Source organism: Megalops cyprinoides, chromosome 2 (genome assembly GCF_013368585.1).
Source record: "Megalops cyprinoides isolate fMegCyp1 chromosome 2, fMegCyp1.pri, whole genome shotgun sequence".
Classification (NCBI taxonomy): domain Eukaryota; kingdom Metazoa; phylum Chordata; class Actinopteri; order Elopiformes; family Megalopidae; genus Megalops; species Megalops cyprinoides.
This window is the reverse complement of record NC_050584.1, coordinates 22,613,002-22,685,090: the sequence shown is the minus strand read 5'-3', so window position 1 is coordinate 22,685,090 and position 72,089 is coordinate 22,613,002. Positions and strand designations below refer to the sequence as shown.

Here is a 72,089-nt window from a genome sequence, read left to right as displayed (position 1 = left end):
CCAGTAATTACGCCGTGGAAGCTGAACCCAGACCACATTTGCATTTGACCTTTAATACCATACGCCAGTTGCTCCTGACTCATTAGGATCAGTCCGCTAGGACTCTAGACTGCTGTGAAGTCAGCTTCTCCTGTGACAAAATGTGAGGCACACTCATTAGTGACATTGGCATATACTGTACGAAGAGGGCAGTGATCTGCAGCTTAATGGCTCCCAGCCCTCTGATCTGGTGAACTATTGAAACTTGGTCATGCAGCACTTCTAATATTGTGACTCCTTGTATTGCTTTTGCTCATGTTGTACTCTGTGTCACTTTTAAGTTGCTTTGGATGAAAGCGTCTGCCAAATGAACGAATGTAAACATAAATGCGATTCTGGGCAGTCACCACCTGCAGTCCCCTGCAATGGGGAGATAACTAAACAGATCTCAACACACACTGGGACATTTTATTGTTTTTGTTTTCAAAAATGTATTGTCTAGTGTAAGGTTCCAAACTTAAGATCAAAAATTGTGAGAGAGGTTTCCAAATTTAAAATCACAACCTGTGACACATCTGAAGCAAGTCACAGCTTTGGCAGGCCGTAAAGGACATTTCACCCCTCAGCTGAAGCTCTTCTGTATGATTATTCGTGGTCCGGTTTCCTCTGTGTGTAAATGCCCCTGTGAAGCATCATTCACAGACCCTGTGCTCTCCTTCACTGTAAGAAACACTACAGGGAACATTAATCCCTCTGAAAACTGTAGATCATAAAGTATATTGATAAAATTCTTCAATATATTGGCAGGTCCTGTAGGGACCTTTCTTAAGGTTAATACGTTCTATCATTCATTCCAAAGCATCCAGTCATTTTGAAGACGATGATTTGGGAAGTTCAGGCCAGCGTTTTCTTCCTCCGCCATAAGGAGTCCCTGTGCGATACAACAGAACATACCCGCGTTCTCGGGGGCGAGGCACAGCTCCCTGACAAGCCAAAATCAACAGTTTAATTAATTTATCCCTCTTTAGCGCGTCGCCGTCACCTGGATGCCTGAACTTCAAAAGTGGAGCTGTCGCGAGGCTACGCGCGCGGACGAGCGGCGGCATCCTGTCGCTGAACGACATCCTGTGCGGGTCCATCCTGTCTCGGCAGCCATATGCTAATGTCTCCGCTGTTTACCCACCGTTCAGACGAGGGGGGAAAACCCGCTCATTTAGAAAAAAAACACTGTTACAAACGTGTAGACTTATAATTAGTGAAGACTATATGTTTTTTTAAGAACCTGTCTGGGTTTTTTTTATATATATAAATCCCTGGGCATTAGCCGTTAAACTGCATGCTGCGGTTAGCAAGGCGTTCTATTTCTTGCATCGTTCCCTGTCTTTTTTTTCCTGTAGCTATTTATTAAAATTTAAAACTTAATTGCTCCATTTAAATTAATTGGAGGAAAAAAATCCAGTTAGTCTCTTTAAAAATTAATCTTCAAGAGCGGCGTTAAAAACGAAGAGACAAACAAACGCTCAGCTGCGACGCCCGCCGCGGCCGGTTTTTAATTCAGAATTTATTGGGACATTTTTCTACATACAATTCACCGAAACCCCACAATCCAGCACAACCTGGAAAGGGCCGCGCAATGGATCGGCGCTTCCTTCCCTAAGTTGCTTGCAGAGCCACCAGCAGTTCTTATTGTGATGAGCAATTTCGCTGAGGAAATATAAATATTAATCATAGCTCAGACAATATTTTTTAATATTAACCAGCGTGATGAATATTTGAGGAGACAAACCAAGGGTGACGTGCCAAGAGGGTGTATGAGCATATAATGCGGCCTACGTAGACAGTGTTCTTTTCTGTAGTGCACAACATCACAAGATTACACTCAAAAGCAAAGGTGTGCTCCTCTCATACCATCAGCTCACTTGCGCTTATGGCAGAAGAAAAGCAAAATGTCTCCCCAGTAAGACATGGGTGCAAGCATTTGTGTTGTGTTTGTCTTAAAGAAAATGCAACTCCTTTTTCCATTTTTCAGCTTTTAGTGTTATTATTTAGTGAAGCTATGTGGGGGAAAATATGTGGAATAAATCTGTCCTTCAAGCATAATGCTGGAGAAATGTGTTGTTTGCTAAAAGAAAATTCACACAAGTTTCCATTAGTATTGTTATCCAGCTTCTTTGGAGCCATGCCATGTGAAAACACATGCTAGAAAGCTCACACACTGCAGGGTACACTTGATGATGGAAGGGTCATTTTTAATACTAAATGATGCGTTTTACTATCCCCCAGGCACCTCAAACTGCGTTTTTACCAGAGAGACAAAGGGACTCTGGATTGCTGAATTGTATCTGTGCCATGCCTGTGCACACGCCAGCGCAATATATACCGATGACAAGGTTCAGTTTTAATGCAACACCCTGATTCTTTTCCCATGACATTCTGTGTGACTGTCTGCTTTGACGAATTGTTAAACCCTTTTGATGTTGCATAATAAAACTTTTTTTTTTGTTTTGTTTTGTTTTGCATTAAGGGATATTGAAAAAAAATGTATATCATATCCAAAAGCCACAAACTTGTACAATGAGCATTGCATAACACAAAACCGTTTAAAAATGAAACACATACACCATGTCCCTGGCAGCAAGTAACTCAAGAACCTCACTCTCTAGGCATATTACTCTCAGCTCAAAGAAAAATCTTAAAATTATGTATTTGAAATATGTCAACTCATGAAATAGTAATAAACAGTGTTTTGTCTCTGGGGAGCACACATTTCAGGATGATGAGGTTGACTGCTCCCAATTTCTCCACAAGGGGGCAGCAGCACCTGGTGTGTAAAACAGAAAACCTCACATTGGCATACCAGACCTTTCAGTTTTAATTCCACAAACATCTGCTTCTGTGAAGCATTTAATAATTCTCCAAATCATGTGTTAGAAATAAGCTATACTACAAATAAGCCAGAATTTTATACAAGGAAAGAAAAAATACATTCAGAAAGACTTTTTACATCAGCTAATGTAGGCCCCGTCAAGTCAACAGCCTTCCTACTGTCAGTTATATGTTACTGTGTGTTACAGTGCAACCACATGTTTGTTACAGGTCTGGATCTCATGCTCATACATACCAAAGACCTTACTCACGTGCACTGCATCTATTGTCTGATATACAGGGGTCAAAAGAATGGCATGGGGTTCCAGAGAACCAACATAATTACAGTCAAGAAGTGCATTACTGAAGTAATCTCAGATAGGTTTGGAAGACGATGGGCTTATGCCCGTAAGATTATTGAAATTGTTTCCCAATGAATGGACTTTCCAAGACCCTCCACCAGCTTTTCCACAGTGATTCATCAGCCATCTTCTTCGTGCAATTGGTAAATAAGGAAACAAGGGCAGTTCCTTGTGGGGGGGGGAAAGATATCACCTCATTCAGTGTTCCTCCCACTGTTTTGTACAAGCCCTTCAGCGTTTGAGCTGCACCTGAAATTTTAGTGCATCTTCAAAGCTGTGCTTAGCCTCACATGCATCTCATTCGTCAGTACAGGAACTCTGGGCAGCTTCAAAGCGCTCGCTGCATGCAAATTTAGCTACTGAAAGACCACCAGAGGAAGGGACACGTGACGCAATCTCCCGCCGTCCGCTGCACAGAATCGCACCAGTGCATTGTGGCGCAAACCAGCCTGGTTCCTTGAGGGAGAGCAATTCAAATGATAGACTTAAATGATGTTGTTCCTTATCCGGATCGTGTGTGTCCATCCAGGGTGCGCACTTCTACCTTGCAACGCCAAAAGTCTCGCAGCGAGTACTTATTCAGTGCATGTCGCTACCGCTAATTTGCACTCATCTGTTTGCTGTTTTGTTCTTTGTTAATTGCGTGCCTGTATTAGTCTGTTCAGTTGATAAAGACCAATACAAGATATTGCTTTATTTGAGGGGCATGGGAAAAAGGCAAGCTTTGGCAGACAATGAAGAAAAAAGGAAAACACGCAAACACGCCGCCGCATTAGCTAGAAGAACACAACCTATTCGTCTGGGGAGAGCGTATTTTGCATTTTAAAGTGTTTACTCCCGTTCTATCAAAACCCTGCGCTTCAACAGGCTCGGTTACAGAAAAGCACATTTATTCCAAAGCCCCCTTTTTTTCTCCAGAAACCGTTAAGAGAATTAGTAATTATTATTTTGGGAATTAAGGAAAAAATCCCAGTGTTTAACACTTTAACCTGCCCAATAATTTATACAATAAACAAGAAAGTCTCCCACTTCCTTAATAATTTAGACGTAAGCTAATGTTGATTTATTCAGGAAGGTTGCCGCCACCAGCGGTGCCTGCAGTCCCAAAATTTGAATTAAACTAGGACAGTAGCAGGCTAGTCTGTAATAACATTTGTATAATTTTATTATTGCTCTCGGCTCAGTTCATTTCCTCCTCCAGTAGCTGCATGAAATTGTTTGATTCTCGAACCGCCTTGAGTTCTAGCTCGTCGAGGCAGGTGGTGGAGGAGAAACACGCCATCCTCGCACGCGGAGCCCACATAAATAAGGCTTTATATCATTAGGGCCCTTAATGCTGTTATATTTATTTATTTATATATATATATAAATTTTTTGGAAAATGTAATGACATAACTCACTCCCAGGAATGACAGGCGCATGTCAGAGGGAGGATATTGATATCTTCGCTCATCTCGCCGCGTGTAATAAATGTAAGAATAAACACGTTATAAATAACCCTACGAGATGATTCAGGCAGCACGCTGCAGAAGACGTGCTGGAATCCTGGGAGGTTTTACAGTTCCATATGCCATGGCAGTGCAAGGTTGCTGAGTTACTGGGGAAGACATTTGCTAGTGGTGTGGTCCGAACCGCTTTTGGAGTCAAATGATGCTTTCAGAGTGGGAACACTGCTGGCATAGGTTGGATGCTTCTCCGTTAGGCCACTCCTTCGATGAATCTACCTGCAGCATTTATGGGAGATGTGCATGTCCACAACTTTTGAGACGAGGGGACCGGCAGGCCAATCCTCATGATTCTCTCCATCCTTGTCAATAGTGCATCATGATGCCGATCTCATTGGGACTCCAGCGACTGCGAGACAGTTCCACACACACACACACTGTCCTGGTGTGTAGGTCCATGCCAACCTCTCATATGCCTTACTGGGTGATTAAGCCTGGTCAGGTGGTATGGCTAACATGCATCACAATACAGATGATATATCACAGCCAGACCCTTAGATAGAACAACAGTCCATTGGTGAGGTATAACCCAAGCGTATACAGGCACCTAAACACGTCCCTTTATTCAAGAGTTAGGTTTATTGCTAGGCCACAACTCCAGCCTGTCTCTGCAATGCTCATCTTTAAGCCCAGTGGCAATTCCATTCAATTTTTAAAAAATCCCTGGTATGACTCATTTGGGGTTAGACTAGAGTTACAATGTCAGACACTTCAAACACAAGTTCCCATAGCAAGTATTATAACAACCCTCCAACAAAAGTTTGACTGTGTCACTATGTTCTGTATTGGCAATTCCAACCACTGCCATGTTAAGACATGTTACATTGTTTGAGATACTTGTGGTTTTTGTTTTGGTGGGTTTAAATGAATGCACGAGCAACTGGATTCTAACACTTTGTACTGTAGATTATTTTACTGTGTTTTACTCAGGACTACATGATCCCCAAGAGCAGTAAATTTCCCTGATCACCGTAAAACAAACACACACATGTGCACGCACAAACACAAGCACAAAAAGTATGCACACAAAAAACACACATACACAAGGATAAACACAAACACACACAAAGAGCAAGGTAGCTCATTCTGTATCAAACGTCAGGTTTATGGGGATTAAATCAGTTGACCATGTCAGGACAGAAAGGGCCAGTGAACTGGTGAGAAGCAAAGGAAATAAAACGCATCATAATAAAAAAAAAACACAGCCGCTGTAAACTCAGGCTTTGCTGCTCACTAAAAATAGCATTTACTTGTTTGATTTATTTATTCCCAGGAAATGATTAATGCTTACATTGTCCATTGCCAAGTAATTTCAGCAGCCATGGGGAGAAAACTTACAAAAAAGTGCTGAACATTCATGCATCAAGCAGCATGCAGTGAGCCTGCAGATTTATTGCCACACTGGAAGGCAACATTTCACATGAAGGAAACCAGAACACATCCCCTATATCCCTGCGCAGTGTGCAAGCACAGGACTGGCTGCAAGCACCCTGCTTAAGCTGAACCGGCAGGGTAAGGGCTGCTATCAAGGAAACAGAAGATCCAGAGTGTCGGTGAGCATATTGCAGCTACAAATAGGATCTGCAGATTCATGTTATTCAACATGAGGAAGATCAGACCTTACCTCTCTGAATACACAGCCCAAGCGGTGATCCAGACTCTCATCCTGTCACGTCTGGACTACTGCAACTCTCTGCTTGCTGGCCTCCCAGCGTATGTCATCCGACCTCTGCAGCTCATCATAACGCAGCAGCCCGATTGACATTCAACCTCCCCAAGTAGGCCCATGTGACACCGCTCCTTGAGTCCCTCCACTGGCTACCGGTTGCAGCAATGACCAAGTTCAAGACCTTGCTACTAAGCTTTAAGGGACTTAAAGGGATCAGCCCCTCAATACATACAGGACATTATCAAGGCCTACAAGCCTGCAAGAGTGCTGCGCTCTGCTACCTCTGGTCATCTCTGTGTCCCAAAATACAAGGGCAGCATCTCTCGAACCCGCCTCTTCTCAGTACCTGCTCCACACTGGTGGAATGATCTTCCTGCCGAGCTTCGGACAACAGACTCCCTGGACGTGTTCAAGAAAAAACTTAAAACTCATATTTTCAAGCTGTATCTCTAACCTACCTTCCTCTCCATCTATCTATCCTATCAATCACTATTTTCACAAAAAAAGGCACTCTGCACTAGCTTATTACTTAACTTTGTATCTTACTGACCTCTTGTAATACTTCACGATAACTACTCTTAGCATAATGATGCACTTATTTCGAAGTCGATCTAGGTAAGAGCATCTGCTAAATGAAGTAATGTAATGTAATGCAAAACTTTAAAGAGTGTGGTTGAAGGAGAGAGATTTTAAAAACATGGCTTTCTGAGACGGATAAAGCTAATGAGAGGCTGTGCAGTTCTGCTGTTGGCTGGCAGTCCATTCCATCACTGGGGACCAAGAGATGAGAGAGAATGAGCAGAGCTATGCAGTAACAGTGTATTAATGCAGCTGTGGGAGTTTTTCCCGACCATTTTGTGGTTAACCTCATTTCAACATCATGTGACGCATTCTAATCATCTTTAGATAGTTTTCATCCCATTACTTACTGTTTGGGCTCACGAACAGCCTTAATATGTAAATGAGAAGGAATCCGTGTCTCTCTGGCATACTTTTTTGTGGTTTCTAATCTGTTGTTTTACACTGTTAGTCCATCTTTGCGAGCACTTCTCTCACACCATTGTTTGTTTGTAAACCTCCACCACATCTTGATTCTCAGGGCTGTTTGTCCCAAATGACCGATAGCCAAGGTACAAACAAACAGCTTTAAATATAATCAATATATTGCACAGCTGAGACCAGGCTAGATTACCAGCAGGAGGACGGTGCAATTGTGTGATTGGATTGCTCTGGGGTTTTCATCCAGCTCGTGCACCCCCCTGCAGGGAATTCCAAAGCAATGCCGACCCCTAAAATCATAGCTGATGAAACACATTTGTTTTGCTAACTATCAAATTTGCCCTCTTATTTCTTTGTCTCCCTCTCTCAGAATCAGTGATTCTGTGCATTGATGTGGGCTGGTGAGGAATGGGCAACAGTGTGGCAAAGTGGCAAGGGACAGGGCTAGTAACCCAAAGGTTGCCAGTTTGAGTCCCTGGTAGGTCTACTGTTGTACCCTTCAGCAAGGCATTTATCCTGAGCTGCCTCAGGACATATCCAACTGTATAAATGGATAATGTGTAAAAACTGCAAACATTGTAAGTTCCTCTAGTTAATGCTGTTCGCTGAGGAGATGTAATGTAAAGACGTGGGGCATTACATGTTTATAATGGTCTGCCCTGTGTTGGAGGAGGAACATTTTCATGTTTTTGGGTCCTGCCTCTCATTATGAGACAGACGCTATTATCGCTGCCCTCTAGAGGAGAGCATATAATAAGATTACATTCCATGTCTGCCATCAGCAGTTTTTTTTTTTTTTTTGGAGTGCAGGTCACCATGTTTCATATTCATAATTCTGTTTGACCAAACCTTACTGTACCGTATGAAGACAGAGAGTCACAGCATGCAGCGTTCTGCATTTCTGTATTCTGCACTTGCAGCCAGAATCCATCTCATTTCAATGAATTAAGAGAACTGTGTACTTGAGTTTTTTTTTTTCTTGCGTCATGGAGACGCAGAACTTGAAATTAGTTGATTTCTCTAGAGAGCCGAGCAGCGAACATGTTGAAATTTCCTGATTCCTGTAAATCACATTTCCAACATTCAAGGTGTGTCTTCAACGTGACAGAATTATAACCTACTGAAACACGCCTAGAGCAGGAGCCTGACAATTCCTCCTCCTCTCCCTCTTTTTGCTTTGCGAGCTGCATGTTTAATCGTAAAGAAAAATACGCTGTGGTATGTAAAGCAGCCTGATGCGAATCCTATTTGTAAAAATGAATCACCTACACGCACTTCCATAAACTCAAACATTTACAAGGGATATCTGAAAAATGACTTGAGTTTGCAGCTTTTATGATGTGAGCGAATTGGTATGAGCACTGGAAACACAATTTTTGGATCACGGGAATGAGATTTGCACTCGACTCCGATCTGCATTCCAGCCAGACGCGCGATACATGTGCAATGAGCAGACCTCAGAAAACCTTTGTGCCATCTGACAGAGATGCTGCAGAACAAAGATCCTGTCTTTCCCTTCGTACTCAGGCAGCAAGTTGAACAATGAAAACTTTTGCAACACTAGGTGGGCTGATAACACAGTCTGGGGTATGCAGGAAGCCCTTAAATATCTCTGATCCCCTTCATACAGTTGGCAAAGCATGCCCAAGCATAGAAAACTGACAGACATTTGTGGCAACAGCAATGAAAACAATTTGGAGAGTTTCTCATTTTGATATTCAAGAGCTGAAAGAGGTCCCAGTTGTACCATAACATTTTTGTTTAATACAATCTTCAAGGATTAACTTTAACAATGCTGTGGACTTTAATGAAAAGCAGAAAGGTCATCACCAACCAGATGCAGTCACATTTGGTCAATTCTGTTTACCTGTTTGTAGTAAAGGTGACTGATGAATCAGTAAAGAGCTATGAGTGTCACCTATTCTATACGATAGAATGGCTAAATCAAAGTTCACGCTAGGGCAAGCCACTGTAAAGCGTACAGTAAGACCTCCCTCCACCAAACAAACTTCAGCGTGTTCCTTACCCTGGGTTTATGTGATGAGTAAACACAATGTAGACAAGACTAGCCCCGGCTTTGATCCTCCGCAAAACTTGTGGGCAGCAAACCACCGGGGGAGTGCGTGCTGGATGAGCGAATGGAAAAATCTACACCCCCCACCCACCCATGTGCCGCTGTGGTCTCGCAGCAGACGAATGGCTCAGAGACACAGACGCAACTGTCAGACGCTCCTGTCTACCCGCTTTTACTCAGAGTAAATGGAGTCAGATGGCTGAACCTGAAGAGCAGGAAGGAAGAGAGAGGCTGGAGATCAACAGAGACAATAACCAATTAGAGTGACGGGGGGGGGGAGTGCGTCTCTCTCTATATCTCCCTCTGCCTCTCTCAGTATGTCTGTCTGTCTGAGTGGGATGGGATCTACACTCACACTGTAGAGGATGAAACTTTCTGTACTTTACTCCCATTATACCATGGGTTTGATGTCATCTGGCACCACAAGGGCCCGGTCCGGTTGTGGAGGAACTCACATCTGCTAACAATTCGAGTAATTTGTTCGCCAAAATATCCTTGACATCGTTCCCGTTTGCGGCAGGGGCTGGGTTGCATTCCAAAGAAAACACAAGCTACTCCCCCACTCTGCATCATACAAAACTGTTTAGTTTCCTTAACAAAAAAATAATGCTAAGCCCCATCAAATTGCTACCAGCCACTTTTGCTGAGCATTTAATATCCCTATCTGAAATACTGAATCTGAAGTTCCATTACTGAGTCCAGCTTTAGTTTCCCTAAAATAAAAGTGTATAGTGTACCAGGAGATAAAGACAGTCAGTAATGCACTCGGTTGCTTAAGCAGGCAGGTCCGACAGAGGAGATCTAAAGTGCTGGAAGAAAGAAGCAGAGCAGCCAGCCTCCACGCTCCACCTCCAGGCAAATAACTCCATTTTAGCGCTTTAATCCGACCTTTGGTTTTTCTTTGGGAGACAGACAGTAAAACACTGGGAAATGGTTCCCTGTCCATGTCATGATTTGTTGACCATTCTTGGACTTATCTAACTTTAAAAGCAGGGCCACGTAAAATTCTCACTGTTGATACTCCTGGGCAGCACTGTAGCATAGTGATAAGGAACAGCACTCATAACCAAAAGGTTGCTGGTTCAATTCCCCACTAGGGCAATGCTGTTGTACCTTTGGGCTGGGTACTTAACCCAGAATTGCATCAGTAAATCTCCAGCTGTATAAATGGACAATATGTAAAAAATTGTAACCTATGTACATTGCTCTGGATAAGGGCATCTGCTAAATTACAGTAACATAGTGTGTTGACAATGCTTACATAAAATATGGGCCACCTGCTCTTTTAGTGCTCGTGAGGTATTTCAGGCTCTTAATTCCTCCCTGTCAAACAGCATGTTCAAATCTGAAAATGGGGTCTGACACAAGAGCAGTCGTGGGACATGATGGTATCATGTTTACCATCGGTTTTGGTGCACTTTGCTGTGATTCCATGTCACATTCATTTGTGAATGATCCTTTGATATCCAAGCAGGTCGCACTTACACTTCAGTAATGAGGAGGATGTTTTCTGAGGAAGAGCATGGTGCATAATCCATTTTTTGGACCAATCAGGACACACTTACAGAGGACACATCTGCATACCTGCTGGGAGATACAGAGGAGTTCTGGATGCTGCTTCAAAATACAAATAGTTATTATATGATTCATAACTTTTCTGAAGCAATTTCTCGATCACGTGATGTTCAACAGAAAAATAATAAACCCAGAGAAATGCATACAGAATAAACCTGCAACTGAATGTTCCACACACAAATATCATTTGAAAGTATAACAGATTAGCTTGTATTTTAAAGCTACAGCATAATTGTATCTGTGTACGTCATAAGTTGTACCAAATGTGGAGTATAACCTAAATGAAGGAACTGATTCAATCTAACTGCAATGCACTTTGCCCTAACTTTTAATAATGTACTTAAGTAAGTGACACATAACACTTTTGTGCAACAGCACATCATGAATTCGGAGGAAGATGAAATTAATGTTGTTTAAACAGCAACAGACTACAGCATGATTTAACAGATACTTGTTATGCAGTGTTAAAAAGCAAACTGCATTGCACTTAGACTGAAACTGGAATTACAACTCCAGCAAAAAAAAAAAATAAAATAAATAATAATAAAAACACAGAAAAATGATTTCCTTTCCTGTCTTTCCACATGAACCCTGTCACTGGGAAATGAGCTATTCACTGTCATGTGATCTGTCTGGCCTTGCCCTTCTGATTTGCCTCACTTTCTATGGTCATACATAACCTTTCAAGTTTCCCCCTCAGGCCAAGCCATGTGGAGACTGTATCTGCCACCGGCGCTTTGTGGAGGAAGTCTCTTCAAATAATAAAACAGAAAGTATAAAGCTGACTGTGCTTACGTCTTACTTCGTTTTTGTTGATTTTTCAGAACAGTGTCTTTTTGAGTACTTAGCTGTTATTTCCTTTGAAAAACACCCCTCAAGACACATTTAGACAGAGGCCACAAATCTGCTGTGTAATAAAGAATCTTGTAAAACAAGCCAGGGCTACCCAGGCATTGTCAATTTGGTTTATTTTCAAAATGATTATTCAAATGATACTTCAGTGTCAGTAGAATACTTATAAGTATTCCTTGCTGTTTACGAAAGAGCTATCAAACTAATGGAACTGCCATATCAAACGGTTGTGTGTGTGGTTCACATTCGGTTGGGAAATTTGCCTTTTTTGAGGGATTTCATTTTAATTTGTTTTAATCTAACATTTCATATTCAGGGTACAATCAAACTCTTGATCAAATGAACAAAATGACAGATTGTAATGCAACGTGTCCTCATGAAAGGTTTACTGTTACTGTAGTAAATTATTTCCTGAAGTTAAATTTATGCACTGTTTGAAGTTCTGTCTCGCAGGAAGCACCCAAAATCATGTGGCCCTGGCGTTACATAATGTAACACAAAAGTGAGACGTGTCTCCTCTCCAACATTCACATCCGCTTTGATCATAGGGAGTCAGAACTAAGAGTGGAATGCACTGGTGTTAGCCTCTCGCTCACCCTTGTCTGGAAACGATGGTCATCTCTGCCTGTTTGCAGCCCTTCGTCTTCACTGAAGTCCTTTTCTGCACATTGAATGACAACAGAACATGACTGAACAAGCAGAGAGATAAAGGTTCAAGCGGCAGGGTCACACCACCATTATCAAACGACAATGACTTGTCCAAAATACACACCTTTCAGTCTGGAAGTTCTGCTAAATTAACATTGTACAGTATGAAAGAACAAAAAAAAATATGGGAAGAAGATACAACATGAATCACAATTGAGTCACATAAAATGACAGATCATGTGGGAAAGTTTGATAGGAAGATTTCAGTGACAGTGGATGCATACCCATCACAATAACAATTGGATGGTTAGATGTTAGAACTAATGAAAAAATATCCAATTAACACGTGACAGAGAAATGAATATTATAAGCAGAAGCGCCTTCATGTTCTGCAGCATGGGATTGGTGGGAACCTTATATTGCTATCTACTGTGTGAAAGAGCAGCAAGAAAGCACAATGGACAGACGTGGATATTAGGAGAACTGCAAATGCACAAGCAATAAGAACCTTCTGAAATGTATCACGATTCTCTGTGACCTTGACCTTTGACCCAATGACCTGACCATATATAGAATTCTGGGCACCAGTGAGGGTAACATTTGTGCTACGTTCCATCAGAATTCATGCGGAATTTGTTATGTATGGAAAATCACTCCTCTGATGGCCAGGCAGAAGGATGGAAGGACTGATGGGGCAACCCAAAAATATGAAGACCCTGGCTGACTTTGTAAACCCGAGGAATCCTGATGACCAAATGAAGGCTGAATCCACATGTGCAAAATGACTCATAATAAAACAGCCATCAGTCACAAGGATTCCATAAGCCACCCACTCCTGGAAGAGCATTTTTTGTTGTTTTGATTGAGTTTTTTTTTTTTTTAAGTTACAACTAAACACCGATGAAGGAATTCAATTACAATCTAATGGATATTAAAAAATGACTGACCCTCATAAGGTGCCAATCAATAGTTGCTCTGGAGTTTCTGCAGAAATCCAGCATGTAAACACATATTAATCTTTTTTACTGAATACTGAACAGTACAATCTTTGCATTCAGAATTGGATTACCATGCCTTTTTCATCAATTTGCAACTTAATAGGTAAGGGTTTAGTTTTTTCAGTCTCTTTTCACCAACTCTGTCTTATACATTGAGGCAACCACTATATAATAACAACCTTATAAAATTCATAATAAACTCATGTTATGAACTTACATTTAATCGATTCACCTCTGTGAATGTTACACTAGTATAAATTACACTATGAAAGGAAAAACAGATGGTGTGCTTGTAAAATATATCTTAAAACTCTGACCAAATAAAATTCTCAACTCTGATCAATTAATGGATTGTAAACTGCAGCTCTTGTGAACAGAAGTTACCTGAAGTTATGCTCAAGAATTGATCCTATTCCTATTCTTATTTTACTATTCCAAGCCCTATTCTAAGGTTACTTTTTTTTCAACGAAATTGTGATTTACATCACATGCACATCATATGACTTCTCTCTTTCTGCATCTAGACTGAAACAGAGTTAAGCGCCTCACCCAATTTCAACAGAAACTATTAATCTTACCTATGGGGCATGATATACCCATTGTATTCAGCAGCACTTTGATCAGGATGCTCAAACCTGCATAACAATATGGAAACAAAGACAGAGTGAGGCTACTGGAAAGCAAGCAGACTTCACTTCTTGCAAGTATTTCATAAAGCGCGGCATATATTTGGATTATTTCAATGTATCTCTGAAATCAAAAACATATTTCCCACGAAAATGTGTGGATAACTCCTGGAAGCTAAAAATGTCATTCAAACAATACAGAACCTGACGAAACTCAAAGACAGCTATTTTCATGTGGCCAAATATGTGAACATCTCATATGTAAATACAGAGCTGGTCAATATTCTTGTAATTGCACAGGTTATTTTTCATTTCAACCAAATTTCTTCATGCTTACCTTGCAGAACAAATTCAAGCTGTTGTTAATTATTTTGTTTCTGGAAAACCATAGTGAGTTTGGTGCTTGCAAAGCTGACGAAATGCTTGAATGACTGATTAAATACAAAATGTAAAACTCGCATAAACTGGCTGCTCTAAGTCAAAGAGGCCATGCGAAGATTACACTTAAGAAGCCTGAAAATTTTCTCACAGCGAACCGCTTGATAGAATATAAAACTGTTTTAGTGCTGGATATTTATACTAAGGCATTTTCTCACAATACGAAAGAATGCATGATTTCAGTAGATTTTCAGATCTTTTATTGGCGTCCTGAACTGATGCACCATAAAGCATTTAAGATCATCTTTTAGGATCAGATATTTCCTGTGATTACTAACTAGGTATTTGGCTGGTATGAGCAAGCTAGCCAAATGCTTGGCATTGATGTGTAATCTTTGTGCATGATTTAGCAAACAAACTATTCTACAACAAAACTGGCGGGATTTTGCTATGTATTTTGGCAACCGTAAGCAACGGGAATTCAAGGGAAGTATACTTCTCACCTATAGAGTACACATCTTTTTTATACTTTACATCCTACATTTCTTAAATCAACATTCGGAATGAATGATATTGATCAATCAGCCGATTAAGGTTAGTCTTGCCGTACTGATGACGTGTTGCTGCAACAGTAATCCTGCTCAGTACGAGAGGAAACGCAGGTTTTGACAACTGGTGTAGCTATGTGCTTGGCTGTGGGGCCAATGGTGCAGGCTACCATGTGGGATTTGACTGAACGCCTCAGAATCCACCTTAACTCTCTTTGCGACTCATAATTAATCAATAATCGGGCTTTAAATTTAAATTTGCGACTACAGGAAGATCAGTTTCCTTCAGCATTCTCTGATTTGATACAGAAAAAGGAGCCACAGACACAAATCTCTCTTAATTAGGCTATGCCCCCTGCCCGTAGTTTCTACACATTCATTATTCATTGCCTCTGTGAGTGAGTACATTATTATTTTAAAGTAAGTTATTATTAATAATAAATATTAATAAATAAATGATAGTTATTAATAAATAACTTCGCCTTTACTTACATCTGGTTTATTTATTTATTTATCATAAATGTTATTATTTTAAAGCTAGTACCCCATCAAGAAAAGGTAAACTTATAAATGCTACGGAATTCAGGATATAATATTTCAAATGGCATGGACACCTTGTACTTTGAACTCAAACATATTTTGAACAGCAGGAGGCGATAGAGAGTAAGTAACGTGCGTATATTAAATGCGTACTTCCGAGACAATGCGCATAGAGCGATTAATGAGAAATACATTTCGAGACTGGTCATTGCCACGTGTTTCCTTCATTCATTTCGCCGTCAAGTTTTTAAAAATATATTTATAAACTAGATTAAACATATATAGCTATGCTCTGTTGATACATGCAATATGTCTATATTTTCTTTTAATTGCAAAGGTATCCTCAAGGAGATTTTAGTATTAAAACGGGTTACTTATGTCAACGACTGGGTCGTGTTTAACATAAATTGTGTTTCTTTCTTTTTTCAATCCGTTTAATATTCTCCTTATTAATATTTGTCACTGCATTTAACCCTCAAAAGCCATACAAAATAGTTAATTGATAGATTAATTGTGTAATGTAAATAATTCGTGCGGCTGCCGCAGAAACCGCACATGGCAGTATAGCCCCTGATATCATTCTCCCGCGGTTGTAAACTAAAGCTCGGGAACTCTTTCAATCTTTTGAAATTATGCATGGCTGAACATTCGAAATTAGTTTGTGCATCTCCCCGAGGCGCTGATTCAGCCTTGATTGGGGCAAAGCAGACTCCATGTGCTTATTTATATACGTCATTTGGGAAGTTACATAGCCAAGGGAAGTGGAGAAAAAAATGAGTTGATTTCTCTCCAAATTGTCACCCACCCATTGATTACAAGCGAGATGATCTTAATCAACAAGTTGCACGACCTCCTTAATGTACTTACAATGTCTGCTCGTACATGAAATAGACATGAGAATATACATGCATTGTTTTTTTTTTTTAATCAAATGACACAAGCAACAATCTATATAATTATCATCATCTGCTGCTTTTCCCCTACCGCCAAAGAAACACTCCATCCATTTGCAGAAATCGCCTGCGGAAACGTTACATCAAAACTAATCATAACGATTAAAATCAGCTTTTCTGTGCAAGAGGAGGGCAATAGGCAAGTTGGAGGCAGGAGTGAGACTGTTTTATGCAGAAATTTGCTGGATCTTTTTATATATAAATTTAGAAAAATTACATCAATTTTGAAGGAGGCCGATATACTGCCTCTGATCGGTTAATTTAATTGAAGTTTTATTTTGCAGATTGGTTTAGACTGGGGTAGAGGCATGAGCTAATTGTATCCTGATCTTTGCCTTAAGGGGTTTCGAAGCCCTGCAGCAAGTATTCTCTGTATTTTGTTCTGTCTACCTTAGCCAAGCTATTGCATTTCTCTCTGGTGTAGCGAGGGAAGCAGATCGCGAACGAAATCGGAGGAAAAAGAGAGGTGAAAAAGACCCTTGATGTTCATCAATGTTTCAGGTAAGGACTGATAAATTTGGTTTGCTATTATTTGCTGAGGCTGGTATGGCTGTGACTTTTAGGGCGCAGCTGCTTTTACGCATGTGCCAGGAGAGAAGCGCCACAGTTCTAACAAAAATAATTTAACCACTTCCTGGGGAATGCGTGGCGCTTAATCACGGTATCAGTTTTAAAATGCTGACGATCAAATTCGAGAAGCTTGGATTATAACTCCAAAGAAAATACTTCGACCTACGAAAAGAACCATTGCGCCCTCGGTCTGAATTGGCTCCTGGCTAGCAGAGCTCGGGGAAAAGGCTGTTCTTTTACGGAGCGCGCTTAAACCTCACATTTTAACAGTGCTTACAGATTTCGTTGAAGGCTTTGCCCAAATTTTTACTGTTTTATGCCAGTTTCAGTTCCTAAATGCCCCTGATCTGCTAAAGAAAGACGCCATTGTGGTGGAGTAAATTTGCCGGAGGGTTTTTTTTTTCTTATTTTGTTAACACAGGAGGTACCTATTCCACAAACGTCAATGCAAAACCCATGAATCACCTCTTTGTACTTACCGTCTTTTTGTAATGAGACCCCGTCCTTTGTAAACCAAGAGAAAATGTATTCGTGTTTGCTTGTGGGGGAGTCGATCGCGCGAGGGCAACCAAACCCCTGCGCTGGGATTCTCAGATGCTACTCAACATTAAATGATCCGAGAGCGTGATCTGAGAGTCACTCTGCTACAAGATTTCGTTTCATTCCTGTTCCATACAAATGGCGAAAATAAAATTCCGTCCCATTACGGCTCGAAGTCTTTACTGATACCAAAATACCGACATGGATACTGTTTGAGTTTTACACTGTATTGATAGAGAGTGGTACTTATAGTGTCGCTGAAAATTGTGACTTCTGAAACGATTGGATTTTTTAAGAAACCGGAACGTGACCGATGCTTGAGCTGGGGTTTTTCGTGACTCTTTTAAAAATTACAGCGTGTATTAATTTTGTCTCCAGTATGCATGGTTAAATGCCGTTTGGGATCTTTCGGTATCTGATCAGTTCACACTAGTTGAACCCGAAATGCACCCGAACGTATTTCCATGCTGCGAAGCAAAGCAGAGTTAATTAGCTAGCTACCTAGCTAGGAAGAAATACCGACGTACAGTATTACAGTGAGGAATTCACTCGAGTTTACGGTTAGCCCAGCAGAGCGACTAGTTGCAATCACGACAGTTCATTAAGGTCTGGGAACCCCTTGGAGAAAACGTTCCGTTGTTGAACTTGAGATGATACGTGCAGGAAAACATTTAAGAAATTATCAGTAGTATAATCCGCTTGCAAATGCATACGTGAAACTTTATTTGTAGTTTGTGTATGACACAAAAGTTGGGGAACAGCTAAACGTGTGCTGAAGTTGACTGTCCCGACCAGTTAAGTAAACGACATCCTTAAACCATTTTGTTTTGGAAATACAGTCCAATACTATATACCACAGCGTATAAGTCTTGGCTTTCGAAAAGAGAAAGGTTAATACGTAGTAGCTGAAGTTGCAGTTACATGACTGCAACAATAGCCAATGCCCAAAGAAAAGATTGCGAATGTACACTAGGGGTCAGTCTTGTGACTCAGAGAGAATGCATTTGTCTAGTTGCTGTTATTTGTTTCTTTTATTAAATTCTGAAATATTACAATTTATATCTGGAGAAAAATAAGTATTTGTTGCACATTATTTAACGTAAAGAACTGCATTGTGGGTTATTTCCAGTAGTGTTTGTTTTCTGTGTGACATACTGGTGAGTGGAAAAATGTGAAATTTTACTTCAGAATTTACATTTGTTACACTTTCCTCCCTTCCCAGAACACCACCTGATTCCAGCGCTGTGTTTCTCCAATAGATTGTCAATGCAAATTGATCCGCCCACCTCACCGACTTTGAATGTAGGTCAAATCTGGTTGTATGGTTTTACTGATACTGAGTTTCGTTTGTCGCGAACCCGAATCACTGTCATTTAAGTACAGTTGGTTGTGTGGTACTCAAGAATATAATAAGGCCCGCCCCCTCAAGGCCCCGCCCCCACATACAGTAGCAAAATCAAAACCTTAAGAAATTGCTTGACATTTCCTTGACATCCATAATGTTGTTTGGACCACTGGGTATTAATTTTAAGTGATCAATTCATAGATACATCATGTAACTTCTGTAATAAGTCCAAATTAGTTACCCAAGTAGTTTATTTTTTGCACAAATAAAGCTGAATGTTGCTTCCTTGAAGTCAGTTTGCTAGCTTTGCCAGCCAGACAAACTGAATGAGAAAACTGTTTTTTCTTCTGTTTTACAGTTAGCATCTCTTGTCCAATACTACATTGCAAAGTTTAAAATAAGTGATTTGAAAATGAATTGCCACATTAGCATTGTACCATCCACATTCATTTTGTCATTTTGGAAATGACTTTATGCCATTATGTTACGTAAGATATCATACTACGATGATGCACTGAGTTATAAGTCCTCACTGGTGAATGAGCAAGAATTTTTGGTTGTTCAGAGTGAGTGTTGTTGACATGCAAAAATTTTCAGGGATGCCCATTTCCTTGATTACTGGAATAGAAATTACATGGTCTAATCACCGTGCACTTTCTCCATAGTTTTGACTAACACATTTGTGTAGGTGCTTGAATATCACAAATTTCATTGACTGCAAAACTCATGATTCTGTTTAAGCATAGAGAAATATAACTTGCTTGAATTAGTTGCTGAAAATGAAGGACAAGGCTGTACTGGCGCTAGGCCTTATTCTGTGGAATGCCAGTGCCCAGAAACATTCAAAGTCCTTGGGCAATTGAAAACCAAAGGCTTTTTTCTCAGGTAAAAGGCTGAGAGTACTGGCACTAGTGCTTTTATTTGGAAACTTGGCTAAGCCAAATTTGCCTGCTAACACAGACACTGGGAAGGAACAAGCCAAGAACTGACATTAAAATTCCTGTGAATCTGAACAATGAAACATTATTGAAAATTAATGATAAAATATAATTTTTCATTATCATGGTTATACTACACACACTGAAGTGTTGCACACGTCTTTCTTGCAATTTTGAATAGTTTAGACTGTAGAGTAAACACTTTTCAACTCTCTAGAATCTGTTGCCCCAAGCAATCCAGTTGTTTGGCATGTTATTAATAATGTATTGTTGAATTCATTAAACTAAAGTGACAGCTTGCTATTTACTCCAGGAAAGAAATGTGTTTATATGTGCATATTCAAACTTGGTCTTTGGGCTGTGAGTCCATTAGTCTCTGCCTTTCTATGGGCACAAGAAAAACGGTGGGAAAATCGTATAATTGTTGATTAAAAAACAGACCGTTTGTGTACTAAGGCCATAAGACTCTGTCGTGTTCTGCATCGTGTATGTGAATCTGATGGCATGTGATACATACAGTCATTTCAACAAGATGAGCGGGGGAGTGATTTGTCATTCAAACACTATGTGGGGTTTCCTCCACATTCACTTGATAAGGCTTGAGTCAAAACGCAATTGATGGCTGGTGCACTGCCCATCTGACTCTGACTGTGGAGCAAATGTTTTTTCTAAAAAAACAAAAAAAATTCTAGATCCTGGGAAATCATCAGAAAGACCTTGGCGTAGCCAGAATAGACTGACGCATTGTTCATTGGATCCCATCAGCATTTTTTTCTGTCCAGTTGTTGTAAATGAAGGATAAGTCTTGCTACAGAAGAATACATCTGCATCACATTTTAAGACCTATACTCGACCAAAATATGGAAAGTGTTTTGAGACTAAGCATCCAGTAACGTTTGAAATACAGCCTTATAACTTTTGAAAGTCCTGCAACAGTGGGGACTTTGGCATAGATACCTACATCTGAGAAATAATCCTTGTCTTATTGCAAGTGTTGCATATGTATGAGATTAAATGTGGAATTGAGAGATATCTGTAGTGCAATGCTGAAGTTAAGCCCCTACTGTCTGGAGTGCATAATGAAGACCAAGCATGCTGTGACTGCTACCTAGATTTTCATCTACCATACAGCCTTGCTTTTCTTACTATTGTCTATGAGAAAGGGGTTTGCGGGACTGGGAGAAAGGGGCCGGACATTGGTCTGTTCCCCTTATCTTTTTGAATGTGTACCTGAGGTTCTGGAGTAGTTTCATTGGCTGTATTTACTGTACATTTTGATCTTACTAAAATGCAAGCAGCCTACTTAGAGCCTAGCTGGAATCAATCATTAATAATGACTGTATTATTGCTAGTAGTAATAGGAGTAGTAGTTGGACATAAGTTGTATTGTAGACTCCTAAAGGTGAAATTACAAACTGTTTAAGAACCTGAAGTTCAGCTTTAATGCAACACATTCAGTTCTCTACCCACTGTCCTGTTAGAGGGTGTAGTTTTGTTTTAAATCAAGCTTTTTTGAAAGTGAATATGAATACTTATATGGGGCTTTAGATGGAATTCTCTCTCTAGGAAGTGCTTGCTTTCTGATTGCTAAGGTTCTTCTTCACTAACAGTGTAGGCAATAGCAAAGAGTCTGGAGTTGACATCATGAAGTTAGTCTTTCCATCCAGTTTTTAAAGATGAATATACCACAGATAAAATGGTAAAAAATGAGAAAAGTCAGTTCATACTGATTTCTGACAAGTGATGTCATGATGAAATACTGGTTCAGTTTTTACATTTCCATGGAATTATTTGTGGGAGTTTTTGTGTAAGAGGTTAGGTTTGTTCAGGGAATTCGGTGTTCCCTTGATCAAGGTTAAAATGAGAGCTGCCTTCCCTCCTCCAGCCTCATGACCCCCCTGCCCACATGGTCATTTAGCCTACATTCACATGAAGCCGTTGACTGCTCTACTTGCACCTATAGCATGCATGTCTCAGTCCTTTATTCCTCCTGTAAAGTCTGTGTTTCACATGAAAATTATAAGAGCTCACATAGCAGTTCAAAAGAAAAGGTTTCATGTAGCAACTTTAACTTGTCATGACAGGCCGAAGTCAAGCCACAAAGCCGTGATTTGTATGTACTTAACTATATGTACAAATTTTCTCTCCTGAAACCACAAAACTGCCTTTTTGCATTGGTCAAATGTCAGAACACTGATTTTCATGACCAATTCTACCTGTATTAAAAATGTACTTGTGTTGTACTGTTTTTTTTTTTTTTTAGCAGGAACTCAACACGGGCCCATACAGTTCCTGTAGTATTATATCATTGTGGAAAGGCTTGTTATGCACAGTGCATGTTGTTAGTGTTTTAAGACCAAGTGTGTTGTAATTTTCTTGGATGGTGTGCCACTGCAGTTGTCATGGTATTTCAAAATTTCTCCAAGTCCTAAAGCATTTCACCCTGCTTTTCCTCCCTATAGTTGCAGCCTTGCAGGTGATCGGCAAATGCTCATTTCCAACCATGTATTCTAGAAACTAATGCTAAAGGAAAACACAATGGCCAATACGCATCTCTACTCTGAAGGCTACCATTTACAAGCTTCCTGATTAAACAAGATGTTATTTAAGAACCATGACTTGAGAAAATTCAGTTAACTCTAATTTCTGATAGTCAATGACTGTCTCAGTAAGTTGCACTTACAGTACTGAATTCGTTAAGTGTTGATTAGATTTGTATTTTCCTGAATAAGCACTGTTAGAGGTCCTTGTTCTCCCACAGATTCTGGGAGGTAAAAGTACTGGTGTAGGTTTGTTTCCATAAAATCGCACAGTACAGACAAGGATTAAAAGCACATGCTTTTACCCTAAATTGGCCAGTTGATGCAGAATAAACAAGCGCAACATTGTTTCAACCATTTTTAGGCAAGGCCTCATTGCTTTAATATGGGATGCTTCCATTAACACATGGGATTGCTTAAAGCACTGTAAAGCACTGCTGAAACCGTAGTCAGCTGTTATTTCAGGCCTTTTTGTCTGAACTCAAAATTTAACTCTCAAACAAAAAATACAGGAATCATTTGTTTTGCTTATTATTTACTCCAAGCACTGGGTTGGGATGTGTGTAATGTCCAAGTGATACTTTTACAGCTTGGATTTGCACACGTCTGGAATAGTGTGGGCTATATACTTATGTTGGGTTAAAGAGCATAGTCAAGGTTGGCAAAAGCACGTTAACAGTTAGAGGGGAAATGACATTACTTTAAAAAAAGAGATGGAACGTAGGGAGGCCTTTAAAATGTAACATTTAAGACCTTTGACTGGAATGATGAGAATAATGCAAAATGCAGTAAGTTTCCATGTCCTTTTTTTTTAACAGTTCTGTCATGTATACCTTTGTTTCATGGTGGCTCCACCTGCCCGAGCAGAAACTGAATGTAAATTGTCCAGGTCTGTCAGTGCAGCTTTGTAAATGTCAAAAGTCTCTGGACCCACTGAATCATTTTTCCACATTGAGCAATACATGTGTAGATACCAGCATCATGTAACTTTTGTTTCTTAAATCATAAATGAATAGTTTTACATAGTATTGTAAATTTGTAAATATTGTCTTAATTTGCTCTGTTTATCATTAACATTTCATATCATGGAAATAAACAGTAAGATTTTAAAGGCAGAACTAATAAGGTTGTTCAAACTTTGACCTACCTGTTCAGTGATAATTAGTGTCCAGGTGTTGGTCTGGATTTACTTGTCAAATGATTAAATTGCTCCGCCCCCACCCTTCCTAAAAGTGGACCTGCAGTAAAGCAACCACGTTTGAACCCGCCGTTTTAAAATGTATGAGCTCACGCCACTCTTTAATACAGATTCATTTTCATCTCTCACATTTATTTTCATCGACGTAAACCTGTAAGATCACCGTTAAGTTTTAATGTTAGGACGGTTTTTTTTTTTTTTTTTTACTTTTTTGCTCATTAAAAACTGCTTCAGAGCTTAGAGTGTTTCTCCCGGCACTCTTAAATGAGAGACTACTGTAGTGGTTGGCGTTCCGATGAAGTGGACGGGCTACAAAGCGCTCACGCATACGAGGCTCTCTCTCCCCTCCCGCTCTTTCATGGTACCCTGGCTCCTTTGGAGCCGCTTCAGCAATCACACCTTGGTGTTAATTTCCCCGGGTCGCCGAACCTCTGAGGATAGCCGATTTTGACACAGCACGCTTGTTCTTTGTATAAGTGGTTTTCAGAACTTACTCCTATCTCCGTAGATTAGTCAGGGAACAAATTACCTGCATTCACAAAGCGCAGTCCTCCACACTTTACCGTGTGCGCCGCGCGGATCTTCTTTTGAAGAGCGGGCATGTTATTTTCTCTCTCCCCCTGCAGGGCTTCTGCCTTGCAAATCATTATAAAATTAAATTTAAAACTATACATGTATTCTGCCTTCTGTTATCACTATCTGCACAAACCGCATAGCAATCAGGCAGGGATCAGGCTTCACGGCAAAGGTCTCTTCTCAAAGGATGGCTAATTGCTAATTGAGTATCTAGGTGTGAAGGCAGCCCTGTTAACGAGAATTAAAACATGTAGGCTAATGATTTTTTTGTTTTGTTTTCTGATATTTTCTTTAAGAGTGAGAATCTTCCGGTGACATACCTGGAAGCCGGACTAATGGAACAAAAGCTTAACTCTAACAATTTTGCATATCTGAATTGCACATCCCTCAATGTTGATCCAGTGGTAACACGCTGGATTTCGCAGTGATACCATTTAAATACAAGAATTTTGGGCTTATTCCAACAAATGTAGCTGTCGTGTCTTCATGATTTCACTTATTAATTTTTCTCACTTTACACTTTCACTGCAAGCACCACATACAAAATATAGTGATGGATAGAATATGTGCAAGATCTGTCACAGCTCATACTTTTCCATATATAGTTTAAACAATAAAGAAAGTGGACAGGTAAGACCCAGATGCTTCCCAGTAAAAGAGTTAAATTAAAGGGGTATGGCTTCGTTTTGTGAGACAAAGGAAAGGTAATGAGCATCTCTCTCTTTTTAGATGACTGATTGGAAAGGAGAAAAGGAGAAAATTAGCTGCAAACCTGCTGACTTTGGCATCACTTGATCATGTCAGCCAAACAGAGTAAATGGCTGAAAATTATTATTGTTAATGTTTTTATCAACATACATAAACATTGTGTTAACATTGACACTTGTGACCCTAACTCTAGTAATTGAGCAGAGTCCAAAAACAGCATTAAAATATTGTACACATGCACTTGGAGGATTTTGCAGAAAGTACCAATTTGGATATGCAATGAAAAATGATGTTGTGGGTCAGTCAGGTAAAATTACTGTGCTGTCATGTTTAAAGCATTTATAAAATGCACCACACTTTGCCAAATTACACAGCATATCCAACCAGAGTATTTGAACGGTTCCCTGTTGACTTTCTTGTTAGAGTCACCGTTGCATGTACTCCAGCAAAATGACTCCAGATATAGTCATATAGAGCTTGGTATATTGACTGGAAAATGATACTCAGTTTGAAATGCTCTATTCCTTAAGTGAGTTGTACTTGGAATGGACTGTGTGCGGGATGAGAGCATGTGGAATATATTGGATTGAAAGAGCTAACCCTGGTGTGGTTGCATTTGCTTCCAGGAGTATTAGCCAGTCAAGCCTGTTGTATTCATGTCACTGTCCAGCTGCACAAAAGGACAGTATCAAGATGAGAGAGTACTTGGTTTTGGGGTCTGCGAATGTTAATATGGGTGTGTGTGCCGTGCTCCTTTCAAAAAAAAAAAAAAATCATGACAACAATGATGCATGATAGTCATTTCTCAGCTAACTAGATGGTGATCAAATCTAAATGTATTGAAAGATGTATTCTCAAGCGAACCACCAATGGACCAAGATGTCATGTTTCATCATTCCCTGTGAACATCTTTAAGACAGATTGCTTCTCAATGCTGGGAAACCCTCATGCATAAAATCAAAATGTAAAATATGATGTTTAGGTTGTGCTGATTGATATCAATCAATGCAACAAACATGTTTTTTTTTTGGATATTTATTCATCAGTTTCTTAAACAGAATCATAGCATTTTCTAAAAAAAAAAAAAAAAGAAAAGAAATCTTTGCACTTTGCATGTTCACCTTTTCAGCTGTCTTGATCTAGCATTGTGTTGCCTGTGAATATGGGGCTCCAACTGGGCTATACTCATAAAAGTAAACTGCAGTGCTCTCAAAAATAAGTCATTAAGCCAAGTGAATATTTTCGAAAGGGGCTTTGAGGCATTTGTGTGCAATGATAAAGATAGCCTGTGGGGGAATGCATTGTTCAATTGAGGTCACATATGCCCAGGGGACACTTTTTGTGAGGAGAGGTTTAAGGCAGAAGCGCTGAATTTTTAATGGTAAAATAATAAATTCCTATGATTGCATGTGTATTATCAAATTGAGTTTTGCAGAAGAAATGCTGACAGCTAATAACATTCTTCCTTTTTGATAAGTTATCAATATAGTTTCCCTATTACCCTTGACTGTAGCTTTGAATATTACTGAATAGGAATTCTTGAGCATGTACTTTATTAGATCAGAGGGCAGTCACTGAAAACATATTCATACTGAATTTTTCTTATAAATTTCTAATATTCCAAATATGGGCAAGTGTAATTGAAGATGATGAAGTGAATGTGTTGGCCTAAAAGTGACTGTTTGACCATGTAATCAGATATGTTCAGGTGGATTTCATCTATATATGTATTGATTAGCCTGAATTGTGGAAATCCATAACCATTTAGCAGCTCCACTCCATCTCTTGTAAGGATGTCTTGGAAATCATCTGAAACCCTCTACTACTATATGCTCACAAAATGCATCAATTTGATCTCCTACAACATGGCAATGCTTAAGAAAAGAATATGCATTTCAATTACTTTATTTTATTATTGGGCATGCTGCTGCCCCCAGATCCAACACCTCTGACCATTAATTTAAAAGTGGCAATTTTTGTCATCTTTAATCTATGTATTTGAAGTAAAAGTGAAAGCCTCCATATTTGTAAACCCCAGATTTGTCATCTCTAAACAAGCAGTGTATGTGAATGCCTTCCTACAGAACTGGTACAGTTTCTGAGGCTGTGGCCAGCCGAGTCTGAAAGCTTGCGTCCGATTGGACTGACCATGCACAGGCATGATCTCAGCAAGTCTGACGCTGCGTGCGTGTAGCACATTAGTCTCAGACATGTGTTATGATAGGTTATCTAAGGTCAACATCGTGAGAAATCCATCAGAGAATGGAAGTGAGAAAACATAGCTTTGGCAAAATCCCATTGGCAATAACAGAGTGCTGTCAGATCACATAAACCTGAACATGGCCTTCACCTTTTAGCAACGTCTAGCTGCTGTTTCTGTGCCGCAGAACTACCTATGGCGGAGTTAGCGGTTGGTCTGGTCTGATCATGTGTTGTACAAAAGTGATTGAGAGGGGATGTCATTCAACACAATTCCGACAGCGATCACAGACATCGAATTTAGGAAGATGGATGAATGCTGCTCTATTTCACTGTGTTCTTGACAGTGATGCCATCTGATCATTTTTACATCACAGTGCTGACATAAACCTGTTACCTATGCCTTAAACGTCCTTCATAAACAATGTGCATTTGTGCACTTTGTTCCGTTTCTACCCAGATTGATGGCGGTGAGCGTTAAATCGACACTCTTTAACATTTTAAATCAAGATACTACTTTTCATGCATTGTGTTGCTGTACCGGAGAAAAAGCTCGGCTACTGTATGAAAACCTATGCAACTGGCGAAATGCAAATTAAGCAATAATACAGTTAACGGTGTTTTAAAAAGAAACTCCCAAAACTCCTAAATAATGAGCTGGCTACGGGTTACATTCCCCTCTAATACTTAGCAGGTGTGTTTGAGTATTGGTTTTGTTTCACCGTTGCTGGAGTTATTGGCAATAAAACATTACTGGAAAGCCTATTACTTAGTTGGACCTAATCGGTCCAATACTAGCTACTGCAGACTGTTTCTGCGGGGAACCATGATTTATTAAAACGCCTCCCTTTTCTCTTTTTTTTGGAGCGTTCAGCCTCTGTACCTTTAAGAAGCAGTCTGCCTGTAGCTGAAGGTCACTAAATACAAAAGCTCTTAGCGCTGCGGTCCAATATAGCGCATGCGCCCTGCCCGAGGACTGACAGAGAGACTGCAATATGGCGAGAATGCCTGGCAGCGGAGATTGCTTCACCGACGCAGAGGGGACCGAAAATGAACAAATGAGTAACCTGGAGAAAAGCGATGAGGAGGAGGAGGACGAGATTCAAGAAATACAGATAACGGGTGATGAGGAAGATGAGGATGAGGAAGACGTGGGACTGGAGTGGGAGGCAGAGAGTGTGGACCCCGAAAACGGTTCTGCTGTGGAGACGGAAGCGGTCCTTATGCGGAATACGGACCGGTGCAGTGAGCTGGACTCGGTGACAGACCCGTTTCACATCCCCGGGCTGGACTCGGAGCTTGAAGGCGATCTCCATCGGTCGGACCGATCGAGACTGAGTGAGAACACTCGTTTAGCCACCAGGTATGCGGTCAGGATCTTCCGGGAATACCTGAGCGAAAAATCCCAAAGTCCCGACTTTGAAACTATGGACAAGGAGGCGCTGTGCAAGGTGCTCAGGTCCTTCTATGCAGAGGCGCGTTCAAAGAGTGGGCAGCTGTACAGCAAGTCCTCTCTAATCAGTATCAGGAGCTCTCTGAACAGGTACCTGAATGAGCCGCCTTACTGTCGCACTCTGGATCTCACCAAAGATCCCGAACTGAGGAGTGCTAACCTGACGCTGGCAGCGGTGATAAGAAAGCTGGAAGAACAAGGTGCGGGTCCCGTCGTGCAAAAACAAGCAATAACCAGGGCTGACTTGAGGAAACTGTACACGTCCAGCGTGTTTAACACGAACACGCCTTTCGGTTTGTTAAACAAAGTGTGGTTTGAGACCTGCATGTATTTCTGCACCAGAGGAAGGGAGAACCAGCGAGAGCTTGAGGAGGACTCGTTCGGACTCGCGATTGATGAAGATGGAAGAAAGTTTATATACTTCAAAGCGCTGGGGCCGTATCACAAATCAAGATCAGCGTCATGGAGCAAAAAAAGAACAGACACTGACGACGACAATTTGCCCCGCATGTACGAAACTGGCACGGAGTTCTGTCCTTACGCGAGCTTTGTGAAATATATTTCTAAGCGGAATCCGCTTTGCAAGGCTTTTTTTCAGAGACCGCGGGATCATTGCAGTGAGAGTGACATGACCTGGTACGAAAACAAAGCGATTGGCAAAAACCTTCTGGGCACGAGGATGCAAATGTTATCGAGGGCTGCGAAGCTGTCAAAGACGTACACGAACCACTGCATCGGTGCCGTCTCCATTGCGACTTTGAACAGCATCGCTGGCATCGGGTCAAAGTTAGCGCCTCTCCACGTTGCTCCGGAAACGGCCAATGGGACCCAGCATCATTTCCAACTGGTGGTCCCCTATGTGAACCAGATAGACGATGGCTTAGAAATTAAACCGCACAAAGCGACAAAACGGCCGCGGCCAATCTACCCGGTAGATGTATCCGGACCGGCTTCCCCTAAAAAGCTTTGCGTGCGACCAGTGGAGCGCGATGATTCCCCCAGCGTGGTCGCTGTGAGAACTGACCCACAGCCGTCTGCTCTACACGAGTCAAATGGGCAGACTGTCACTCCTTCGCCGGCTATTGTACTGCCAGCGCAGGTAAAGGCGATTCACCTTTCATCGTACTGTGTAATAAAAAAAAGTTTTTGCAAGTCGTGCAACCGATGTAACGATGCTCTCTGGCGAACAAGGCTTGTGTAGTTTGTTTTCGGAACGCATCAAAGCACTTTCGCATCCGCATCTTTTTGTTGTCCTTTTATGTCATACCGCCGTTTTAAATAACTTCCATAAACTTTTGCCCATCTTTTATCTGTGTGTATTTGAATGTCATTGCAAAGTATTTTCCTCCCTGGTAGATGCTGACAGTGACCTTGAAATGTAAATAAATGTGTTAATTTTGGGTTCGTCATATTCATGTTTATTTTCACCTCATCGAATAATTTATGCCATAATTAAATTGCTTTCATTGCAAGGTAGGTTCCAAGGTAGATATAATGCTGCCTTGTTTTTACGTTTTTTTTTAGAACCTCTGGATCATCTTGTGAATGTTTAATGCATATTTCATTTTCATCTTTTATCGGTTATTCAGTTCCTTTTATTTAGAGTGTGAGACCGTATGACAGGTGGAGTTGTTTTTTTGTATTTTGTTTTGTTTTTTTTTTTTTGTTTACGTAGCGACAGCCTTTCACATAATTTGTCATTGTTGTGAAGGGCATGTGTTATAGAGGAAAAAACAGTGTATGTACGTTGTAAATTCTGCAGAGGGAAAGCTACTTTACAAAGTGTACCACTGTTGCTTTGAGTGACTACATGCTGAGGACGGATATTTTAACTGCACTGCACCACTGCTGGGCTTCAAGGGAGAAGCCCAGAGGTAAAGAGGGAGAGAGTGCTCGCAAGAAACCCATCTCTGTGTGGATGAAATGACTGTAAAATTCTCAGGTGTGACCGCAAAACCCGCAAAGTGTTTATAACGAGGAGGAGGAGGGAGGAAGAGGGCAGCCTTAGAAAGGAGTTTATATTTGTCTTGTTCAATGCCAGAATCGCCTGTGTGGGAAACTGCCTTTGTTTCGCAGCTCCTTGGGGTTTTGCCGTTGATCCGAGCCCTGAAACTCTAGAGTGCCCCTTCACTGTCAGGGGAGGGGGGGGCTGGCAGAAGGTCCTTGACCGGTCTTGGACAACCTTGTGGAGAAAATGGTGCAAAGATAAATGTTCCTTTTTTTAAAGTTCACTGACGGACAAGGGCTGGCTTCAGACCTGGTATTGTTGGATTTACGTTTCCTTGGGTGTTCTGTCTCACCGAGTGAATTTTAGCAATCACCCAACATTATAAGTGTCTTAAAGGGTCACAGTTAATTGGGAATTTGCTTAACTGTACCACATGAAATTATAGGTAAACCTATAATATCCATTAAGAGAGAGAGCACAATCAGAAACCCTAGAAAAGACACTGTGTGTACTGGAACTGGGTTACTTGAGTCAGTCCAAATTGTTCCGTAGGTTCATGTATCATGTGCTTTTGAGGTGAATTTCCTTTGTGGAGCTGACATTTTGTTTTGTTGGTAATTTTTGAAATTCATTTTATTAAGCTGATGTACTTATCCAGAGTGACATTGCACCAGCTCATTACAAATGGACTGCAAATAAAATGAACTAACTAGAATAAAGATGTTGAGTAAATCATTGCCATATTATTCATATTTAAATAAAAACACAAGTAATACAGTAATGTATGTAATTCATCAGTTCAGCAGCTAAATGCCAATGAGTGATTTCTTCAAGGGGTGGATGTGCTGGGAGACTAGTAATCAATTACCAAAAAACACCTGCTCTACATAAATGTACGTAATTGGATCAAAACACAAACGGAGGACACAAAGAACATGGGAAAAGTGTAGATGCTATTTAAAGATGTGTTTCTTTAGAGCACAGCAAAAGGTAACAGGAGACGTAGCTGTTCTAATACTGGCAGGCAGGTCATTCTACCATTGGTGAGCAGAAGAGATAAAATGGAATTTTTGCAAAAGAAAAACAAAGACAGTTGGAATTTGTCAACCATTAAGTGTAATGTGTATAGTTGGTCTACCATTGGATGGTCTCAGAGGATTTGGGGGGGGGGGGGGGGGGGGCTGTGAACGGGAATGATAGGAAGCAATTGAAGATGAGTGGAGCTAGTGGTAAGCAATAGAAATGGTTCTGAAGTGTATTTGTTATTCTTCCATTGTGGAACAAATGGAGGGAGCTGGCCTGGAATGTATTTATTTAATTAAGCTATAGTTTGGGTATTCTTCCCTTTAAAGGAGATTCACGCATCTGTGTTTCTCCTAGTCCTGGTCCAGGTAATTCAAAGGCCATGTGTGAAAGAGTTGCTTTTTTGTTACTTTTTTTGTTGTTAATTTAAGTTACTGCATACGTTTGGTCTATAACTTCGATTATTTTTTAAAGTTACACGCAATCATCAGTGTAAGTTCTGTTTAATCATTTCAGTTCATTTTTGTCCTTAACTGACAAAAAGATACACCTTGTCTTACATTTTTTACTCAAAGATAGACAAAGCATATTGTGGTTTGATGGAATAGACGCCACTCTACTCCTTCAGCGCTTCCCATCTAGAACGGTTTCATCTTGTATCTCGCCTCGAATAGCCGCAAAGGCTGAACCAATGCACATGGGCTGGACTAACACTTAATAACCAGTGGGTACGTATTTAGCTTAATGTATATCCTGTTAAAAGATGGTATTAGTCAATATCTGATGAGTGTGGGGAAGGGAACACTTTAGTGGTCAATAATATGAAGAAGATCATTCCTGGTTAATGGGGAGAGTGGGGCCAAGCATGAACATGATAACACTGAATGCAGTCTGTTGGTTTGATTGCAATCTGCCATGAGTTTCAACACAATTTGAATTTCCAGCAATAAACCTTTAAATGTTGCAGTAAGGCTTTTTTACTGTACCTATTCTGTATGTATATGGTTGCATATGCTTGCTGCATGTGTGTTAAAGCACTATTGGTAAAGATGTGGTTTATAGTTATTAAAAACTAAATTGACTGTGCCATCTTTGTAATCCTTGCGACTGCAGCTCCAAATTCAGTGGGGTGTGCAGATAATTGCCCTGCAGGTAAATGAGATTATGAGGGAATAGGCCATTTCTGACATTCAGGTCAAGGTCTTAGAATATTAGTTGTGCTCCATGAAATTGATTTTATGATTTTTTTGTTAAACTTTGAAATAATAACCTTTTTTTAGTTTTTGGGTAAATGGAATGTAAAAATTGGATGGCACAACTGAATAGCTTTAATCTTCCCTTTTCTCATAGGTTCTGGAATGCTAGGAGAGGTAGAGGATCCATCACAGTAGCGTCTAAAGTAGTATAACATAAGTGCCTATCAGTGTTGCAGCAAAGGCGTTATGCCTTACATGTTAAGCTATGCAAATGTATTATTGTCAATGTTCACAGTATTATTATACCAGTTATTAACATTTCATGTTGGCTGATTATAGAATATGTATTTGAAATGTGTAATAACTCAGGGTATTTTATTATTGGACCATTGCGGAAAGCACTCTAAACAACCTTTTTAAGGGGACCTCATGTTCAGTATCATTAATCAGTAAAATTCATACTGTAAATGCAAACAGGAGGCGTTTCGCCTGTAAGCCCAAGAATTCAATGTCAGATGCTCAGCATGAAAGTATGGAGAACCCCAAAAACGTTATTAGTTTCCACAATATCAAAAAATTCATTCACAAATGCTAAGGTCTCTTCATTGTGAAGGCCAAATGGACACAGGTAGAGTAGGAGAGAGTAGGATATCATGTATGCCGAGGTAAAGTAATTATTTGGATCATTCTGTGAAATGGCTTTGGATGGTTAGGATGGTTGTTGGTCTTGATCATGGTAATATCTAGTCCAGACAAGTCTTATGGGTATATTTTGTTGCAAGACCAGATGAAATTACTCTGTTCTTAGCTAAATATTCATTGATATTGAGTTGGAATATTCATCCTGTTTTCTGGGTTTTTAACAGAAGATGCTGAAATTTTTCAGTGATCCTTTTTCAGTGGCTTCCTAAATACTGACCAGTAACGTTCACAACAGTACACATAACTAGAGGTCAGAGGTCACCTTTACATCTGATAAAAGTGTGAAAAGTATGTAGCTTTGTGTGTAGCAGTGCAGCCAGTCAACCAACATGACCTGCAATATCAGAAGACTTGACGTTGATGAAAAGAAGCCCATCTGTGAATAAAGGCAAATTTGAACATCCATTGGTGGTGAGGTTATTTTACATTTACATTTACATTTATTTATTTAGCAGACGCTTTTATCCAAATCGACGTGCATAGCGTGGGCGTGGTAACAGACATATGGGTATGATACTTAGTAATGTGGCACACCAGTGCTGACAGCTCAAGTCCCAGCCTACAAGCAAAGGCCCGTTTCCAGCTCTTGTCAGTTGTGTAGGTGAGCGGCCACCTCAAGAAGCTTCTGTGATGATATTTACCATAGCTGTAACATTCCCTCCTTTGTCTTCCTTTTTGGTAGGTCCTTTTTGAGGAGTTTTTCTGTGATAAAATAAAAACAATTTTGCCGCTTTAAGTAATACTTTGCTTTGGCATATTTGTTTGGGTCTCAACATGTCCTGCTGGTTTTAAGCTGATTCACATTTAGATTGATGTTACATAATCCTGATTTCAAAAAGAAGTAAATCTCAGGGGATATGGCTTCTCATTTACAAGATGTGCTTGTTGTGAATGATGTTTTTTTTTATTAACAGCTGTATAAAACTGTATGAATTGACAAATTCTAGTCCCAGTAGTGGTCATCTTCATTTTGACCTTTTTTTTGACAGTATGGTAAAGTGTCACTTCTCCTCCGGGGTCCAGAACATTGATGATCCAATATGGATGAATCTCTTTTTGTCTGAATAATGCTGGAGCACATTGAAGGGCAGGTCAAGTTAGCCTGAAGCCTCTATTAAAATCTGACCCCAATGCTCACTAGCTCTCAGTATGAGTAATCAACTTAAGATACAATCTTTATAAATACTGGACAAGTGATATTGGCAAGACACCTTACAGAAAAGTTATTTTTTGCAGCTCTGGAAATATACAAGAACTTAAGAATCAAACAAGGGTAACGCATCCTTATATGTAAATTTGTCACTCATATTTAAAGACAGATGGCATTGAATTTAGATGGAGTCAAGCCTATGTTCGATCTTGAGGCCCTTTATCCACGTACCATGTGTTTGCTTGTCTGGGTCTACTGAGAGTAGATACAAGACCGTTGTGGCATGTAATGCGGTGTAATGTAGTGGTACAGAGCAGGGCTTGTAACCAGAAGGTTGCTGTTTCGATTCCCTGCTGGGGCAACACCACTGTACCCTTGAGCAAGTTCCTTAACCCAGAATTGCCTGAGTAAAAATCCAACTGTATAAGTAGATAACATAAAAAATTGTAACCTATGTGAGTCACTCTGGGTAAGAGCATCTGCTAAATGTAAATAATGTAATGATAGTGAAATCATTCTATAAACTGGGCATGGACATTGTGATGAACCCCCCATCCAAACTGTAGTATGCATTTAGGTGTTTGCAAATGCTCCTTTCCAGAAAAGCTCTGTGGGGTGGCTCATTTTTGCGAAGAGGCGCGACCTGTTTCAGCAGTGCTGCATCCATGTCCTAAATTTGAATCCTGTTTGAGAGCACTCCAGCTCTGTATCGGATGTCCCCCTCGAAGCCGACAGCAGCAGTGCTCGTTATCCCAGGGGGTCGGTGACTGCCTCCCTCCAGCTCGGCAGCCTCCTTTTTTTTGCCCTCTCCCAGCCATTGTCGCTTTGTCCCCAGTCAGGGATCACTGCCAGCCACAACGCCATCAACAACCTGAGCCGAAACCAACAGCAGAATCATTCATCTATTATTGACCACCCCATTAAGATTGTACGAGGGAGAGTCCGTCCTCACGGCAGGGTGAACTCCCCTTCGACGAGGTAGAGGCATGTTGGGGAATTTGCCACGGGTTTCTTCGCTGTGATTCCTGCAATTTTTGCTGCTGAAATTTTTATTGGGTCTGACTGGTGTTGTATTTCCCTTCCTGAAATGCAAGGAAGCCGCACACAAAGAGCTCCATAATTTAAGTGACCCGTCCTGTTGGGTACACAACATTCATCTTTGGGTAGCTTCCCATTGCTGCCGTTCAGGTTCAGAGGCTTCTGAATAGCATCCGTGATCTAGTTTTAGGCTGTGTTTTACTGTGTCATGGAATGGAAAAGGTTGGTTCTTGGTTTATTGATGTCTGTCAATCTCAGATCTTAAATTTAAACTGTCATGTTTGAGTCAACCATATCTCAAAAATGTGTTCAGATCAAGGAGTCCTGTACCTCAAAGGTACATGGACACAAAGACTTGACTCATTCACTGAGTTTCACTCTGTTGCATTGAATGTCGGCATTCTGTAGTGTATTTATCTTTGGTGTTTTGCTCGTTTGACAGGATAACCGAGCCAATATGTCCAGACCCATGATAACCAGATCGCCAGCCTCTCCTCTGAGCAGCCAGGGAATACCAACTCCCGCACAACTCACCAAGTCCAACGCCCCTGTGCACATCGACGTGGGCGGTCACATGTACACCAGCAGCCTCGCCACGCTAACGAAGTACCCCGAGTCCAGGTAAGTGCTTAACGAGAACACGCCTCCTTTCATGCCTAATAAAACTCTTACTAAATGGATGCTGGACAGGTTGTCATGCCGGGGGAATTCAGTGGGTAGTGGGTAACCTCTCTTCCCAGCCATTGTAGGTCTTTGTTAGAGCTGCATACAAACAATTTAACATAAAACATCTGTGTATGAAAGCTGGCCAATGCTTCTCTCAAAAAACCAAACAAAAGGAATGAAACTAAAAAAAAATCCAAATAATATAGTGTAAAAGTACAAAACATCAAACCAAAACCCTCCTTGAGTGCACAGCTAGCCTGCTAAAACAAAAAATCAGCTACCCACTGCCACACACCTGTTTTATAGTGGCCCAGATTAGATTAGTGTGTTATACCATAACACAACATGGCATATTCCCCCTGCATTGTGTTAGCCTTTAGTTATTTGCTGTGTTTAGATGTATCATTGATTAAAAGACCTTAAAACCTTCCACACACTGCTTCTTGCCAACTATGAGTTTATTAATATATAAATAGCACTTCGTTTACAAGACCTCCGCTTGTGAGGAGCAGCTTATAGACCCTCTTTAATTTATTCATTCAGCGCGTGAGTCTTTAAAAGCGTCCTGTCTGTTTTACGATATATATTTTCCAGTGAATTATCTGAAAAGACCCTTTGCAGAAGAAAATTGCCTTGCATCATGTGTCTAAATGTGACCTTTACAGTGCGCAGACTGAGCCACTGACTGAGGAGAGCATGGGAAATGAGTGGATTGTTGTAATCGTATAAAATGGAAGTGCTGTTTTATATTTGCACAGCAAAGCTCACGGCCTGTTCCAGGGGCCCGGCAGGGATCTGATGAGGTGACTCGTTAGATCGGACTGTTTTGACGCATCTGTCAACTGAAAGGACAGAATCGCTCTGGGCCCCGAGACACCCTTGGTTAGAGATGACTCCTGCCGACACAGCCATGACTGTTTGCTGCTCTCGTACCCTCACATTCCTTTTTTTTTCTCCATACTCAGCCTCTAAAAGGTGGGTCAGTCATCTGAGGCTGTTGGGTGGGCGGAGAGCGCGCGCTCGTCTGCTCAGCAGGGCTGTTAACAGCGTTGCCCGCGTGGCTCTTTGAGGGCATCGATTCGGTGTGTGAAATCGATATCACGCTCAAGTATATTTTTGTTGTTGTTGCTCGTCTTGTCTGTCTTCATTAGCTCCATGCCTGGTTCATTTCAACTGTGACAGCCGCAATTAATGTCATGCAACATTCGGTGGAATGAGTCAAACTTCCAGCTGCAGTGCAGTGTTGCAGCTAGTGATCTGACTGTGTTTGCCTGTGGGAGCCTTTGGTATCGCCTTTTATGCAGAATTATAACCATGAATTTCCATATTTATATCTCTGTGTTTTAGTAAGTTACAGTAACTATAGTGTAATAAGCTGGTCTGGCTCCGGTATATAATATTAGGGCAAGAAAGCACTCAGTGTTCAGATATATAGGTTCAGATATGTATTTCTGCTATTCATTTTTAGCAGTTGCTGTAGCAACAGTATAGTAGAATGATATAAGTGGGTAAGTGAGATCTGACACAGTGACTTCCTGGTATGTAAATATGGTAGGATGAACAGGGTAAGGTTGGGGTGTTACACAGGTTGAGGGTATATGGGGTGGGTACACTGTATCATAGGGCAAAGTTACAGTATGGTAAGTTAGGGTTAATATAGAAGAAATAATATTTATGTACAGTTCAGTTAGGCAGTGTATGGAAGATTATACATTGTATAGGTTCACGTGGTTTGGTTGTATAGATACAGTATCAGATAGGATCACATAATTACCCTTCAAACACGTGATGTCAGATATGGTACTGTGGTGTGATATAGTAGGGTAGAGCTTGCGTGGTAGAATTATTTAGTTAGGATTATTTACTTAGGATCTGTAGTCTTTGTGCGGTCATCTTTGGCTTCTCTCATTGTTCTCTGTGGCTTCTTCTAAGAACTCTATGTAGACAATTGAGTTTTTTTTCCTCTTCTCTCTCTGATACTCATGTTTCTTGTCTGAATTCAACATGTCCATCAGAGAGCCTTTATTTTCTTTTACCTTCTTCCCCTGTAATTACAGAATCTGGTATTGTTTCTTCGCAGTCTCACATTATTATTATTATCATCTTCATTTTATTGATCCTTAACACTTCTCAGTTGCGCTTCTTTTATGACAGAACACATGTTCTTGCTAACCACTGCGGTAACTGATCTGTTTCATGTGCTCATTTGTGTCTTTCTAGTCTCTGTCTCATGATGAAGAACATAAGAATAGTAGCTTATTTTAATTTGAAGACTCAATGTCCAGAATCCCCATACCTCCAGTACAGTGGATGCTAATCGCAGATGCCATACAGTCAAATATTATCTTCCACTCAAGAAAGAGCTGTTTTCTTGAGTTTAGCAGCAGATGAATTGTATGCGACCCCTGACAACATAAGAGGAGCATATCTTTTTGGAAAGCTGTCCCTTTCTGTCTTAAATCAAATTATCATCATTACCTGTCTTGCTGGGATGTTTGTTTTCCAGCGAAAACCAGCTGAGTTCAAAGACTGCTTGTCTGGTTTCACCCTCGTTGTTCACGTCAGCCAATGTCCGCTTCCTGTGCAGGGGAACTGGGAGATACTCAGCGTTCTGTCATTGTTCCCGTTGCCGTAGATACTGTTGAACTCAGCGGTGAGGAGGACATGAGTGCCCAGATTTGCTGAGATTGGTGTCTGTCCTCCCTCCATCTCTCCATCATGTCAGTATTGTCCTGGTGAGATCCAGACCCACAAGGCTATGACAGGCTATCCATGTCCACCTCCAGCCTCCCTCTTTTTGGGTTTTGATTTCACAGAATATAAACTTGGGGTCTGATTCAATCTGAAACTCAGAGCAGGTCACCTGGAATCTGGATCACAAAATGCGCTTTTGCTTTCTGAACAATCACTGCAGATCATTCCCAGTGTATGTTTCTGAGGCCTGTCCATGGAAAGGTTTTTCTCCCAGCCAAATTTGACCAGACTCTCTCTACCAGTGTGGTGACACCTGAAACGTTTTCACACCAAGTCGCTTGTTCCATAACCCAGCACTGACATTTCCTGATCTTGACAATACAAGGTATGATTTAATTTTTCTTTTTTTCTTTTTTTTTTCTTTTTCATCCCTGCTATTGTTAGGCACTGAGCTCTGGAGTGCCTTCATGCCCCAGGCCTTTAAAACTGAAGGTAAAGCGAATCACCCATGTATCATTTATTTATTCTGACAGATGTCATAAAAGCGGTAAAACTCCAAAGCTGCCCGTGCCATCTGGAGGCAGCCATCTTAAGTGCACAGGTTGCCTCGGGGTTTGCCACAGGAAGGGGGCTGCCTCCGAGCGGTCATTACCAGATGGGTTTGACCGTTCTACCAGGCCATGTTGCTCTATCTTAACTCTCTGGACATGCTTTATTATATCTATGTATCTTTTTATCACCCTTTTTTTGTCGATAGGGATGAATTACATTTCATGCCCAGCGCATGGCGAAACCATCACACAATGAAACTAATTAATTATTTTGCAATATAGCACTGCATTGTGTGGGGGGAAATTGATTTGCTTAGAAATAATCTACATTTTGTACATCAATTAAGACAACAGTTTTAACATTAAAAACAATAACCTGACATTTGGGAAAAGTACTTTGAGGGTATTTCTCAAAACATGTATTTAAAAATGATAAATGCACCTAGTGTGGAAATGAAACCAAGGGAAAAGGTTTCTGGACATATGGTATATAAAGTTTATAAATTGACTATAGAACAGTCATTGACCTCCTTACATTGAGCGTGTGTGTTATGATTACAGTTTAAACACTTACCCAGGGGGTTATTTGTCCAGTTTTAATTTTTTTTTTTTTTCCTTAAAGCTTCGATCTTACTTCAAGCTCCAAATGTGAAAAACAGTACATGTTGCATGATCTGGGGTAGTAAGGTTGACTATTGATTTTTGCAGCTGAAGAACCCTAGGCCTCATTAAGGGATCTTCTGTGTATCTGTATCTTGGACTCGCATCCCCATCACAAAAACAACATGTCACTGAGTTTTCTTCAGAAGATTCATCTGAGGTTCCTCCTCCCTGCGTTCCGTCTGCCATTTTGAATCTCTGACCCCGCTCTGACACCGGTGGTGACAGCATGGGCAGTGACACGTGCAGAGGGGACACGAGAGGAGACGTAGAGCAGGCAGAATCGGCGGGGATTATGATAAAGAAGACATCTCACTTGACGGTGTCTCCAACACCCACACCCCACCCACCCTTTCCCCGCTCTGGACAGGCCCCATCTGATGGTGATGATGTGTGAATGTGACATGCTGAGACGTCCCTGCCACAACGCGTAACGGCACTGGCCCCCCCTTCCGATTCCGTCAGGTTTAAAGCCGAAAAAAACCCCCAAAAGATCTGGATTGACGTCTAATGCGGGCCATGTTTCCTTTGTCCTGAAGCCCCCTTTATTGCAAGAAACACGGCAGGCAGCTGAATCATGGTGTATTTCTTATTAATGTCTTTCTTGTGAAAAAGGACTTTAGTTCCATGATGATTTATGTTTGAATTGTTGAACAAAACAGTTGAAGTGTGTCCATAAGGAAAATAAAGTTACTTGAAGGCCATTTTCTGTTGTGATGTAGTGATGGTCAAGGGTGTAAAAAAAAAAAAATTTATATATATATATATATATATATATATTTTTTTTTTTTTTTTACACCCTTGACCATCAATACATTTCTGTACAGTATGTTTGTGTATATGTGTATGGATACAGTATATGCATGTGATTCCCTGTGGAGAATTAATTCGCTTCAGTTTTTCTGAGATTCTGAAACTGTTAGAGGCACCTCCTATGTCATGGTACAGTGCAGTCCAATTAGTCTGATTTAATGAAATCAGGTTGAAAGGAAGAGGCAAGATCATCCCCCCCACATACACACACACACTCTCTCTCTCTCTCTCTCTCTCTCCCTCTCTCCCTCCCACACACACACACACATACACACACACACACACACACGCCTCCCACTCCCTCATAAGCACTGCCCTACCATAACCTGTAAGTCCTTCATGAGACTCTCACTTGTTAGAGGTAATTTCCCAGACTGCATTGCAGGTCATGTCTTGCAGGATCCACAGACTGTGACAGGACTCCCACTCTGTTGTAACACCACAGCATGTGAAGCATCATAGCACACTGAGAGATAGACCAGAGGACTTCTAGACTCTGCTAATGTACTTTAACAGGCAGCTTGAACTACTGTGATCAGCATCACAATTGAGAATGTCTTCCTTTCTTTGAGATGTATGTGTGTGATAATTTTTTTTCTAGTGTCAAAAATTTTAAGCAGTTGCATTGAGAAAACCATTAGTTTAGGCTGCAGCTGAGGTGAATATAGTGAACATGTTTTGTTTTATTTTTCAAACTAGTTAACCAAATCAGATTTTTGTGTTTGATTGTTTTAATTGTAGCATTTTTAAATACAAGCATTGTCTTGTTTTCTTCAAACTTCTAACCCTTTAATAAAATCATCATGGGACTGGATTTATCCCTTTGAAAAGCAGCAGTTATTGACAGGCCCTTGTATAACTCACCCCTCTCTCTCTCTCTCTCCCACCCCCCCCCCCCAGAATTGGCCGGCTCTTCGATGGCACAGAGCCCATCGTGCTGGACAGCCTTAAACAGCACTACTTCATCGACAGAGACGGCCACATGTTCCGGTACATCCTCAACTTCCTCAGGACCTCCAAACTCCTCATCCCCGACGACTTCAAAGTAAGTATGGTGTGTGTCTGCTTGCTTCAAGGGCACCACGGAGGCACTTTCTTTTGTTCCAAAACCTGTGTCAGCACAGCATGCCCCCATTAACTGTGCTATTAAAATCTCCCTTCTGTGAGCACACTGGAATGTTTTTTCACAGCCACCGCTGTTTTTTAGTAGCATGTTCAAGTCTCAGAAAAGAAAAGAGTCTTGTGCATTAGGGGCGGTTTGAAGGCGTGATGTACTGTATGTATGTCATTGTCAGGTTATTTGTAAAAGACTGTATATGGCACTTTGAATAAGGATGTTTAGCAACTTGTGCCAAGCATTAAGTATTGATATTATTGTAGTGTTCATGAGGTCTCTTCATTTATTTATTTGCTTGCTTGGCAGATGCCCTTATCCAGAGCGACGTACATAGCTTGGATATCATAATTTACCCAACTGGACATTTACTGAAGCAATAGGGGTCAATTACCTTGCTCAAGGGTACAACAGCAGTGCTACACCTGGGGATGAGACCTTGAGGTTATACGACCTGCCCCTTACCACTAGACCACGCTGCTGCCCTCTCCTTTTCTCCCCCTCTCCCTCACTCCCTCACTCTGTTCAGTCTTCTGGACTACAGCCTGCTGTTCGAGGTGGCATGGTACTTCTAGCTGTGCTCTATGCTAAACAATAATAATCTCCTCCCTCTGTGTCCCTCCCTCACTCAGGGCTACAGCCTCCTGTACTAGGAGGAGTGGTACTTGTAGGATGAGGAGGTACTAGTATCTTTGCTCTATATGTCAAATAATAATATTCACCCCTCTGTGTCCCTCCCTCACTCAGGACTACAGCCTGCTGTCTTAGGAGGTGTGGTACTTCTAGCTGTACTCTGTGTTAAATAATAATAATCTTCACCCTCTGTGTCTCTCCCAGGACTACAGCCTCCTGTATTAGGAGGAGATGTAGCAGTTGTGCTCTATGTGTTAAATAATAATAATCTTCACCTCCTTTGTCCCTCCCTTACTCAGGACTACAGCCTCCTGTATTAGGAGGAGATGTAGTAGCTGTGCTCTATGTGTTAAATAATAATAATCTCCTCCCTCTGTGTCCCTCCCTTACTCAGGACTACAGCCTGCTGTATGAGGAGGCGCGGTACTTCCAGCTGCAGCCCCTGCTGGCGGAGATGGAGCGCTGGAGGCAGGAGAGGGAGCTGGGCCGGGTGTCGCGACCCTGCGAGTGCCTGGTGGTGCGCGTGGCACCCGACCTGGGCGAGAGGATCACCCTCAGCGGGGACAAGGCGCTCATCGAGGATGTCTTCCCTGAGATCGGCGATGTCATGTGCAACTCGGTCAACGCCGGCTGGAACCACGACTCCACGCACGTCATCCGCTTCCCACTCAACGGCTACTGCCACCTCAATTCTGTCCAGGTGAGGCCCTGCCGAAAGCCGCCTGTGAGGGAGAGCCTTCACCCCCCCTAGAAAATGACTGCTTCTTAGTTGTTAATTTGTGATTGATGTGCATATGAAGCCAGCCATTGGTTAAGGGGCCACACCTGCCTAATCAAAGGTGCATTAAATACAGGTATGGTGCTTGTGGCCAAGGCTGAGTTTCTTGCTGTGTGTTTTAAAATAATTGATTTGATTTTTTGTAAGTTCGTTTCTCCTGTTCGTTTGTTTTGTGAGAACCACTGGCCAGCTCCCTCACACCATCGAATAGGAGACTACCCATTTGTGTGCAAAATTTTTTGGTCTGTTTTTGTCATCTGTGGGGGTTTGTTTCTGACAAGGCCATCTCAAAGCAGCAGGACATAAGTGTCTGTGAACATTTGCATCCCTGAGCATTCTGGCGCCTCTGCTACATGCAGATCTCCAGCTATTCATTTTTGGGTCTCTCATCCTCGGCCGCTCCATGGTTCTGTGCGCGCTCTGACCCATCTGCTACCGCACGGCTGAAACGGCGTACTTTGGGGCGAACGCTCATATGTGCCCCCTCAGAAGGTCGCCGCGGGTATGGCATGCGCCCGTTCATACATTTCGGGAGGGCGTGGATTCGATGGCCCCCCGACCGGGTTGGGTCTTGAAAGAGCACGCTAGGACAGGCTGTCTGGAGGCAGGGTATAATCCTGTTTGGTTATTAAAACATATCGCCACTGGCTCCTGTATCTGTGCTAATGGAGAGGAGACGGAAATTGCCAGCAGTGCGAGACCTTTGTAGTTTGGCATGCGGTCCAGCCTGAAGCTGGGGAAGGCTTCTGAGCTTCGGAGCTGCCAAGTGGCAAAAAAAAAAAAAAAAAAAAACCCGTGCTCCCCGAGGGCACTCGAATGGAATGTGATCTCAGTGCCTTCTGGAGAGAACGTCTATGCGACCAAAGAATTGTGTGTGGGGGGGGGGGGGGGGGGGTCATGTGTCTGCAGTGAGAATATACCGTTGTCAGGTTTATTGGGCAACTGTAAACGGGAAAGCTGTTGAGTCGCAAATGAAAATGTGCTTGTGTGTTCATCCCATTTCTCTGTGTGTGTGTGTGTCTCTCTCTCTCGCCTTTCTGTCTGTCTCCCACACACAAACTCACACACACAAACACACATAGTTTGCTTCCTTTTCTAATCTCAAGTAGCTTTTTGATTAGCCCTTTATTTTAAATGAAGAAGGTCAACATTGCACCTTTTAACCCTGTGCACAAAATGCACACATACAAGAGAAAAGTACATTGGGTGGATACAAATATGGTAGCCCCTATGAAGTTGGCATAGCCTGTACACTTTTAAGCACCAACTACACAGCTATGATTCACACAGGAATTTAAATAATATTGATTGAGTTTAGGAAAAAATTGAGACATTCTGCTTAGACATAGTACATCTGTCATTTGTTTTCTGGCAAGGTCCACTGTACACTGTACATATGTCAGGAGCCACTCTGCACTTGTAGTTAATCCAATCACATGCTCTGCTGGTAGTTTTTTCTATTTGTTAAACAGAGAAACAGCTGTCAGTACACAACACTGCACACATCACTCTGTGTGTGTGTGTGTGTGTGTGTGTGTGCGCGTCTTCTCCATACCTGGCAGTGTACATGCATTCAGAGCAGAAATGTTCAGAACGGTGCCAATTGAGTGCTGTAGCTAAAGTGATAGCTACAACTAATAGAAGATTAAGCTGGTCAAATTTAATAAGTTACAAAATATACCCAGAAATGTGCACAAAAATAAATGTAGGCTGAATTTAATAAAACATTTATTTAAAACATTTATTTCTTGACATTTGCATCTGATTCATGATTTTTTTCTGCGAATTATTCGTTTATTTGTTTGTTTTTTAAATTTGCCAACATATATTTGTAAATATATAGACATATTTTGACAGGTTTAATCCTCCGTTAAGAAATACCAAAAGTTTCTTTAGATGTATGAAGAAATTTCTGGAAATCATTCAGTGCAAATCCTCTCACCGTGGGCAAACTCTGCTTTATGCAAAAACCAATTTCGATTTTTGGCAAGAGGAGGTCAAATGACTGTGCCAAACACGTGCAAAGTTTAAAGCAATGTTTTCTTAGCAAAAAATATGACTAAACAACAATGCCAGTGTATGTTGCTTTAGTTGAAGATGGCATTTTTATGAGAATTTTATTGGATTTAAAAGTTGAAAGACATTAACATTGCTTGTAATTTTTCTGCCATAACAGGAGGTAGGTGGGGGGTGTGGCCTCTGCATACTACTAATATCGATACTCCTGATGCTACTGATACTTCTAAATGAAACAGCAGACTTCTAAATTTTACACCTCCCACTGTTATTTCCCAGTCTTGGAAGATATCATGTGAAAAACAGGATTCAATGTACTGTATATTTTTGTATATCATTTGTCACAAACTGCAGAAAGCCTTTTTGGTTTTATTTAATTTCCATTGGCACAAACATGGCTTTGTGGGTGGTGTTTTGACGGAACCATGCTCCTCTGTGATTGGCAGGTTCTGGAGCGGCTACAGCAGCGCGGGTTTGAGATCGTGGGTTCCTGTGGAGGGGGTGTGGACTCCTCTCAGTTCAGCGAGTACGTCCTGAGGAGAGAAATCCGGAGGGGGCAGCGCGGGCCCTCTGTCATCCGGATAAAACAGGAGCCGCTGGATTAGAGGCCGCCCCTCAACAGGCTCCGCCCCCACAGAGCACTACAAAAAACAGCAGACGTTTCAAAAGGCAGCCAGTACTCGACACCGTGGACTCCTACTTTTTTTTTCTTTTCTTTTTTATTGCATTGACTTTGAATCTGGAGAACCACTGAGGGAATGAAACAAAAAAACTATACATGAATTTATTACTGAAAGACTTCACTAAGAACATCTCACGAAATTCTGAACCTTCTGGAGTTTTGTGATTGACAAGCTCAAGAAGCCCTACCCTTCTACTAAGATTTTATTCCCAGAATTCCCAGAGTCCAGAGTAAAAAGTTTGTTTTAAAACTTTGAGGATGCATCTCATAAAAATGTCCTTACAACTTTGAGCAGGTGTATTGCAGAGGACTGGTATCACAGTCTAAATCAATGCTTCCTCTACATTTTGACTGCATTATATCAATATAAAAAGATGACTACAGTCAGTGGATAAACTCTGGAAAACTGTGAACATATTGGCATTTTCATTAACTTCAAATAATCTTGTTTTTTAATGCAAGGTCTGTGAAATGCCTAGCAATGTTTCCATATTCTAAATATACACAATTCTTATTAAACAGGTCAAAGGCAAGACAATTTTATGTCAAAAAATAAAAGTTAAAAAAATAGAATGCATTTTTTAATGGAAAGATACAATATATAGGTCTTTGCCATGAAGATCCATGTCAATATAGATGTAAAGAATTTTCCTTTTTTAAGTAACGACACAATATGCTCTGCTAAAATGACTTTTATTTTAAAGGGCACATGTCTAAGACCATATTTGTCTGGGAAATCTAACCCAGCCTAAATTAAATAGATTTAAATGACTGGGAATAACAATTGACCACAATCTGCCATTAACTGACAGACTGCAAAAAATGTGTGTATCTATGTAATATGTATAATTTTGTTTCTGTTTTTTATCTTGTCATTTTGGACAAAAATATGTTACTTTTGTGTTCATTGATGATACAGCTTGTCTGTTATATGAACTGTTTGAGGGACTTTCCATTGATAAAGATGTGTAACAAAGGACTCAACAAAATGGGTTAAATGGTAAGACAACTGACTGCAGTTTCATTATCATTATCATCAATGATGTTCATTACGCTACATGTTAACAAAATTGGATGAAGATCAATGTATTACCTTTGGGACATCACTTGTCCTCTACTGAAGTCCTGATGAACAAGCTCACTAAAATAAAGTCACGAGGAATGTAATAAAGTATGTTAATAAATGTTTAACAAAATATTTGTTCAAGTGTTTAACAAAAGTGGAGATAATCTTCAAGTTGGAAGCCTGAAGCTCTGTGTTAAGTAGACAGTTTACAACAAAACAGGCTTGCAGTATTTAACAGTTTTGAGTGGTGTGAGTGGGTAACAGGCGCATTTATAGTATATGTAAGTAAGTATGTTGATACTGTACATGTATCAGAGTGATCTAATACTCTCTCTCAATAACACTGCTTTGTTGGGAGAAATTAAGAGTCACAAATTCATCATGTTCACCGTGTAAAATTGCGTCACAAGAAGGGAGCTACTGTTTATAACATTGCTTCAATACTCACCTTCTTACATGCTAGACCGGTCAGTCATAACTGTACCATAGCATTGTTTCAAGCTATCTCAGCAGTTACAATAAAGGGAAACGTAAGCCACACACATGTAGGATTACTAATTAATAAGAGTTCTGCCCCTTATGTTTTAATTTTTTTTATATTTATAACTGTATTAATATATTTTGGGGCTTTTCAACCTTTTACGTCTCCAGACTCCCTCAAGAAAGACTAGGGACATTTTGACCCCCAGAAAAGATATGCTATACTGTATGTGTGTTAAATTTCACCATAGTTACAATTTCTAACATTTTGCCAAATGATATATTCTATTAACTTCGGTGGTCGTCTGCAGTGATTGGTGGAGTAACGTCATATTTTCTGTGGGTGGTCTTCTGCAGTGATTGGTGAAGTGATGTCACATCCTTCTCAAGGGCTCTTGAAGCTGTGTCAGGCAGCAGTCTGATCCATCCTTTGTTAGCACTGAGGCCCAAACAGTCTAGAAACTCCTACCCTGGAGCAAAAAACTGAAGTCATTTTTTTCTATGGGAGAACAGAGAACCAAGTGATATGTGTGCTGCCCATAATTTGGCTGGATAAAATATGCTTCCAATCCACAAGAGTTCCTGCACAATACAATATTCTCCATTCTCTCCATTCTGTTTCCTGGTAGGTTAAATATATTGTGCATCTATATGGATGGATTCTTTCCTCCTGAAGGAATACTCCCAGGAGGCCTAACATGAAAGTTTCTTTGTCAAGCACTGCTATACCCCTGTCCATACCTGTAGCAGTGAACTTGAGCTGCAAATGTTGCTGTTGCTGTTGTCTAACACACACTCTGAATGTCAAGACAGTTAAATATACTATTTAAAATCAATAAATTCATGTACATTCACATAAATACATTATATTTGTACACTTACATTTATATATTAGCAGATCTTTAATTCATTATATTTTACATCATCCCCTTATACAGCTGAATATTTACTGTGACTATTTAGGTTAAGTACCTTGCCCAAGGGTACAATAGAAGTGCCCCACCTGGGAACTGAACTGGTAACCGCAAGGCTACAAGCCCTGCTTTTTACTGCTATGCCAACATGTATCATTAGCATACACAACCATGAATAACAGTGAACATGCAGCAAATGATAAACATGTTTCACGATTACAGGCAATTCTGGACACTGCAAAAACAGGAGTGGGTGCCCAGGAGTGTGTGTGATTCCAATGATACTAAACTTTTAAGAAAACTCACACTCCCTGGGAAAGCTGAAACACTCCGTATAGAGGACTGACTCACTGGATCTCCAGGAAGCAGGTGAGAAAAGCTCTGAAGCCCGCGTTAGGCTCCACTTCATGTCAGCTGAGGTGACGGAGACTGATTCGCTCAGCTCAGCATTCATAATGTGCACCTGTCTTACGGTCAGGATCTCTCTCATGATAAATTCAAGGTTTTTGAGATAAAAGTCAAAGAGGTGAGAGTAATGCACAGAGCACAAGGTAAACACGCAGACATCACACCGCACCATTTGCAAATGATTTTCGGTTACATTTCCATCAATCTCACTTCCCTCTTCCAAGGGACATTCATTCAACAGTATAAAACAGACATTCATTATCCTATTTTAAAGAAAAATACAAGTTATTGTTGGAGTCCCCCAGGCCTCAGCCCCAAACATGTATACATGTATACAAACACGAATAACCTGCGTGTATGGACCATCTTTAGGGACGAAAATAGTTTTCATGATAGTTTTAAAAATTAAAGACTGTACAGTATCTATTGTACCCTTATAGGCACCCAATAAAGTGATACGGAAATTCTCCACCTTTATGAAAACTGACATCACCTCTCTCTCTTCAACACGGAATGTCAATATTGACACGATGGGCGCTCTGTTATGATGCTCCTACAAAAGCAAGTCCAATATTAATAATACATACAAGACGATACTGGCAGCAAAAGCACCTCTGAATTTGGCAGCAGGGGCCTTAAATTTAAACCACATTGAATGTACCAATTTCTGCGGCTCTCATGCGAGAACTGTAGATGAGTAAGGAGGCAGACCTCAGAGGCCGACCGTGAGAGTAGCAGAGGGGGAAAAGCTGAAAGCAAACATCTGTCTCTGCTCAGCGAAAATCAGCGATTCTGCAAGCTCGACAGCAGTCGTCTCATGTACGCTTGCACGTATTAACACCTCTCTCTCCCACCAGTCACGGTCGGGGCACAGCCTACACGTGTTTCCTGCAGATGTCAGCGCCAGTCGCGGTCCTGCCAGGGGTTCATTTCCTCACTCACTCTCTCTCTCCCTCTCTCCTTCCCTCCCCCCTCTGAGTCTCTGTCTCCTTCTCTCTCTTTCTCTCTATCTCTCTCTCTCATCCCTCCCTCCTCTTCTCCTTGGCCTCGAATGTGTTGGATTGAGTCCCGCTCCTCCCAAGGGAACCTCCCAGCGAAGTGTTGACAGGTCCTCTGACTCCAATGGAGTTTCCATTCGGTTCCCAGCAAGAAAATCCAGCCGCATTCTTAATAATAAATGAAAAAAAAAAACCTCTGTTACCTCGGTTTAGTTTCTGCGTCACTCTTAGAAAAACAGCAACAGAAGGCATGCATCAAGTTTTCAATCAATCATGTTTTATTTACCTTTTCACCATATGAAATATGTCTGACAAAAAATGTCTGATGATTCCAATTTTAAGAGATTTTGAAGTTACTTTGAAATAGTGGGTACATATGTGAAACAGATATTTTTTACCAATGGAAATCAGTTTCTGGGCTATGTCTCTGATGTTGGGCTGATTGATTGCGGTTTATTTTGATTAACCAGAGATCCACTGGCATCATGACATGGTACGGGCAAGATGTCACTGGTGCCTTTCGGTTTGTCAGTTTCTCAGGTAAAGAGCTTTGAGTTTGAGGAGAGGAGTAACACATTTCCCAGCCCCTAATGAGAAACCTGTGTTTGTAATGGCTTGCAACTGTGTTGACAGAAAGTTATGTCTAGAGCCAAATGCTGTGGACTATATTACAAATAGGCCATGTTTTCATGGACAGACCAAAATTGGTTCAAATGTATTCACCCTCTTTTAGCTGTGATCTTACAGAGCAATTAATAAGACCTTGTGATCACATTTGAAATGGAGGTTCATTGATCATACTGGTCACAGATCAGTTTTTGACGTGGCTACTACCAGTAGGGTTGCCACCTGCCCCGGTTTTGCCGGAATCCTTTTTTTTTTTTTGAGCGACTGTCCCGGAAAATTAATAATCTAATAATTGTCCTGTTTTTTTTTTTGTGAAAATGTACTTCTAATTTAGACTTTCATAGTTTCAAATAAAACCTCATTTGGTTTCCTTCTGCTGATATTCTGTTTTCTTCCTGGTTATGTTTATACATCCGATCCTGTGTCCGTAAATGGGTAAAAACTGGTAAAACACAGCGACGATTGGCCATGTCCATACTTTTATTTGATTGGTAGCGGAAATACGAAAGCTTACTTTATTGCCTAGCAACTGCCCGGGCTGTCGATCTGCTGCACACATCCACATCCACGACCCCACCGTGAGTTCAGTTGCTAGCTAGAGGTAACGTTATTATTATTTTTTTTAACTTTCTATTTATTTTGTCGGTTTTGTGAAATGGGGGGGAGAGACGGACGAGGGGGACGACAAAACAAAATCGGACGAGCCACCAGCGTTACAGAAAGAACAATTTACAATGTACAGCTCAGACTGGTCGAAAAGAGAAAACTTTTCTGAATGGGTAAGGCCCACCCAAGGAGACCCGTTCTCCGCCACCTTTGTTTTGTATCCAGCCAAAATTTCAGTTAAATATGAAGGAAAAACAGCCCTGGAAATCATGCAATAACAAAGAATCACCAGAGTTTTGTATTAAGTAAACGCAAAAAATCTAGTCATTTTAACTTTTATGACAAAAAAAGGTTCACCAGAGGAAGACAGGATAGCAATAGCGGAATTTAGCAGTGTGTACCACGGAGTGCTTCACGGCCAGAGCTATTTATCTACGGATTGTGGCAACAAAGTAAGTGCGAAAAAGAGGTGAGAAATGTCAGTGTTAGGTTGCCCAAATTCATAAAGTTAAATAAGCCTGTTTATAATCTATTTTAATACATCTAATCATGTTTTCATTTCTAAAGGGAGTATACCTTTGGACATATGATTAGATTTTATAGTAGATTATAATTAGACAGTATATATTTACACGTTAAAGTAAAAAATCTATTTAATGTAGAAAGGGACAGCAGCAGACAAAGGAGTCCAGAGTGAGTGCAACTGCGTCAGGACAAATATAGGTCCAAGTTTCCCGGTTTTTCACAAACCAAAGGTGGCAACCGTAACTACCAGACATAGGTCAGAGGCTGTGTTCTTGTCTGTTCTATTCCAGTTTAGATTACATGAATTATGGAGAGACATCATGAACATTGTTGACTACCACCCTTGAGAGATCAACAAAAAAAAAAACAGCCCTATATCTGGACTTCATTTCACATCAGCACCACATTGCATGAAGTTCTGTCACTGGAAACCTCTCTGGGAAAATAATTTAAATAAATAAATTACTTAAGTCAATTGGTCAATTATCAGACGGGTGTCCATCACTTGTCACGTGTCAGGAAATGGCCTGCCGCGGATTGGTGTGCAATGTCAAGGTATGTGCAGCTGAGGCCAACAGGTTCAGAGAGTGAACTGAGAACAAGGCAACATTTGTCTTGTTTAGATGAGACAGTGATGTTGCCTCCGTAGGGCAGTGAGGTACAGCCTGGACCTGCAGACAGTGCTTCCCACCCTTGCTGTCCTTCGGAATACCTAATACTGGTCTATTGACCTCATTACCATAAACCTTTAAATCCCACATTGATGTGTAGAGTCCGGGGCTGTCCTTGTGTTACTCCTTCCAGCGTCTCCATTTTCAAGGCTCGTCTATGTTTGCAGAATGTGTCTCAGCTTCCTCCCTGAGTACTGACCCATACTTGGAGCTTTTCCTGTGCTGATTGCCTGCTAGCCCATTTAATAGAAAAATCAGACACGTTGTAAGTCATTTGATCAGCTGGACTGTTTAAATTGGGCAAAAGACAAACATTCGAACTATAAAATGAACATCCATTAATAGCGCACCTTAGTGTACATGAATAATATGTAGACTCAATATTGAAATATATCTATAAATCAAATTCCATTTTAAAAATGATCTAAGTCTACCCTTGCAGATTGCATTCGGGAAAAAAATAGCTTCACCAAGAACCATTTATAAGCTAGTGACATCTGTTTGGAGTTTAACACTCAGTCATTACTTCTAAATAACATGACCAAGGAATCGATCACATTTACATAAGGGAAATGGTGCAGGCTAATCATTTGTAAGCTAGAAATGAAATTGTCACAAGACACAGAACGTGCCCCTTTGCAGGTTCAAAACCAATGTTTCAAAAGTTTATAGTGCTGCAAGGTAAATATGTTGCAGTCTACTGCCAATAATCAGCTAATTAATTCATGATTAAGTGTTCATAACCGTGAACAGCACATCACATACAAGTACAGGGATACACAAAACCTGTTATGATCAGGTCATGGCTATAAGAAGGGCCAGACCTATACTTTCAATTTATAATTAAGTGTTGTCCTGGTTGATTTGAAGAGGTCAGCTACAGCCTTACAGTGAATGTCCATAACTCTGGGTTCTCTTTGCGGGGCAGGGGTCACCTTTGATAGCCAATGGTCAGCCTCCCAGTAATTTTATTATATATGCCACCATGATGTAAAAAAAGAAACCTGAGTTTCATAGTTCCTCACATGGGTCATCAGGTCAGAAAAGAAGAATATAGTGTTGCCTGCTGTGGCCTTCTGTTGCTTAACCTCTCAGACAAAGAGGGTTATTCAGCACTTTTGCCCTTAATTTCAACCAACGCATTTTTTAAAGCAAACTGGCTTGCTATTATGAGAGACTCAAACCCAGGAAAGTGTCTGGTTTTATACCCAAAACTCAGCCATGTATGGACCATTTATTTAATTTGTGCTCATTTTCCTAAACTCCGCTGACCTTAAAATGACTTGATTCGTTTTGCGCTTGAAATAGATATATGAGCCAAATAACTATTTTGGGTTATTATTCTGAAACAGTGAAAGTCAGAGAATGGTGTTAAGCAATTTCTACTTTATTCATTAATTGTGCAACATTTTGGAGTTCAGCATTCTCAGAGTTCATTGCAATAAATGCATTTGCTGCTGTTACAACCCTGCATTAACTGTACTGCAATCAATTAATATCAAATTGAAGAATATATAAAAGAAAGGAATATATGTAAGAAAGGAATGGCACCCACCAACTACATCCTTAGGCAAACTTTGGCAAACCAAGAAATAATTTGGGCTGCACTGAAATTTTTCCTTGTAGGCTGTGCTTTGATCTTAGTGAGACCAAACTGAAGTTTTCAATGAAACAGCATGAGGGCTGCCATCAGAAAGGCCCCCCTGACGAACACTGGTTCTCCAGTGAAGTGCAGGCCGAGGCCTTGAGCTTTCAGGGCTGAATGAGGGCGCATATCCCCCCCTCCCGTAACCTGGAAGAAGTGATCCCGTCCCGGGTTGTCCTGTAACAGGAGGGTGACGCCGCCCCTCTTGCCGAACGGCTCAGCCTTTAATCCTCCGCAGGAACAGAGACGTACCCCCTGAAGGGAGGGAAATTGGAACTCTGTGTTTCCCACAGTGGTGCTTATAATTGAAGCAGAAGTGATATTTTTACACCTGAATTATGAGAAAATGGTAAAAAAAAGGGCCGTGGAGTGTGCATCTGGGAATAGCACTGCCTGTGCCATCCTAAAATCTAACTCATGTGTGTCAAAGAGTGGGGATTATTCTATCTCTTCCCGTTATGATACCCAATTCAGCAGTGATAATCATAAGAGCAAAAATGTCTATGTTGTACATGCAGATATAATGTATTGTACATACGCATACCACAGCTGCTACATAAACTGAGAGAGTTTCCGCAGTATTTGTATTCATGAAGTCATTCATAAATATTAATGTTTGGTAAACTGCTTTTGTCTTCCTCCATTTGATGAATCATCAGAGACTCTGGGACTGAATTACAGACTTTGATCTCAAGTAGAGAAGTGATCTAGAAATATTCTAATGAACCCCCTTTAAAGTGATTGATGATACAATCAATAATTAAGAGAATAAGAGCACTCAAAACATTCTTTTACTCTAAGCTCTCAATTTGTTATGTTACACTTTAGAGTCATGTTGACATGTGCACATTTGTTTCAAAGGAAACATAGATTGGTCTTGTCCTAAGATCTGTGTCTGTTGTTCACTTCAAAGAGGAAACAGGACAATTTGCTCTGATGCAAAAAGTGGTTTACAATTTGATTGCAACTGCCCTAACACCTACTTCTCATCTATGCAAAGGATTGTGGGCCCATACTCTCACAGTAAATTACATAAACATCATTGGCATTTAGCAGACGCTCTTATGAGCAACTTACATAAGTTCACAATTTTTACATGTTACCCAGTTGGATATTTATTTAGGCAATTCTGGTTTACCTTGCCCAAGGGTACAACAGCAGTGCTCCAGTAGGGAATCACACCAGCAACCTTTTGGTTATGAGTCCAGAGCCTTACCACTATGCTACACTGTCACCCCATAAGAACCGGAGCTTTGCATTTGTTTTTGTTGTGGCCTAAATGATATATCATCTCAAGCATTACATAAACGGTGCATAGATGGTCACTCACTGTAGCAGTCAGCTCTTCCCTTGGGCTCTTTCTGAGCTGCTCTCTCCCTGTTTTGCCTCTGGATTCTGGGTGGACTTTGCAGAGGTCATGCCCTTTACACTAGGATATAAATGACATGAAATGACATGAGAGATGTCACATTATTGACCATCATCTAATTCACATCTAATTTCTAATTTCACATCAACCATTCAAAGATGCCAAAAACATGCACCAACTATAGGTGCAGCCGTTGAGATTTAGGCTGTTTTCACACTTGGTCCGTTTTGCTGGTCCGAACTCGAGTGCGATTATTCCCCCCTCCCCCTGCCCCCGCTGGTCTCCTTTCACTTTACATTTTTTGGTTGCGAACCCTGGTCCGTTTACGTCATCAGCAAGTAAGGAACATGCAGCTTTTATTTACCAAAGTCACTACGCAACAACGCAAAAGGGAGGCAAAATGGAAAGCCACACTATGTTTGTTTTCTTATTCATCTTTTTGTTAATATGGCGTCAGCAACAAAATAACCGTGTCCTGTATTTTCACTATGCCATAAATGCATCCCGCTGTCTAAGAGTGATGTGAGCTGCTTGGATAAGGAGGTTTTTGTGGAGACAGGCAGCAATAAATTTGCAGCTTTGCTTGCAGAGCATACATGCATACCCTCAAGGTGAGCGAACAGTTTGGTTACCTGCAATTATTTCCCGGAGAGTTTTTAGATGCGACAAGCGTGAATTGCCATGTAGCTGTCCTCTAGTCACAAATTACACGTCATCAATTGCGTTTACTTCCCGGTTTTAGATTGGATAGCTTTCACACCAAATGCGAACCGCATTGGAGTTCAGGAGAACCGTACCCCAGACCCCTGTTTTCTGGAGGACTCGGGTACAGTCCCTTGGTGCGCACCCGAGTTCGGAAAACAGCTTTCACATCAACAAAACGAACTGAACTAACGGCTCAAGCAGACTCGGGTGCGCACCAAAAACTCTGGTGTGAAAGCACCCTTAAGCATATATCAAATGCACCTTCAACGCAAATGCAGCCTGAAATAACTCAAAGAAGTGCAGAGTGAGGTGTGAAATCCTGGTGTGGAAAAGTGTAATTAGTGTTCTGTTGGAGGTATTTCTATCAGAAAGCAGGCGGCACAGCTATCAAGTGAAGTCCAGAGGCCTTACGGCATCCTGACACACTTATAAGGCTTTTGGCAAGCGCCTGAACCTTCTAAAATCCTGTTTTTAACGGAATTGTTAAACATAGGGGAACTGCAGTTGTGTTATAAATTCACACATTATCAAAAGACCTTCCACCAACACACGTATGCGCGCACACACACACACACACACACACCCCAGCACCATGGTACGTCAACACCATGTTGAGTCTCAACAATGCCCATGTGCTACGTATTACATAATCAATATGTTATGCATTTATTAAAAGCCACTAAACTCAACTCATACATCACTGCATCACTACATCATTTAACATACATGCGGTCATTTATAACCATGTGAATTGATAGGCAATGTTCATATACATAAATATTGTTTGACACAGAACTGAAATTCAATGCCTGTTGTAGGAGGGAGTCATTAATTATTGCATTTTCTCAGGTTTGATATAATACTTGGAAATCAGGACATACATTACATTTAATTTAGCAGTTGATAGTAAATTTAAATGACATTCCTCAGAGTAGTAAGTTAATGTACTGGCCAATGGATCAGTACACTCCATGCAGTTACTTCACAGAGGATGAAGAAGATGAAGATGATCATGATGAGGAGGATGAATGCGATGAGGACAACCTCTAGGATGAGGTTAGGAACGATGATCCTTCTGGCTCCGTTTTCCATATTCTCAATTCATACTGAGTTTAAAAGGAATAGAAGATGCCCTACTCCAAGGGTAGAGTCTGGAGGGCAGAGATGAATTGGTTCTGGGCCGTGAAACTTCACACTACAGAGTAAACTTTCATGGGGAGGGGAGAGAGAGAAAGGAGACACACATTTGCAATCTCCTCCAGTGTCTCAGTGATTGCGTTTCACATGAAATTACCGGGTAATCAAAGGCCCCCAATTCTGCCTCCAGTCACTCCTCTCTCGCCTCTGCGCCTGTCTCCTTACTCTGACAGAGGTTCATCATTAGAGCGCTTTCACATAATTATTCATTACCAGCGCACTTCATGAGAACGTGCTCCTGCCCCCCCCCCCCTTACTGCCTCCACCCGCACTCTCCTTCATCAGCCATCATTCAAATATCACACTCCATCACGCTGATGGCGTTCAAGGGGATGAGCGGGCCCCATATCTCCATGTTTGCAAACTGCACTGTCTCTTCTCTCAGCATTAATGTCACCTTTTTACGTTATCCAGTGTGGTGGTGGTGGGTGGGGAGGTTCATTTCGTCTCATGCTGATGTCACCCTGGTGACCTGACCTTACAGAACCTAATGATGTCCCAGGTCCACACCCCCCTTAAAAAAGGCAAATATCATCAAAATTTCACTAAGGTTGCATTCTGCCCTTTGACCCCTAACCTTAAAGATGATTGGTGATTGTTCAGACCCTCTGTGTCCACTCCACATGGTGACAGACAGGTCGCCTCAACCGCCCACAGCCATGTCTGCCTCCCTCCCTCCCCTCCCTCCCTCTCCATCCCTCTCCATGGCTGAAATAATTCAAGGAAATCCTCTCCTGTGGCCCGAGGAGCTGATGATCTGAGCACAGAAGCAAGGACTCGCATACTTAAAGCGAAGAGATTGAAGCCTCTTAAATGCCTTTATTAAAATATAATGACCTGGAGATTTCCATCAATTATTTCCAACAGCCCACTGTGGAAGAACGGAGTTCATTTGCTTGATGAATGCATTTGCAGGCCAGCCGCAGACTCCAGGTTTCCTATTATTTCTTTGACTACTCATACACTCTGACTGCCATAGCCGAGCCGGCCCCTAACACTTCACCCTGAAACTCACGGTGGTTCATGGTGGTTGGTGTGTGTGACTGTGTATGTGTAGGTGTACGTGTGTGTGTGTGTATAAGGAACAGAGATAGTAGGGAGTATCCATGGTCATAAAACAGTGACACGTTACTCATTACATTATTGTCATTTAGCAGATGCTTTTATCCAGAGAAATTCACACAGTTTACACTTTTTACATATTATCCATTCATACAGCTGGATATTTACTGAGGCACTTGTGGGTTAAGTACCTTGTCCAAGGGTACAGCAGCAGTGCGTCCTGCTCCATACCACCATGCTACACTGCCACCCTCAAGTTTGGAGCGTGCGATGGTATTGATCATTTTTCACCTCTACCCTCTGTGTCATTAGGAGGACTACCCAGCACACCTGACAAATGCTGGAAGAAAACTGATGGAATTAAGAAGTGTTTATTAGTTACAGGGTGCTATCTGTGGCCCTAAAATGTGTTAATGATATAAGGGAACAAAACTCCCCATACTTTAGCTTATTATTTAACTTTATCAACCTTGTGCTGAAGAGGAGGCAGAATATTCATCCAGCAATGCATCTTAGGCTGGGACTATTGCTGCTGCAGGCACCTTTGAATTTAGCTTCCAGTGAGTCATTTATTTTTTATTCTTAGGTAATAGAATAATACGAAATCGGGAAACAACTGAAACTCTTCTCCCCGGGCTCCTTTGGAATAAAAAGCTGCATACACTTTGTTTCAAACAACTTTAAACTGTCTCTTTTTGATTATTGACAATATGCTGTGTTCTTAATTCCGAATGCAATTCTTCAGCAATTTGCAAGGCAAGAAAAAAACAAGCAAAAACACATTCCTCCGCTACTTTAGACAACGCCTGAATGAGAGCTTGAGTGGGGAATAAGTGTCTTGTCTGACTTCAGCACCACAGGATTGTTTGGCCAATTTAGAATGTTAGGTACCCATAACAGATATTTTTTATAGCTGGAATGAAACTGCCCTCTTTGACATCAATATAAATTATATATAAACATGTTTCACCTGTTTCAGAAAGCTTTCTGTTTGTTTCACAACTTCAGTGCAATTGAATATGCATGACACACATCATCCCAGCTCATCCTACACAGTTTTAGTAGGGGTCAAGTCTGGCAAGTGTGGGCTCCAACAGCTGAATGAGTTGTCGCCACCTGATGTTTCTGATGCAGTAGAACTTGCTGTGCAAAAATGCTCATGAAGACAGAGTACGATGATGTCTCAATATTGGAAAGGTATTGTGACCTGTGGTTTCCCAGATCATGGTCTGTTACTGATGGACGGTAGCTGTAACATTTTGGCAGATTGGCTACTATGTATAAACATCCCTGGGTGGCAGTGTGACGTAGTGGTAAGGAGCAAGGCTTGTAACCAAAAGGTTGCTGGGCCCCTGCTGGGGCCCTGCCACTGTCGCCTTGGGCAAGGTGCTTAACCCAGAATTGCCTCAGTAAATATCCAGCAGTATAAATGGATAACATGTAAAAAATGTAACCTGTGTAAGTCCCTCTGGATAAGAGCATCTGATAAATGACAATAATGTAATGTAAAGAACTCCACAGCTAGTTTCACAACAATGCTTCTCCTGGTAAGCAGCCCATGCTGATGCTGTTCTGTTTTCCCCTTGTCAGTACTGCGGCACTTTAGCCGGTTTGTTTTGGTTTTCCCCATCCATGTGCTCCTGTTTACTGTTTTTCCCCTGTGTTCCAGCCCCGCCCTGCCCTCTGCCCTGTCGCCACCCATCTGATTACCTGATCGTCTCCACCTGCCCGCCTGCATCCCATCTCCTCATCAGCATTGCCTTATATCTTCCCTGCTTGTTTCTTGTCTCATTGCTAGTTTGTCTCAGTTTCCCTGTTACGCTACCAGCTGTTTCTGTTTCGTTCTGTTCTGTTCTGTTCTGTCTGCCTGTTTTACCGTTTGAATATGTTTTTGGTTTTGTTCGCCATGGTTACCTGGTTTTTGGCTTCCTGCCTCCCTGTCTGCGTCTGAGCTCCTGCCTGAGCTCTGACACCCCTGTGCCCGACCACCACTCTAATGAGAAGATTACACCATTATGAGTGATCAGTTGTTGAAAGTGATGCCAACATCTGATAAGCATCAAACATGCATAGATCCATGCATAGACAGTGAAATGGTTCTGTTGATATTCAAAACACAGGTTAAAAAAACAATTAGGTTTGCTGCTTGCAATACAAAGCCAGCAAGAGACAAGTAAAGTAAAGCATGTGTGTTGTGAGAAAAGTAACTAGCACCATTTGCTTATTTCTCTGGTACTGTAAATGCATTTTTGTCACGTGAGTAACTACAGTTTGTTAATTAACATGGTAAAATGGACTGTTTCCATCTGAAAGCATGAGGGTCTTACCGAGAAACAGACGTACACTATGGCCGACCTCTACATCTCAGTGGGGGTGGATCCATTCCTCCTCCAGTCCAGTTTGAATAGATCCTACCCCAAGGCTAAAAGAGAAGTTAAAACCGGAAGAGGCAAGCGAGGTTATACTAGGACATCCCTTCAAGGATGCATTCTTACAGATGTTAAAGGAAAGCATGGAAAGGAGAACGAATGTTCCTCCAAGGTTGTAAATGCATGGTGGGATGTATTGTCAATAAGGTTGCTATTGCATTTTCCACCATTTTGCTTTTCTGTATTGTTACTTAACATTTAGTTTTTTGATGTTCATTTTCCACAAAGTATTTGCTGTCAGTGGACAGGCTTTCCTCACAAATAATGCTACAACACCACCATGTCCAAAGATGGACAAATGTCCATCTTTACCTTGTGCTCAGAGGATTTGGTAGCCTAACAACAACAGCTGCCTTTTCCCTCACTCTGGTCTTGCACGCGTGCACATCATAGCTGATTACCTCAGTATCTTTGACAGAAAGGCCAGCATTAAAACCACATCTCACGCAAGACAAATTGTTAAATGGAAGGACCTTTGTTTTGTGTCTGGTTTAATGATTTGTGGGCATGCATTTTAAGGGCAACTATCCATCATTGTGATAAGTCAGGGGTTAATAAAATGCAGAGGACAGACATAGTTGTAGGCGATGTGGGACACAATGGAAGGCTTTCAACAAAACTATAAATACATTATTGGTCAGACCTGCTCTCCTCGGGCAGTCTCTGCTTTGTTTTTGCCCCGGGCTGGCATCACTTATGTTAAGCTATGCACTCCCCTCTGGCTAAAGCACAGGCTCAGTCGAACGCAATCCTTCATCTAGTCAAGCTTTCAGGCTCAGCCACGTGAATAAAAAGGTGTTTCATTAAAACACGAAATAAAAAAGAACACAAAACATTACAGAAGTAATTTGAAACGAGACATCAATGGAATAAAAACAGTTTCTGATGAAACAGTCCACGCAGGCTTGTAGTACAGCGTAACATAAAGTCTGTGAAACAGGAAAGCATAACGAGAGGGCCGGTATCACATCGTTTGTTCGTTGAAGCGCCGACGCAATAAACGAAAAATCAGAAGAACGATGTAAACATGAGCAGAACCCAGGTTGTTTGTGGACCACATGGCGCTCACAGCTACATAGCATCGCTTTGTGTGCTTAGGCGACAGATGCGATTCGTATCTTTTCACGTACAGGATACAACCAGGGGACGTGCACAGCAGGGACATTGCACTCCTTTTCACTGTCTATCTGGGAACATGCGTATTCTGACACCTATTTCGTAATTAAAACTTCTATGTTTGGACGGTGATCGGAAACGTAAGATAGGTGCAACTTCCGCGCGACGGTGACAGTCCCCGACGCTCACCTCGTTTATCCAAGAAGTTGAGCAAAGCGCGGGCATCAAAAGCAGCCTGGCCCGGCTGGCACTCGGGAGGAGACGGGGGTGTTTTCAGTCACCCATCTCCTGACGCCAGCTGGGTTCCTCACCTCATTTCAGACACTATCTCAGGTGAGATCTCTGCCTGCCACTGGCCCGCAGCTAAACTTGCTAATCAAAGCAGGAAGCGCACTCCGTAAAGATTAGCGCAGGAGAAGCATAATAGGATGGTAAACAGGTGAGGATTTGCATGCGGCAACTTCAAGCCCAAGTTTTAAATTAGGTGTTTATTGGGGTAAGGAATGTTTCATGTTTTGATGCATCTCCAAGGTACACATCTGAAACATATCCTGGTTATTAAATAACATAAGAAACACTAACAGGACTCCAGCCTATAATATTTATTTTGCAGCTGTCCAACAAGAACAAAGTGTCACTTAAAAACGCAGGTCATTCTTAAAGAACATAATTGAAGTTCCAACTGAATATTCGACAAGAACAAGATTTTCAGACAATCCATACGCAATTAATAAGCCCGTCGCATCTACAAGTAGGAAAATCCCACTCGTCACTTCCTTTCCATGTCGACTGTTGACAGCAGCCCTCCCCCAAATATATTTCTTTATTTCTGTTCGTGCTTTTGAAACCGTTATGAGGTGGGTCAACAACCTCTGCTTTGCACTTTTTGTTGTTTTTTCAAGGAAAAGACTTCAAACATCAAATTGATCACTTTTGACTTTAATTTCAGCCTTATATACAGCCTTTATACACAATTTCAATTAACTTCAGCAATGTTCATAGTTATATTAAACAAAAACTTGAGGCATGTCTGAAAACCACCTTAGCTGAGCGTTCGGTTGGAAATTAAGTCCCAATATTCAAGTATGAAAATATAAAGAACACAAACCAAGAAACGAAAACAATGACGTTCTACCACAGAGAAGGATCATTGTGCACAAGTACGTTACACATATGCACTGTAATTTATGTTACGGTGCAACATTACATGGAGGCATCTGGTGTGTTTGGCATTTTTCCACCATTTTTTTTCCCATTTGCCTTAGGCAAATACAGCTTAATATTAATGATAATTATTGCTAATGAAATTTGCATTTTGTGAACTTGGGATAAGAGGACAACATTTCTCCATTCAGTGATGAGTTTTGTGTTACAACTGAATACATAATGGCTTCCCAAAAGTTTACAGTACAACATTCAAGTTCCATATACAGTATAAGGTTTTTTTTTTTTTGTTTAAGTGCACTTTTTTCACAACTAATATGTAACTCTCTTTTTCTCTATTTGGAGACCTTAATGGAAAATTATAATATCTTAGCAAAGAGGTCCAGCCAGTGTAGTCCTACAAAAACTTTTTTTTTGGATTTTCTGATGTCGATCACTGTCCATCATTAAAAACGATAAACACCATATCTAGTGAACGCAATGCTTTGTCATAATGGTACCTTTCATTCACTAGACAGACGACTGCTTTCAGCTTCACACGTTCTCAACTGACTGACTGACTGACTGTTCTCAACTTAAAGAATTATTAGACAATACCATTTGAAACAATTTGTAGTTGGTAGAACTGGAGTACAGCAATTTAGCAATTTACTTATTCAAAGTACCTAGATATTTGTTGTCCATAGAGAGTAATTCAAAAGCATGTTTAAGCCAGTCTAATATGAAGGACAAAGAAATGTATCATGCACAGTTGACACATTAATATATGGTATATGCAGTTCAAATGTTAACCAGTCTGCTACAATTGTACAAATATATTTCTTATTTACTTAAATCAAATATTAATGTAAAAAAAATGTATCTGTACTTATCACATAGAAAAATAACTATAACATTCAGTGGTCTCTAAATAGCTATTGCAAATTTACCAATACTGAAAAAAAATACTCTATGGATTGTCTCAGCACAATATAATAGATTGACTGAATTTCAGTTCATCCTCAAATTTATCAGTACACAACGCCATGCAGATGCTGCCATCTTAATACATCTTAATAGAGTGCCAAATGGAGTTAAAAGGTGACAATCCCCAACTGAAAAGAACATCCTTATTTCAAACTAAATCCATCTGCATATTTACTTATTGACATTTTCACTGCTGAGGAATAACTGCATTACAGTCAGACATTCTTTCCTTACATAAGGTCAAAAAAGTGGTAAACATAATATGTTGAAAGATTGACTGTGGAAGGTTGCGCGGGTTCACGCAAACATCACAAGTCACACTACAGGCTGATCTCCTGAGTGAAAGTGCAACTGAGCTCTCACAGCATACATGGCTGGCAGGGAGCCATCAGAAGTACGTTGGCGATTGTCTTACTGGGGTATCCGGCCGCTGCCCTGTGCAGGGATTGTCCGATAGAGCTATAAACACAACTCCCTGAACAGGGTGAGAAAATGGGTGTGTGTTTGTGTGTGTTTGAACGCATGAATATATGTATGTGTGTGTGTGTGTGTGTGTGTGTGTGTGTGTGTGTGTGTGTGTGTTTCAGTGCTTCTCTGCTATCTGAGATGAGCTCTGTAAAGGCTGAGTGAGTGTCTAAGTGAGGGATCCTGCTCCATGCAGAACAGCAGGTCCTGTAGGCTGACGCGCGTGATCCTCTGGATGGAAACCTGCTTCGGAATGGTGGGGGAAGAGGAACCTAGAGCACCTGGTACCTGAAAGAAGAGAGACAGAGAGAGGGAGATGTCAGGTAACAAGGGTGCCTGCAGAAAAGGAAGAAGAGTCATTCCTGGAGTATGTAAACCCCAACTGGTTTGAGTCTGCTGCAGGACAGGGATTCCCCCATAATGCTGTTGGCCAGGCAGTAGTTGGGCAGACAAAGCCACTGTCTGGCATGTGAAGTATCATTTTGACATTATGGTGGAAATATCCACTGTAATGCTCGAGTTGAGCCAGCACCAATGACTAGCCATCTACAGCTTGAACATGTGCTGAACTTTACAGTGATTGGTATTGAAAGTCTACAAATCCAGTGTTCATTTTGAAACATGACTGGTTACTCCTTACTGGCCTTCAAAATAACAAACAATAAGAGACAGCAGACACAGGCAAAGAACCAGATTATAAAAAGTTATCAGCACCAGTACATAAATGTCTTCCTTTTCTATTGTGTTGTGATGCTTACAATATTAAGTCTGCAAACTGCAAGGGCAACTAAAAACTACTGTATTTACAGAGTGCTAAAGTGAGTGAAATTCAAAGTGCCTGGCAGATAATTTCATCTCGTTCTTGTTCAGTTTGTTTCATATTTAATGGGTTATTCACACTGACAATCGCATTTGATTAAATGTTAAAAGCCGCTCTACACATTATTCTTTTCCTTCAAGCTCTCCGTTTTGGCATGACAAATGACACCCACAATGCAGAGCCTTCCTTTGGTCACTGAAAAGTACAAAATCCCGAGAACGCCTGCAAAGGTGCTGAGACAGTTAAAACCTTTGCGTTTATCGCAGCTCAAGCTCTTTCATCACACCTTCCTGCCTTGCTGTGATGAAATGTACATCCTGGTTCAGAGGAGCAAACATGATTACATATAATTAAGCGAAACCATAAGCTTCATATAGTTGATTGCCTGCCACCCTTTAATACTTTATGCACCAGGCATGCAGTTACATATAGGGTGATTAAAAGTAGCTATCCTCAACTTCAGCCCAAAGCATGTGCTAAATTATTATAATAAATACATTTCTGGAGTGGTTACACCTTTGAGATGAATATTCCTCAGTTACATGAATTGCTTGTTCTCTCACCCCACCCACCCCCCCAAAAATCAGACTGCAATGAATCTAAGTGATTTCACCCATCTCAAAGAAAAAAAAAGCAAATGTATAATAAAGTGAGAGTCTGTGAAGGCATGACCGACAGCACCTTTCTCACTCACAGTAGCAGCAAGCCCGGGGGGGTGGGGGGTGGCTGCTGAATCCTGACGCCAGCTTTCATATTTAAACTAGCGTACTATCACACCTATTGATGCTGCAGCCTTGGGAAGAGGTGCCCGCTCCCCCTGGCTGCAGATGCAGATAGTGAGTGGTGCTGGGAGATGGGGGACTGGTGGGGTTTGCCCCCCCCCCGACTCCACTACCCCCCGCCCGCCCTCCTCTCCACTCCCCACAGCTGCACCCTCACAGATCCGGGCCTAGCCTGCAGCCCTATGGAGAATGCATATTCTAGCCTTCGGAAAAAAAAGGAAAAGGGGAAAGAAAAAAACTTCAGGCACAAATGCTGCAAGGCCATCTGGGTAATCTTGTTCAAAGGCTTTGGGTAACATCTGCAATTTATATAGGCAAAAACTAGCACTTAATTTCCATACCTACCAGCCTAAAGGAGATTAAATTAAATAAACCAAGAATTAGAAACTAATTAAACTAAACCAATACAGAGTATTCCACATTTATGTGCTTTTGTTCTTTTTTGAACTTCTTCCCCCCAGTGTACACCATTATTGACATAAATGGTGTAGAGGTTTAAAGAAACAAATTAGTTGCTGGTTAAGGATGATAACTTGAAAAAAGTACAACAGTTAAATGTAAAAAGGGCCATTCAATCCAAAGGAAAATTTGTGCAGTACATAAATCAGTACAGTACAGGGTAATCTTCTACACAAGCTGCACACTACTAAAAACCTGGATGTCTGAACGTTACAGTGAAAGAAGGCCATAAAAGGACTTTTATAGGATGATGACCACTCAATAACATTGCCACCATCAAGCCTAATATCCAAGACATTTAGGCAAATTATGCATAAATTAAGAAAATCCCTACAGAAAGAGTAATTTTTTGTTCCTGAGGACATAAATACATGGCTATATGTTTATGCACATAATACATGTGCACTGGGAGAGAGATCGAGGGAGAGGAGGAGAGAGAGGGAGAAAAAAGGAGAGATGTGCTCCCCCTGCCCTTCCCCTCACATGCCATCTTGTCGCTGGCTTACTTTATGCCCAGGGGCCTGTCTCATCATGCCTGCTGCGTACAAATGTGGCAAGACAAACCTGATGTGATCGGAGCCTCTGACAGGCCTTTCTCTGCTGCCTTTTGTCTTTCCGCGGTGCACGCTAGAAGCACACGCCAACACTCGGCTAAAAAAAAATGTACGCTCAGCGTCAAAAGAAAAAAAAAAGCCTTTCCTTAACTTATGAAACTGGAGACTAAATATGAAATCCAAAAAAGAGACAAAATGGAAATCTCTCTTTTAAAGGATGATTAAAAAAACAGCAATAACTTGTGTGAGCAGAGAGCTGGCAAAGACTAAAAAAAAGGGACAGCCAAAGTACGTATCATTTGTGTTGCAGCAAGTCCATTTGGCACACAGTCCAACCAATGAGGGTGTTTTTTTTTTACCCCCCCCCAGCATTCCCACTTTAACCTTCAGCACACTGCATATTTACAGGCACGCGGAGCGACAAGCTTGGCGTCAGTTTCACATCAAATTTCTGAAGCTGTGCGTAAAGATTGTAATGGCCAGCAGAATATGCACATTAAACAAAAACCCAATATTGTATGCCCCTGTCACACAGAGAGAGAGAAAAAGGCCTGGAGCGTTATGGGGGAGGAAGGGGGGTCAGATACCGCAAGACAGGAGCATCTCAATGGGGATTAGGGTCACTTGGATACGCCTAGTGCCTTATTACACCCCCGAGGGGGGATGGGGGGGGTGGCCATCTAATGATAACCTAAACCACGCCTGCCCCATTTCAAGAATGGACGCGAGCCTTACCCCCGGTGAGGATATAAACCCGATATCTCAATCTCGAGCCATTACCTAAACACCAGCCTCCTTCTGGCACTGCGTGTTTACAGAACAGGCAACTGCACACCACACTGATGGAAAAAGTGGACCATGACTGATGGATGTGGTCACATGTGGGTCGTTGTGTTGGGGACATGGGGGGGACCATTTTGGCTGATCTGGTAGCTAGGAAACACTCTGGGGAGGCATGTAGCTAAAAAATTCTTTGCATTTTACAGCAAACAAAATGAAGTGTGTTGGTACTGTAAATGCAGGGGTGCGCTACCACAGCTGCCATTTCTTTCACCGCTTTCAGCCCTATAACGGCACAGCGAGATTGTTTGAAAGAGCGTCTGTTTCGTCCTCTCATCTTGTCGCCTTGGTCACACAAGACCCCAAGGTGCTTTGTCTGTCCTGCCTCAAGCTTAAAACGTACTGTAAAGAAAAAAAAAGAAATATGTGACACATACAATATAGCTGGCATCCTGTATCACTGAACCCAGAGGGAGGGTTACCTTGTGTTGGTGCTAAAAGAGAGAAAGCTGGATGAATGAAGACACAGGACTGGCTTGGCCCCCATCTCAAAGAATTGTATAAATAACGCTTTTCAGAACATTTGGGAATTGGTCCTCAACTTAGGCATATTCTCTGAGGATCAAGACTCCATGATGGAGTCCATGTCCCTATCTGGCTATTCTTTCAATGGTTTGTGAACAAGACTATTAGGTACTTGGGGAATGTTCTTTGCAGCCAGAATATTCCTTTAATATTAAACGGCCTCTCCAAATCTGACTTGATTAATATTAATGTCAAAGTAGCTTATCAAAGAAGTACTTTTTTCATATCATGGAGGGGAACCTCATTTCTGTAGATATATTTTACAATAAACATCTGAATTGTATTTACTCATCTTAAAAGGGGTATAGATTGATGGTCCTTCATGACATCCATCTACTGTAATATAAATGATCTACACCAGCAAGGGAATACAACAATGTTATTCCCCTCTTCTTTCTTAACTGGTGCAATGAAGTCAACGGATAGATTTGGAAGAATACAATGAGGGAATCAGTAGATCTATTAATCATTATTGTGCCAGCTGTCCAAACCTATCAGATCCAGTGTGCTTATACAGTGTACTCTTACTACCAGACGTCAGCTGTCAGTAAAATTCAATACTTTCAAACCAGCCTTAGTACCGAAAAAGTACATAAACATTAAAAAAAGAGAGGTTTGTGATTTGCGAGAGACACTAGAAACACTGACCCCTCTCAAACACGGCGCATGAGACGCGCAAAGCAGCCCTCCCGCTCTCATAACTCAGCCTCGCCGCACCAATATTTGCTCCAATAACCCCGGCGCGGGATTGGTGAATGCAGAAGCTGCCGCCGACCAACTGGAATGAGTCTCTGGGCCAGTCACTGATGTGTGACAGCACTGCCCTCCGGAGGAGCCGGGGCCTATTCGCTTTGCGCCACACAGCTCCCTCTCTCCCTCTCCCTCTCTCTCCCTCCCTCCCTGACTCCCTCTCCCTTTCTTCCTCCATTATCCACAATTAAATCCTTGGGCTATGGCTTTTATTGTAAAAGGTACCCTCTTCAGGACGGGCATCTGGTATCAGGTCTCTGAATCGCTCCTGTTGGAAATGAAGGTGGATGCAGGGGGAAGAGCAGAGGGTCTTTGAACACAATCACAAGTGATGAAATGTTAGAATATGAGTACATGGTTGTGCTTAAAAAAACTAAATAAGAGGCAGATTGTGTGTTACGACCTTTAAATGTGACTGATTAGCAGAAGCTCAAAGTCAAGCAGAACAATGACTTGGTCGAAATGATGAACAAAAAAAAGCCACTGTAGCTACAGAGAGCTCAGTGCAATATTTTTGGTAACAAATGTTCAGGTCCAGGAAAAAAATGCCTGCCCCCCCACCCTGAATAGCCGTGGCCTGCCATTTCATGCAGGGTAAAAAAAAAAAAAAAAAAAACAAAAAAACAAAAAAAGCCCCCCCCCCCCAGATCAGACCGTGCTCCCATCTCCTGCTCTCCTCCAGGCCGCTCAACTTCACAAAGTGAGAAGGGCACCAAGCGTCCCCATCCTGCGCAGAAGGTCGGAGTTCACGCGCGTCACATGACCGCCCCGGGTCCCGTGGAGAGGGGCTGCTCGCCGGCGCAGCTGCCAGCTCAGAGTTGAAAAGGAGGTCAATTCAACAGGATGCAATGGAGGGGGCCCCGGGCCATGTTCTAAATGAAACAAAGACCCCTGGGGATCCGCACTAACCCAACAGCGACGTCCTTTATAATTCTCAGGAACTTGAGGGAGGTGAAAGTATGCTTTTTATGTAGTCATTAGCCTAGGAACCTTTTATAAAAAAAAAATAAATATCTGAGAGAAGGGAAAAACCCCTCCAGCACTGTTCAGCACCAAAATCCTTCACCTTCATCTCTCACAAAAAAGAGAGAGGCCTCCATCCTCTCTCTTTCTCACCTTTTTTGCTTTTAATTAAGTTTTTTATGGTACATCAAAAGCATGCTGACATGAACTAAACAGAGTAGTAAACTCAGTCATCTTGTTTTTAACATCATAAAAGCAGCGCCTTTCACAATTGAATTTTGCAGTCATCTGTACGTGTGTGTGTGTGTGTGTGTGTGTGTGTGTATGGTGGAAGGCAGGGTGGGGGCTTACAGCGGGAGGGAAAGAAGCAGACGTTTGCAAGTGAAGGTAGGAACATCTCATTAAATAAAAAATAACCTTAAGAGATGCCCCCAGGAGAGAAATCTCATTAACAGGTTTCGATTCCATCTTTCAATACTTTTGTTAAAAGTGCCAGAAAGTGTTCAATTAGCACCTGCATCACCTCTTAGACAAAAGCATGGGGAGAAGACTGTCAAGCCAGAAAGCCCCACTCACCAGAGCAGAGGCGCTAGCGTAGCCCCTCGCCCTCTTTTGGGAAAGCGTGGCTTTAGCGAGGCTCTTGCCCATGTGTTTAAAATTTTGAACACATGCAAGTTCCGCAGGGCAGGATCGAGCCGGCTTAGCTGATACCCACAGCATGCGAAACACTCACCGTTACCCAGAGGGCATGCTGGTTTTCCCAACCTGCACGTATGCAAATAAGGAGCCTAATAAAAAGGAACGGTCCATCCATGCTCTATCAGGGACTCCTTTCACTCATTAAGGTGAGGATCGTTATTCTCCCTGTACAGTTTACAGTAGGAGGACTGAAGCTGCAGCCCATTGCCCAATGAGACGCTCTGTTCCACTTGTCAGAGTGGTGACACTGGATCAATCTTGTGGGGGAGCTCACTTTCTGCTTCAGTGCAATTACCATTTTTCAGAGTCAGGCTGTTAGAAACGGGACCGCTCATATCTCACAGCTTCATAATCACGTGGGTCAAGAGCGGAGATTAACATGTGCCAAATACCGAGCGGCCGCCATGCTGTCGTGGCCAGACCTCCGAAATGAATCGTGCCGAACGGCAATTATATGCACCTCACGCTCATCCACTCAGTCCGTTTTTCCAAAAAGGATGAGCGTGAAGCCTTGGGGAAAAAAAATAAAATAAATAAAATCACACATTACAACTCCACTTCCCGTGTGGGCTCCTGAAACAGCAGGCCAAATATCCCCCCCCAAAAAAAAAAAGACAAGGGGCCTTGTGACCTTCTACATTATTGCGCCAAAAGAACTGCAGGGCAGAATCTTTCCTGTGAAAGTTTGGAGTGTGAAAAATAAGCGCTGTGCCGCTAATGCTAACTGAAATGCATACCAGTGTCAGACATGAGGTTATCACGTTCGAATTAGCAGAGCCCCCCCCCCCCCCGTCTCAGCACTATGGAAATGAAGGCTACAATAATCTCACTCTCACGTCAAAGGGCTCATCTGAAGCCATTACACTACATGCTTAATCTTTACCTCAAGGTTACATGAAAAATAGGATGGTGGTATTATATGAGAGTTTGTCTCTTGTGTTTTTAAACACCAAGCTCTATATCGCCTGAGGGGTGATTTGAG

At 41.4% G+C, this 72,089-nt stretch overlaps 2 protein-coding genes across 3 annotated transcripts in view; one reads left to right on the top strand and one right to left on the bottom strand.

Moving 5' to 3' along the window:
* Positions 1-16,998: 16,998 nt before the first annotated feature.
* Positions 16,999-46,747, top strand: LOC118772866 (BTB/POZ domain-containing protein KCTD1). Of its 2 annotated transcripts, none has more exons than XM_036521506.1 (5): positions 16,999-17,072; positions 36,138-36,316; positions 41,980-42,124; positions 43,221-43,526; positions 46,067-46,747. In XM_036521506.1, exons 1-5 carry the CDS (start codon positions 17,064-17,066, stop codon positions 46,223-46,225), a joined length of 798 nt encoding a protein of 265 aa, XP_036377399.1. In that variant the 5' UTR covers positions 16,999-17,063; the 3' UTR covers positions 46,226-46,747. The 2 variants fall into 2 exon arrangements, with proteins under 2 accessions (XP_036377399.1, XP_036377398.1); XM_036521505.1 differs by lacking the exon at positions 16,999-17,072 and adding an exon at positions 28,155-29,737.
* An 18,073-nt stretch (positions 46,748-64,820) lies between these two features.
* Positions 64,821-72,089, bottom strand: part of taf4b (TAF4B RNA polymerase II, TATA box binding protein (TBP)-associated factor) — a 36,694-nt gene continuing 29,425 nt past the window's right edge. Inside the window, exon 16 of the mRNA XM_036518238.1 lies at positions 64,821-65,003. Within this exon, the coding sequence (XP_036374131.1) occupies positions 64,848-65,003 (156 nt within the window). The 3' untranslated portion in view covers positions 64,821-64,847. The remainder of the gene's footprint in view (positions 65,004-72,089) is intronic.

Excerpts from the sequence above, each read along its gene's own strand:
- LOC118772866 (XM_036521505.1), top strand. The coding sequence starts at position 28,181 with ATGGCGAGAATGCCTGGCAGCGGAGATTGCTTCACCGACGCAGAGGGG. Across the intron at positions 29,738-36,137 it reads CTATTGTACTGCCAGCGCAG|GATAACCGAGCCAATATGTC; the intron begins GTAAAGGCGATT and ends CTCGTTTGACAG. Across the intron at positions 42,125-43,220 it reads TCATCCCCGACGACTTCAAA|GACTACAGCCTGCTGTATGA; the intron begins GTAAGTATGGTG and ends TCCCTTACTCAG.